The sequence below is a fragment of the Abramis brama genome (genome assembly GCF_963993115.1).
Source record: "Abramis brama genome assembly, chromosome: 1".
Taxonomy (NCBI): Eukaryota; Metazoa; Chordata; class Actinopteri; order Cypriniformes; family Leuciscidae; genus Abramis; species Abramis brama.
The window spans coordinates 55,799,896-55,871,984 of record NC_139963.1 but is presented as its reverse complement, the minus strand read 5'-3'; the positions used below and the strand labels follow the sequence as shown (position 1 = coordinate 55,871,984).

Sequence of the window (72,089 nt, the reverse complement as noted above, 5' to 3'; positions counted from 1 at the left end):
TGCATGTGATACAAAATCAATCAGTATAGAACGTGCGCCACCTGATTTAACATTGCCACGCAGGTCGCACATTGAATTGCATTGTTTTGCAGTAATCAGTTGTTCCACAAGGTGGCAGCACTGGCCTGGGCTGTTTATTCCCAGTATAATACCAAGAGGGTAATCCAGCATCCGGAAAGCGTACCTTCTATATTATAACTTTACATCTGAGGCGTTTAAAGACTCTATTTGTCCATTGTTTATTTCTAAAGAAACACGACAATGTATAAACGGCTCCATTACCTTGTATCTTACGCTATGGCCCCGTAGAAGCCGGTTTTTGTAAAAATAGGCTAACGATTGCGTCATAACCACGCGACTCTCTGTCGCACAGTAGAGAAATTACCGTATAGACAGGAGGAGAAGCTCGCAGGCAATCGGGGGGACGTGGAGGCAAAATAATTCATCAGAATACTTACCAAAAGTAGCTCATGGACAGCTCCTACTCACACTCGCCGTCTCTGTGAGATTCGGAGGGAATGATTCAGATTTCTCTCGGCACAGCTACTAGAAGACTTACAACTGTCAGACGGGTTACTCACGTCACATCTACGTCATCAAGCTCAGTTTGAGTCTGCGCAGTATGCTCGGCCATCAGGAAGTGAGTGCTTCTAATGGACTTCACTTTTCTCCGTTGAAGGGTTAGGGTTAGGGTTAGGGTTAGACGCCTGCATTGACAAGCGAGGGGGTCAAGAGATAGGTGTAACTTTAGTTTAAAAGATTACAAAACATGGTTTCACTTTATTTTGATGGTCCCTTTAACACATTCTGTTGAGTATAAGTAAAGTTGCACCTTCATGTCTTACTAACTCTCATTAGAGTGTTAGTAGAGTATTGGTAGAGTCAGGAGAATGTCTAGAACGTCACTTTAAACTGCACGAGTAAGCCATGATTAGCTGGTTGTTTGCATAAAATAGTCCATAGAAACTCACTTGATTTAATTTGTCTTTTAGACCTGATGGATGTGATCAAGAAAGAAAAATCTGTGTCCTGCCCTAAATCAAGGCTGAAGATTCACATGAGAATGCACAGCGGAGCAAAACTTTACACATGTGATCACTGCAGGAGCTGAAGAAGAGTCTGTAACACCTTTAAGAGAGACATGAATTTAATATGAATTTTTTACTCGTTCTTCATTGTTTTTCTTTAGAACATCTAGTTTCTCTTACACTTCTATTCTTCCATGCAAACGCAGTATATACTTTCATGTATCATTTAAGCTGGACACTTCTCTGGACACTTCTCTCTCATGCAAAATGGGAGAGGGACGATTTAATGTTAATAAAATTCCCAGTTATTCATTTTATGTGTCAGAATGTGTGTTTCTTGTCTTTAATTTCACCACTGTAAGTTTAACCACCGTGCACCTCTTCCCTTGATGTGCTGGATCCGCGAGTCTGAGGGGATAGAGAAGGTGAGGTGGAAGCAAATGCATAGACAGAGACTTGTGCCTCCATTGGTAAAATAATTAGCCAATCACCATTGAGTATTTCACTTTCAGCAATTAGGTGTATTGAGAAAAGTAAATTTGTTTGCAATCAAATATTAAATATCTCTACTATCCATGGTTACATCAAGGGTAGAAGTTCAAACTAATATCATGTAATTTATGCCTCGTCAATGATTGGTTGATATACCAAGGGAGACTAGCCTCCTCTGCCATGTTACTAAACAACCATTGAAACAACAATTAAGAATGAAGGAAGACCCCATGCCTAAGTTGGATAAAGGCTAGAGCAATCAGCTTCGCTAAACGACTGAACGTTGTCTTTCAACACAGACATTTAAAAGGACAGAAGGATTTTTGCTTCAAGTTATAGGCAAGGACTAGGTGAGTGAACTTATATTTATTATTGTCTCGATGCATGTTTCATTTTCTATAAATATTCTGTCAATAAGTGACCAAAAAAAGCATTTTAAAGCTGTTAAAAAATCAGGCCGCTAAAATGTTGTGTGCCTCTTTGATTTTAAAACCTACCAGTCACCACTGCTTAATGTTTGTATTTGCTTCAACTAATCATTGATTAAAATCAAGCATTGTGTTAGTTCAGGCAGGCCAACAAAACAACTCCTCTGCTCGTTATAGCTGACTGGCCTGCTGAAAAAATTCTCGCGACGCTGTACAGCCACAACATCCAGTCTCCTCTCTGAATCAGCCACGAAGAACTCTTTCAATTCTTCCTGGAAAACATCCCAGAAACGCCCGCAACTCCATCGACTCCAACACCATCCGGATCCAGGAAAGCCACTGCCAAACGAAAGCACTTCTCCATTTCGTCTCATGGAACGATCCGGTAACATCGCACCGCTCCAGTCTACAGAGGATCCTGTTCTGTCAGCCCTTTAGAACATTCAATTTCCTTTAACCAGCTTAGACGCTAGGATCAAAGTCTTGGAAAATCAGCCTTCTTCCCAATCAACTTCGTCGACGCCTGCTCCCATGGCTCCCGTTGCTGCTCCCTCCACATCATTCATCATGGGACCCAGGGACGGACTGACAATCTGTGCGTTCTGGAAAAGTCCAGAACGGCCGTCCAACCAAGGGCCGTCGGCACAAAAAAAAAAAAAAAAAGTCTAATAAAGCAATATGAACAGCCAACAGCAGGGGCACTAATATGATCACTTATATGCTACGTGTAAAAAAACAACAACTGAGGAAGAAGAGTCGGCCTATAGCCACTGACAGAAAGTTAGTTTTATAAGGCTGCACTTTTAAATTTGCTTACATTATATTTGAATAGCAGTGGTCTCCAACGTGGTGCCTGTGAGTTGCCCGCTAAACACATTCTATAAATAGCCCCAACTTGCCGTCGGGGTTCCAGACTTCGAATAAATGGTATAATTTTGCGACCTTTTCAAACGTTTCAATTTGAACTTTTGCCTCTACAAAATTACCCAACTCTCTTTGATTATACGCTGTCATTTGCGTTGCGTATGAGAAACATCTAATGGCAAACGCTCAAAAAGCGGAACAAAACATGTTTGATCTGAGCAGCGCATTATCAGCTCGGCCCAAAAACAGCGATCGCGGCCAAAGCTGATCTCGATCACGCGAACATTATTACACAGAGCTGCGCGATCCACTGAGAAGAAGCATTTAAATTCAGCGCAGAATTATCTATCTCTATTATAAACCCACAAATGACTATGTGATTTAAGCTTGTAAAAAGCCAGATGAAAGAGCGCTGATATTCTCAACATATTGACGAAAAAAAAAAAACAAAAAAAAAAAAAAAAAACAAAAAAAACAGGCGAAACATTGTTCCGAGAACAAACCAGCTAGAAGACATTTCACACCAAAACTTATGAATTAACTTTAGTAAAACAAACTTTTTTGGCAGAAATGTGCCTGTATTCATATTTAAAATGCTGTTATATTAATATAGTCATGTATAAATGTATTAAATGTAGCCTAATGCAGTAATGTTTTGTTTAGAAGTTATGGCAGTTTATTTTTATTTTTTATTTATTTATTTTTTTAATTTATATTTGTACTAAATGTTTGGGATACTGTTTTTGATAACACATACAATAGGTTTATAGAAAATCAACAAAAAAATCAATAAATATTTTCATAATTTTTCAGGAATTGTAAGTCTGAACCAGAATATATGATATTTTATTAGATAGCCTACTAGATTTTATCTAGTATCTAATAAAATCTAGTATCTTTATCTAGTATCTAATAAAATCTAATATCTAGATTTTAGATATTAGATTTTATTTACAAGATATTTTATTATTTCCCATATGATGGTGAAAAGTAAAAAAGCTTCACCATGTTATGTATAATAAATATTGGAGTATAACAAATAAAAATTCCTTCTAGATTATTTTATCCCTTGAGGTAGCCCTCGCACAAAAAAAGGTTGGAGACCCCTGGTATAGTAATATGTTTTATAATTAAAAGTTTGTGTAATTTGGGGTTTCTGTAGCCAGTGACATTTCATTATTTGTATTTTATGGCATTGTACATTTTTTGTTTTTATTTGAAGGCTGAGGCTTCATTAATAAACACAACCCCAACTATCATCATTGGTTTTGAGATGTTACTTGCTGTGAATACCTTGTCTGATAGGCTACAGTATTGTGGCATATAGTATCAGGACATCCTGGCTAGTGTCTGTCGCACACGGCTAGGCGAATGGCCGGATGATGGGCCTATTTGGGAGAAAGTCCAGGGCTGTTTTTTAGCCCCAGTCCGTCCCTGATGGGACCTGCTGACCTTCTACCGCGCAGATCCTTAGCCACGGCTCTCCCAGTGTCCACCACCGGAGCCCCTTTTTTTCCACCAGCCGCTGCTATCTCTTCCCAGCTGCGCGCCCAGATCCTCGCAGGTAACAATATTAATCTGGTAAAAATCCTGCTGTGCTCAGAGAGCCAAGATAAATGCATAGTTGACTGTGGAGACATATTTGTCATGTTAAAAGACAATGATCAACGGCTGTCTAATTGTCTAACCATGCCCAAGTTTAACGTGGCTTTCTGAGTCTTCAGAGACATAATCTGTGAAGTCTATCTATTGGACACCTAATAGACACCTATTTAGCCATTATCTCAGACCTTGCCATGACTTATGGTGGGACTCTTTTCTACCAGTACCATAAATCTTTCTTGGCTAAGACAGCCATGTATATTCAACGGATTAACCAAAGACTGGACTGGCTGGTAGTAGATTTGGCTTTAATAAGCAGACATTTTACCGGTCATCACGCTTTGTCTTGCTCTTTGTGTGTTTTTTCTGCACATACTCCTTCTCTGTGCCCGAGAAGTGCTAAACCTCCGGCAGGCCGTTTACCTAAAGATGAAGCAGCAGAAAAGGTTATCCCCGTGATTCATACTCCAATGTGTTTTAACTTTAACGAAAATGTGTGTAGGTTTTCTAATTGTAAATTTATTCACGCTTGCAGTTATTGCGGAGACGGACATCCCAAGTCCGTGTGTCCTCGGAGAACGCAAACAAATAAAATAAAGCCTTCTACACCTGTCAATGTTCCTGAACTTGACAAAGCTTTGAGAAAGCATCCCGATTGCTGTTTTGTGCATTATTTGATAACTGGACTTTTTTGGCTGGTTTAACACTTCTCCAAAAAACATATTTCTTCATCAAAGAGCCCAAAGTAGTTGATAGTTTATTGGCAAAAGAGGTAAAGAAAGGTTAATTGATTGGTCCTTTCGATAGTTCCCCCTTTCCAGTTTTTCGCATTAATCCTTTAGGTGTAGCTACAAGGAAATATTTAAAAATGTTTAATAATAGTTTCTTCAGCTCCTCGTGACAACATTAATGTACCTAGCATTAACAGTTTGATTCCTCTTCCCAGTTTTTCTTTGTTTTATGCTTCAGTAGATCATGCCATTCAGTTCATTAAATCAGCTGGTAAAGGCACTTGGCTGGGCAAAGCCGACATCATTAATGCTTTTAAAATCATACCACTTCACCCATCTCAGTGGCACCTTTTGGAGTTCAATGGCGTAAAAAAATGTTTTATTCTGTTAGGCTTACTTTCGGCTGCCGCAGCAGCCCTCGTATTTTCGATATTTTATGTTGGATCCTTTTAAATGAATATAAGCTGCCTTTCGTGCTTCATTTGTAAGACGATTTCTTGGTCGTGGACTATCCAAAATCTAAACCCGAAAGATGTCTTAATATTCTGATAGAAACCTTAATTGTCACAGTTCATGAATGCATTGTTTCCTGCTTGTCTCGTGTTTATGGTGTTACATGTGTGTGGGTGTGTGTGAATGGGCGTGACCGGCCATCATTGCTTATCAGCGGCCAGCTTATCACACTTACGGCGCCAGCTGCAGTTAATCTAATCATCATTAAATACTCACTCAATTCTCATCTCCTTTGTCAGATCGTTGTTGAAGTCTTCCGTGTTGTCTGTCTGTCTGTCTGTCTGTCTGTCTGTCTGTCTGTCTGTCTGTCTGTCTGTCTGTCTGTCTATCTGTTTCCCGGTCTTGTGATACGTCTCCAGTTTATGCCTCCTTCTTCCTGTTCGGTGTTCCTGTGGATTCCGTGTTATGTCTGGATTCTGTCATCACTATCAACGCACTCAAAACACTTCACCTCATCTGCACTGCTGTTAACCATCAAAGTCCCTGCGCCACCCATCAGCTGCCTCATCTTATCTACCTGAATAATTGTCTTCAATAAACAAGTTTACTTGCTATTGCTTCCTGTCGTCAGTCATGACATTAATACACTAGGTATACCTCTCTCAGAAGAAAAAACAGTGGGGCCTTTAAATTCAATCGAATTTCTTGGCATCATCCTAGACAGCAATCTCATGCAAGCTTCCTTACTTTTTAATAAACTTGATCGTATTAGGGAGGTTATTAAAACATTTTTAAACAACGATTCCATCACTAAAAAGAATTACTCTTTCTGTTAGGGCATTTTAATTTTGCTTCCTAATGATATCAATACCTGGCTCTAGGCAAGCTAACATTAAGGGCGAGGCCACACACAAATTAGGATGACCCATAGAAAAGTATATATTTATTATACTTTTATTATAAAGTAACAAGTTAAAGAGTACCTCAACATTAATTACACAAAATATTGGTCTGGCCTGGCAGCATAATACAGCGGTTTTAGTTGTTTTCGCGGATCCGTATAAATGGGGTTTATTTTGACAATGGTGTCGTCTGAATTCAGAAATCAAAGTTTCTGTTACAATATCTTCTAAGTTCTTCTAAGCTATCTGGGATGCTTAGATGATGAAACTTATCAGAAAGATTATCAAAAAGCAATCTTTAGTGGCAGAAGTGATAAGTCTAACATTTGTAACACGGAGTCGGCTTTGGAGCCTTGGCTAAATGTAATTTACATGAGACTATAATGATCTTAGATGTCATCGCTCTGCTGCAGAATTTCAATGGCTTCAACATTTATTCTGTGTGATAATATTAGATCCAGAGTATGATTATGACAATGAGTGGGTCCTGACACATATAATTTGAAGGGATAAGGTTTAATGCGTATTTGGCGTGCTGTCCGGAGGGAGGGCTCCGAGCTCGGAGTTCGGCCCGAACCCAGAGTACTCCCCCCGTATGTAAGTGTTTAGGACTAGCATGGAGAAGGGGTGGTGGAGGGATGCTGCAAAACTGTCAATGGAATGAGGTGAGACTGCTGAGTATTTATACACCTTTTACCATTGATTGCTGAGTGCTCTCCACTTGTGTTAATTATCTGAACGTGCTCCTCCCGAACCTTGTTAATAAAACATCATTCAGAATGTATTTAAAGGCCAATCCCAATGCATCTTTTTCATTATCTACATGTATATTAAAATTACCAACAATTAGGGCTTGATCTGCAGCCAGTACTAACTCTGATAGAAAATCAGCAAATTCTTTGATAAAGTCTGTATGGTGCCCTGGTGGCCTGTGTACAGTAGCCAGCACAAATCTCAAACGTGATTTATCATTTACACTAGATCTTGTTATATTAAGCACCAACACTTCAAAAAGAATTATATTTGAAACTAGACTTCTTAGTAATTCTGAAAATATTACTATAAATTACAGCAACACCTCCACCTTTGCCTTTCAGACGAGGTTCATGTTTATAACCATAATCTTGGGGGGTGAACTCATTTAAAGTAATTGTTTGGTTTTAGTTGTTTTCGCGGATCCGTATAAATGGGGTTTATTTTGACAATGGTGTCATCTGAGTTCAGAAATCAAAGTTTCTGTTGCAATATGCAGTGCAGGTCTGCCCCAAAAACTTTTCCAATTGTCTATGAATTCTATATTATTTTGCGGACACCACGTAAACAGCCAGCCATTGAGTGATGACAATCTGCTAACTATCTCATCACTCCTGCGAACAGGAATAATAACACACCCACTGAGAATCCTGTTGAATGTGACCTAGTTATTAGCGATTATATTACACGGAACGTGAAAATAGAGACACCAGCCACCAAAGTCACATGTTTGCCGGGAGCCAGAGCGCCTGACATCAAAGCAAATTTAAAAGTGCTGGCTAATGCTAATCGTAAATTCTCTACGATTATTATTCATGTCGGCACTAATGATGTTTGACTCCGCCAGTTGCAGATCACTAAAATTAACGTTAAAGAGGTGTGTGAACTCGCAAGTATGATGTCAGGCACTGTAATTTGCTCTGGCCCCCTTCCTGCTCGCAGGAGTGATGAGATAGTTAGTAAATTGTGTTCACTCAATGGCTGGCTGTCGAGGTGGTGTCCGCAAAATAATATAGAATTCATAGACAATAGGAAAAGTTTTTTGGGCAGACCTGACCTGTTGAAAAGAGATGGTATTCATCCCTCCTGGGATGGTGCTGCTCTTCTCTCTAGTAATATTGCACATAGTCTTAGAGCTCAAACATGAATTGGGGCTCAGGTCAGGAAGCAGACAGACTGGCTAAACCGACCGTCTGCTAGCGGCCTCACGTCACCAAGGTCAGATAAATCCCATCACATAGAGCCTCTTTCACCTAGAAATCATAACATAGAGACTCTTTCACCTATATAGAGATTATGTCTGTTCCTCGAATTAGGAAATACAAAACATTTCCAAACCCATCTAAGGGTAAAATTTTAATTTAATTGATGCTCTGTTTGTAGCAGTAAATGAAGAGATGTCTTATCGATCAAAAGTTCAGTATGGCGTACCACAAGGCTCGGTACTAGGACCGTTGCTGTTCACTCTGTACATGCTACCATTAGGAGATATCATTAGGAAGCATGGCATTAGCTTTCACTGTTATACTGATGATACTCAGCTCTATATTTCTTCACGCCCGGATGAAACTTACCAATTCACTAAATTAACGGAATGCATAGCAGATATAAAAAACTAGATGACTAGCAATTTCCAACTACTAAATTCTGAAAAAGCAAAGACTCTAATTATTGGACAAAAAACTTCATCACGTAATAACCTAGAATACTGTCTAACACTCGATGGCTGCTCTGTCAAGTCCTCGTCGCTCTTTGATACAAATCTTTCATTTGAAAGTCACGTGTCTAGTATCTGTAAAGCCACATTTTTACATCTTAAAAATATATCTAAATTACATCATATGCTCTCAATGAAAAATGCAGAACAATTAGTTCATGACATCAAGGCTAGATTATTGTAATGCTCTACTGGGAGGTTGCTCGACACGCTTAATAAACAAACTACAGCTGGCCCAAAATGCAGCAGCTCGAGTTCTTACCAGAACCAGGAAGTATTATCATATTAGCCCAGTTCTGTCAACACTGCACTGGCTGCCTTTTAAACATTGTATACATTTTATCCTCGCTCCCCTCAGGTACATTCTGGATGCGCAGATTAGATCGGCGCGGTCTATTCTCCAGGTCGTCCAGACGCTCCAGTAGCAGAGGGAGCTGATTGTAGATTCCGCTGTCACAAGACGCTCAAAGTTTTCACCTGCAATGGTTTCTGTTGGTGTCAGTCAACTCTGAAAGGAGTTTACAGTCTCGTGTAACGCATCCACCATGGTTTGGAGTGGTTTTACAGAGTTTAGTATCAGGGAAGCCATGTCCTCCTTGATAACTTCCCGTTATTTGGCTAGATCAGCAATAAGTTGTGTCATGGACAGAGAGTCGTCCATGTTTCCATCTTCCATCTGTTTGGTTTTCATCTTGAGACGACACAGTTACCATGCTCGCTAGTTTGCTAGCTATGCTAGCCCTTTTCGACTGCGACGCTGTACTTCTCTGTTTAGGATTAAAATTACTCATTGTGCACCGTTTCGTTTGTAAACTCTTCCTTAGTTGTTTAATCAGTGAAATTCACTGCAAAAAGTGTGTATGAAAAGGAAAAAATCGGGAGACCGTCCGTTCTGCTGCGTTCTCCTTCTTCGCCACACCGGAAGTCAGGAATCTGTTTTTAATGGTCAAACATTCAGAATAAAGTGAGATGTTCTGCTGATGATCCTGAATGGCTTGTTGAATGAGTGTTGATAGTCTGAGGCTCATCAATATTAACAGATCTGCTGAAAACATTCTTTATTTTGTAAGTCTTGGAGGTTTCGGTGCTATTGCGTTGCAAAAAGAACAAAAAGCAGTTGAAGTAGAATGAGCAGAATTTAGTTATTTATCTGACTCCATTAAAATTATTGCTAATCTTTTACCTCTTACTTAATACTACTAAACTAAATGTAGTGGGACGTACTGCTGCGTCTAATTAACCTAATGCGTTCGGCCATGAGTTCAATCATAACGATGCGGGACCATATAAAAAGGGTTTCGAGTCACTGTTTACCTGTGGCTGTCGTCTGCGTGGTGCGTCATTGCCCGGGCACTGCCCCTCCTGGTTCCTCATCCGTCCTCGCTTGGAGGTATGTGTTTGGCTGACTAGTTAAACAGATGCGTGATGTCATGTAAACAATTGTTCCGTTTTAGCTTCGAGGATAAATCGCGGCTGTGGGCTGTTGGCAGCTGCTACTCTCCTTTGGCGTTCCTCTTGCGCGGTTCCGCGTCTGGTGATGCGTTGAGCTTGAGGATAAATCGCAACTGTGGGCTGTTGGCAGTTGTTACACTCCTTTGGCGTTCCTCATGGTGTTGTCTTGTGTGCGCGTGACGTGGACGGGCGACTGTTATGAAATGAAGGTACGTAAAACCTTCATTATAGTGTGGCGCTCCCTTTTTTAGACTGCAAGTATATGTTTTGTTTATATTTTAGGAGGAATAGACTGTCAGTGACACCTGTGGGGCAACGCTGCTTGACGCTGCTGCTTTATAAACTCGGATTCCTGCTGTTTGTACGTCCGGATTCTTCCCGGCAATAACATTTCTCATCAACACGTGCGCTCGATTTATGCGTCTTGTGTGACGCCTGCTCTCCAGCGCGCCTCCTCGTGATCGTTGGGTTGTTTCTCCAACTAGTCTTTTAAATTGTGATTTGTAGTTTATATATATTTTTCTGTTTATTTGTTTATGAATGTTTTGGTTTTGTTTATGTCTTTTGTTTTTGAAAGTATTGTTAGAAGAATAGTTTTGTACTACAAACACCCTGTGTTGGTACCAAACCTTGAACATCATCCTTTGTGTTATTGTTTCCTGGTTTGTTGATTTTTAAATGTTCATTATTTGTGTTTTCTTTTGTAGTTAGTGTCTCTGTTGTATGTTGAGACCAGTGCAGTAATTTTGGCTCTCATTATAGGAACCGAGGCTTCAAGGCAGGCCGCTAGTAGGCCCTTACGTGCTGTGGTGGAGGTTTTGTCACCGAGTGCTGTGCGTTCATGCTTGACCGTATTGAGTGTGTGTGTGATATCTGTGCACAGGGTGGTAAGAGTGATTATAGGAGCCTTGTGCTCACTAAAGTAGTGTACCTGCCATTGTTAAGCCTCGGCTTCCTCCTTGATTTCTTGAGTGTTGCATGATGACCCAGTCTTTTAATGTCTTAAGATTGTTGCTGACTACAATAAAACTTTTGTATTTTTGTATCCACGTCTCCGGCCCTTCCTCGATAACAACGTTCCTGTGTGTCCTTTCGTAGGAAGTTAAATTTATTAATATTTCCCTGTTAAACAGGGTGGCGTAGTCGTGCATATGTAGAGGTAGTAGAGGATTGCCTCCCCTTGAGCGGCGCCCCGCTACATAAAGTTACTAAATAACTAAAACATAGGATTTAACCAGAATAATGTAAGTTATAATTACTGAAGCTTTTAACATTATCATTAATAAAAGGGAAGATTCTCAAAGCCTTTAAAGCAAGCTAAGATGTTTATTACGGCACATTTAAATATACCGACAGTAGAATGGGACAACATACTGTATAGAAAAATGTTCCTTTTCTCATTATACCCTGAGCAAGGGATTGATAAACATGAGTGCAATATCAATACCAAAACCTAAAGACCATAAACCTGAAGGCAAATGGCTGGTGATCAAGAGAAGGAGAAGTACATTAACATAATCTCCTCAGTGCATGTTTCAGCAGCTGTGCCTAGACTATACATTACGATACTTTAATATCTCTATTAAGTTAAACACAATTCTGTTCAGTTTATAAGCTGTCAGATGAGAACAAACATGTTAGGACACATCTATAGTATGTTGTGGGAAGAAGTGTGTTTGTCCTGTGAAGCAAATGGCACACATGTGTGTTAGAGGTGTAAGAGACACATCAGTCCTCAATCTGCATAATGACGATTCCCTCGCATCAGATTCACAGCATTAGCATACTGTGATGATGAGGCCATTGACCCTCATTTAATTCACATGAATACTTTTAAAGTGACAACTGCTGTACCAGGGCAGTAAATGGGCTAGTTTTACCCATATTTCACGTCAAAAGTTCCTGTTTTCACCTCATTTATTATGCTGATGTTTTCAGATCTCCAGTAAATTGCCACTTAAAGCTCATTCCATTGGCGTCAACAGGCTGAGGAATTTATTTATTAAAGGGTTAGCTTACCCAAAAATGAAAAGTATGTCAGTAATTACTCTCCCTAATGTTGTTCCAACCCCTTAAGACTTTTGTTCATTTTCGGAACACAAATTAAGATATTTTTGATTAAAGGGGTGGTTGAATATGATTTCACTTTTTTAACTTTTAACAACATCTGCAAAGTTACAATGCTCAAAGTTCAAAGCAAAGGGAGATGTTTGCTTTTAAAGAAATTGTTTTTTAAGGACTACAACAAACGGCTGGTAGGGACTACACGACATTCCACACGGGCATGTGCGCATCTCACATTTGAGCAATTTATAGATTATCATGACAGAATATCTTAATTGAAGATAGTTAACTCCACATCAGGAACATAAATTCATCAACTAACCATTCAGAGACGTCTTGTTGCATTCTACATGTTGTCACTTCTTCTTGAGTCTCTCCATCTTTGTCTGACTCTGTTTAAACATAAAAGGCAGAACTGTTTCTGTCATTTTAGTGTGTAGTCCACCATAGGCTTCTATTGTAATTGAAACTTGCCGGCCCAGAAAGTTCATAAAGACATCATTAAAATAGTCAAAGTGACTACAGTGGCTCAACCATACGTTTATTGAGAGACGAGAATACTTTTTGTGCGCAAAAAAAACAAAAACAAAAAAAAACAGTTATGTATTAGAATCAGTTACTTTAGAGACAAACTGAAATAAATGCTTATATGTGATATTAAGTATAAAAACAAACTCAGTAACTGATATATTTTATTTTTATTTTGGGCAGATCAGCTCCTCCCACTAAAATTTACTATAATTGAAGCCCCTCCCACATCAATCACATCATCAGTGAAGCTCCTCCCACTGCAATTCACCCATAAATGCTGTAAATTCCCATCAGCTACAAGAGAAGACGAGCATCAGAGCATCAGGAAGAGCTGAAATCTGCAAAGACTGAGTTTATTAAAGAGGACAGTGAGAACATGAGTGATCCAGAACCCTGCAGAATGAAACACACTGAAGATCCTGAAGAACAAAGAGGTTGGTGTTTATTCTTCATTCATGATGCTGAAGAACATTCATGCTAGAAACATTCAAACACTTCATCACAGTTAGATATGCAGTTAAACTGTGAAATTGGTAAAATGTTATTGTTTGTTAGTTTTCAACAAATGGTCAGTAATGGGAGGTTTATACACTTTTATACTGTTTGTCAACATCAGGTCAGACTAAATATTCTAGCTATGTAACATTTATTTGCAATATATTGATATTTTAAATAGTTAAAGGGATAGTTCTCTTTGAAATTAATTTTTGATATGTTTTAGCTTACCTCAAGGGCATCCAAGATGTAGGTGTCTTTGTTTCTGCAGTAGTTTCAATTTTGATATTTTTAGGTCAAACCGTTCTTGTCTGTCAGTCATATAATGCAGGTCTATGGTCACTGTCTCAAAGAGCATGCACAAAGTCCAAATTAAAACAATTCCCCATCGTCCAAATTAAACAATTCCCCATCGTAAGTACACATTGATGGCCTAAGAAACGAAAGGAGCGGTTTGTGTGAGAAAACGAACAGTATTTATATTGTTGTTATCTCTTGAAAACAGCACACGTCCAAATGATCTGACGGCGCGGGCGGGTATAGATATATACACTAGACGTCACCTTGGCTACTGCAGTTCATTGGAACGAAACCGTAGCCAAGGCGGAATCTATGTATATATCTATACCCGCCCGCGCCGTCAGATCATTTGGACGTGTGCTGTTTTCAAGAGATAACAACGATATAAATACTGTTCGTTTTCTCACACAAACCGCTCGTTTCGTGTCTTAGGCCATCAATGTGTACTTATGATGGGGAATTGTTTCATTTGGACGATGGGGAATTGTTTTAATTTGGACTCTGTGTTTGTGTTTTGAGACAGTGACCATCGACCTGCATTATATGACTGACAGACAAGAACGGTTTGACCTAAAAATATCAAAATTGAAACTACTGCGGAAACAAAGACACCTACATCTTGGATGCCCTTGAGGTAAGCTAAAACATATCAAAAATTAATTTCAAAGTGAACTATCCCTTTAAATCTAAATATTAAATGTTACACCTAAATGTTAAATCTACTGTAAATGCTAAATCTAAATGTTAAATCTAAATCTAAATGTTAAATCTAAATGTTAAATCTAAATCTAAATGTTAAATCTAAATCTAAATCTAAATATTAAATCTAAATCTTAATCTAAATGTTAAATCTAAATGTTAAATCTAAATGTTGAATCTAAATGTTAAATCTAAATCTAAATGTTGAATCTAAATGTTTCGGGTGAAACTAAATATTTAACAAATATGTAAATTCAAAATGGCGGTAATCGGATTTAGATTCAACATTTAGATTTAGATTTAGATTTAACATTTAGATTTAACATTTAGATTTAGATTTAACATTTAGATTTAGATTTAGGTGTAACATTTAATATTTAGATTTAACTATTTAAAATATCTCTAAGTTGACAAATATTGTTGTAAATGTGCTAAAATGTGACCGTCAAAAATTCATACCAGTTTTTTTAAACATTGTTTGAAGCTAAATGTAATAAAATGTTGCTGTTATTTTCAGCGTGAGTCGCTTTACAAACGGCGCCCCATAGGCACCAACTTCTAAAATAATTTCACATTTCTACTACATACATGACCCAATTTAAATACACATTCATCGTTGTTATTCACTTGATCTTGTGTTTCTGGTGTCCCACATTTATATGCATATGAATGGAAGTCGGTGGAACAAAAGTCTAGTGTGACCGGCCCTCAGTAATTTAATTAAAAGTCTTAAGTAAAATAAATTCAATATCTAAAAGTTGGTGTGGAAATATGGAAGTATTGTATGTTTTAATTGTTTCATTGATCAAATGTAATTAATAGTTCTCACTACAGAAACATGGGATTTTTCTATATTGTTTTAAAAAATAAAAATTTCAAGATCGGTGTACCTCATACATGATAATATTATGTAGCAGTTGTCTTACATCATTTTTATGTCCTTTTGATGTACTGAAAATAAAAATTCAATTTTCTTTTTCATGTCAGACCTGATGGAAGAGAGCGAGGAGAGTGAAGAACTAAGTGAAGTGAAGGAGGAGAGTGAAGAACTGAGAGAAGTGGAGGAGGAACATCATGTCAAACCTGGAGAAAAACCTTTGAGTCGCTCAAAGACTAAAAAGACATTTTCAAAGAAAAGAAGAGCCAAGAAATCTTTCACCTGCACTCAGTGTGGAAAGAGTTTCCCAAGCAAACATAAACTTGAGTGTCACATGAGAGTTCATACTGGAGAGAAGCCGTTCACATGTGATCAATGTGAACAGAGATTCTCAAACAAACGACGTCTCGATCATCACTTGAGAGTTCACACCGGAGTGAAGCCGTATGCATGCCATCAATGTGGGAAGAGTTTCACACAACTATCACACCTTAAAGAACACATGAGGATCCACACCGGAGTGAAGCCGTACGCATGCCATCAATGTGGGAAGAGTTTCACACAACTATCACACCTTAAAGAACACATTAGGATCCACACCGGAGAGAAGCCGTTCACATGCACTCAGTGCGGGAAGAGTTTCATAAACAAACAATGTCTTAAGCTTCACATGAGAGTTCACACCGGAGAGAAGCCATTCATGTGTGATCAATGTGAAAAGAGTTTCCCATACAAACAAAGTCTTAAATTTCACATGAGGATCCACACCGGAGAGAAGCCGTTCTCATGTGATCAGTGTGGAAAAACATTTCCCTCTGCATCAAACCTGAAGAGACACCTGACAGTTCATACGAAGGAGAAGCCACATTCATGTTCTGTGTGTGGAAAGAGTTTTTCACAGCTGCTATATTTACATACACATCAGAAAAGTCATGCTGATGTGAGAGAGTACATGTGCTTTGAGTGTGAGAAGACTTTTACTACAGCAAACCATTTAAAAGTGCACCAGAGAATTCACACTGGAGAAAAACCTTACAAGTGTTCACACTGTGACAAGAGATTCAATGTGTCATCAAATCGGAAAACACATGAGAAGATCCACAGCAGAGAGAAGTTGCACACGTGTGATCAGTGCGGAAAGAGTTTCTCTTTTAAATGTTACCTGAAGCAACACATGAAGATCCATGTGTAACGTGTGTAACCATCCAACACAGTCTGAGATCACGGTAAGTAGTTCATCTTTATGTGCTGAGAAACAATTCTGTGTAAGTTAGTTTCCCAACAGCCACGATGAGCGAGAGCACATTTTGTTGGTTGATTGGTATCTACTAACTCATGTTCACACCAACACGAAAGTTCAGTCTGATTTTCACATGCAATTTGTCCGTTCAGACCAATGCAAAAAATAGCAGTAGATGCAAATTCACTCTCTCACTGTAGGTGGCGCTCCTGGAAAAGCAGAAATAAAGCACTATACGAAGCAGCGCAGCACAACTTTATGTTTCTGACATTGACTTGTGGAGAAGAATGTCAAACAGTGTTTTCATGTTTTCAAACAGCCGTTCAGAATGTTGTATTTGCTATGGGGATTATTAAGATACAGAGATGAGAGAGACGCTTCAAGATTATTTCTGTTAATCAAGTATATTTTGGTTTTTATGTGTACACAAGGGTCCGCATACAGTGCATGTGATACAAAATCAATCAGTAAAGAACGTGCGCCACCTGATTTAACGTTGCCATGCAGGTCGCACATTGAATTGCATTGTTTTGCAGTATTCAGTTGTTCCACAAGGTGGCGGCACTGGTCTGGGCTGTTTATTCCCAGTATAAAACCAAGGGGGTAATCCAGCATCCGGAAAGCGTACCTTCTATATTATAACTTTACATCTGAGGCGTTTAAAGACTCTATTTGTCCATTGTTTATTTCTAAAGAAACACGACAATGTATAAAAGGCTCCATTACCTTGTATCTTACGCTATGGCCCCGTAGAAGCCGGTTTTTGTAAAAATAGGCTAGTGATTGCGTCATAACCATGCGACTCTCTGTCGCACAGTAGAGAAATTACCGTATAGACAGGAGGAGAAGCTCGCAGGCAATCGGGGGGACGTGGAGGCAAAATAATTAATCAGAATACTTACCAAAAGTAGCTCATGGACAGCTCCTACTTACACTCGCCGTCTCTGCAAGATTCGGAGGGAATGATTCAGATTTCTCTCGGCACAGCTACTAGAAGACTTACAACTGTCAGACAGGCTGCTCACGACACATCTATGTCGTCAAGCTCAGTTTGAGTCTGCGCAGTACGCTCGGCCATCAGGAAGTGAGTGCTTCTAATGGACTTCACTTTTCTCCGTTGAAGTCAATGGGGTCGCTGTGTCCATTTCTTTTACTGTCTATGTATAAAACCAAACTAAAGGGAGGGAACAACAACAGACGCCTGCATTGACAAGCGAGGGGGTCAAGAGATAGGTGTAACTTTAGTTTAAAAGATTACAAAACATGGTTTCACTTTATTTTGATGGTCCCTTTAACAGATTCTGTTGAGTATAAGTAACGTTGCACCTTCATGTCTTGCTAACTCTCATTAGAGTGTTAGTAGAGTATTGGTCAGGAGAATGTCTAGAACGTCACTATAAACTGCACGAGTAAGCCATGATTAGCTGGTTGTTTGCATAAAATAGTCCATAGAAGCTCACTTGATTTAATTTGTCTTTTAGACCTGATGGATGTGATCAAGAAAGAAAAATCTGTCTCCTGCCCTAAATTCACAAGATTCAAGATTCACATGAGGATCCACAGTGGAGGAAAACCTTACACATGTGATCACTGCAGGAGCTGAAGAAGAGGCTGTAACACCTTTAAGAGAGACATGAATCTAATATTCATTTTTAACTCGTTCTTCATTGTGGGAGAGGGACGATTTAACCCTCTGAGGTCGACAAACGCGCGGGCGCGTTTTTCTGGATTTTCTCCACATTGTAGCACTATAAACTTAAATTACTCCGTCATTTATGGTCATACAGAAAAAAGAAATATAAAAAAAGAATCTGTGATATTTCTACTTTTGTATGTGTCCACTTACAATCAAATCAAAACATTGTGCTTTTGTAAAATAAAGAAAATAAACAGGGTGTGCGTTCTGCCTCTGCGTTCGCGGTGAACTTTTTTTTCTTGACCACGTCTATAAACTGAAACAAAACTCAGCGAATACTTGTCACACATTTATGAGCCATATACCTTTATAAACATTTAAGTGTGTACTTTTAAATGATCGGATTCAAACTGAAAACAAATATTCTCTGTTTAAGTCATTTGTATAAAACCAACAAGATGTCCAGCTTCTCAAACGCTTGCTCATTATTTTTTTAATTTACCACGCCCACTTGCGCAAAAGATATTCACATGCAAATCTCCACATGGAATGCGATCGCGCTCATTAGGCCTACCTCAAAAACAAAACACCAAAACACTTTACAAGTCTCTGCTTTCTGATGCGCCTGAGCTTACATTGGATTTACATCATCAGAAGAAGAACGCGATTTGTAGACAAGAAAGGTGTAAGGTAAGAAATTCTTACATATTAGTTTGCTATTGTTGCATAAATTTCACATTGCAGTTGAACTGTTGCTAGATATATGCTGAATATTATAATATTTAGACCCGTGTACTGTTACTGTGTTTGTGGATATCTGCTCAAACGTAGATATGTATATGGTAACCATAATGTTTTATATTTGAGCGCGATCTCGCTTGAATGTATCATATTTTGCAGCGCGATCGCGTTTGAATGTATCATATTTTGCAGCGCAATCGCGTTTGAATGTATCATATTTTGCAGCGCAATCGCGTTTGAATGTATCATATTTTGCAGCGCAATCGCGTTTGAATGTATCATATTTTACAGCGCAATCGCGTTTGAATGTATCATATTTTGCAGCGCGATTCATGTTTTTACTATTATCTCATTTCATATCATCATAACGAATGGAAACATTTTAAGTAACATGATAATCAATATATTTTTCTCTAGCTTAGTTGTTACTGAAATCTTTTGGAAGATTTATACTGCTATAGGTTTTTGATATTATTATTTTATCCAGCACTGTGCATAGCTTATGCCTACAAGGCACAACAAACCTGGTGTTTATTATATTATTGTTGGAAACATTTGTGTGTGTGTGTGTGTGTGTGTGTGTGTGTGTGTATTCTGTGAATTTTAAAAAGCAATTTTAACCAGAAAAATCTAAAAATTATTCCCAAAATCGTGCAGGCCTTTCTCTTGATATCAGTATGTTCACTTTTTTTTTCAGGGCCCAGATGCCACTGAGGACTTCAGTGAACATGAACATGGTAAAGTGAAAATCAAACACCTTGGAAATGAAAGGTATGTACAATGTTTTTAGGAATGGCACAAAGGTCTCTGTCTTTGGATCATTGTTTTCAATAAGTGCTTTTTTGGCATTTGTTGTGTGTATCTTTGGACTATGTTGTGTTGTAAATAAATCCAAACAATTTAAAAGCCATTCTTTTTTAAATCTCCTCATTTACAGTATTGTGCAAGGTTGCTCAGAATCACAGGGCCTGATAGCTCCTAATATGGCCGTTAGGGGAGGGTCTTTGTCTTTCTCAGGTGTGAAAAGCTTACATATTAATGAGCTCCGCATAAAGCTTTTTCACACAAAACTGGGTGATTTTCACATAGTTTTAGAGCAAATATTCTAGGCTACGTGATACAATTTTCAAAAGTCTTGTGACGAAATAATCAGTATGGGTTTCATGGCCTTATTTCAGTGAGAATTTTTTTTTTTTTTTTTTGTATTTTCACAAACCACGCATAAATGTCATTATCTCAAAACTACAAACTTTTACATACATGATGCTGATATATTATCGTAGCAGAGTTTGTGCTGAATACAGTGTAATTAGACTTTAGTCATGAAAATGTCACAAGTAACAGAAATAACCAGAAATGTCAGAGCATGTCAGAACACCTCCAGGGCCCAGAAAACAGCTCAGACCTCAGAGGGTTAATGTTAATAAAACCCCCAGTTATTCATTTTATGTGTGTTTCTTGTTTTTAATTTCACCACTGTAAGTTTAACCACCGTGCGCCTCTTCCCTGGATGTGCTGGATCTGTGAAACGCGAGTCTGAGGGGATAGAGAAGGGGAGGTGGAAGCAAATGCATAGGCAGAGACTTGTGGTTTCATTGGTAAAAGAATTAGCCAATCACCATTGAGTATTTCACTTTCAGCAATTAGGTGTATTGAGAAAAGTAACATGAGGAGGCTAGTCTCCCTTGGTTTATCAACCAATCACTGACGAGACGTAAATTAAATGATATTAGTTTGAACTTCTACCCCTGATGTAACCATGGAGAGTAGAGATATTTAATATTTGATCGCAAACAAATTTACCAAACAACCATTGAAACAACAATTAAGAATGAAGGAAGACCCCATGCCTAAGATGGATAAAGGCTACACAGGGTTCCTGCAGGTTTCAGTAAGTCAAATTTAAGACATTTTAAGACCATAAAGATTGAAATTTAAGACCTACACGACGCATTGCCAAAAAAATATTCAAATCAAAGAATTCATTTTATTTCAATGAATTCAGTAATTGAAAAAGAATGAACTTAATTTACAGATAAAGCAATCACATAACCTTCCACACCCAACAAGGTGTGTCAGAGAAAAGAACATAATCAGATATCATTTTTTATAGAAAATTGTACTTTGCATATTATAGGCCTACTGTAAAAAACACATAATTAGTTGATTTTAGTTGATCATAGTTGATCATAACTAGAGATGAAATGGCATGAACATTTCATTTAATTATTATAGTGCCAAAATGATCACTGTTATCACAGAATCCTGTTCAAAAAGTTCTAATACTAGAACACAATAAAATCAATTCACCATGTTTTATGTCGAAAAACAGCAAATAACAAATAAAATTAGCATCAATACACACTAACATAAACATTAAAATAATACGATTAAAAATGATAGCCAGATTTTAAAAGTGTCTTGCAACATGTTATATACTAACATGTACAAGTTCAAATAAAGTTGACAAAAAAGGTTTTTATAAAATGATAAACCTCACATATTTCAGACTCTATTTTTTTTGACTCATTCTTTTTATAAATAATGATTTACTGACATGTACAATACACTTTAGCTTATCTTTTATTATTAATAGTAAAATTCTGTCCGATTTTCACGTGGCGTAGGTCGTTGCTATGCAACAATGGCCTGAAAAAAGGTTTTAGTGGCTAATAGATTTCCACCGCCGAAAAACGCTTGCATTTGAATAAACTTGAGCGCGAAAAAGACGAGCGACTTCGATACTATTTTGCTACTTTGTAATAACTTTCTGCGGCCAGCGTTTCTGGAAATGAACGAGGGTAAAATCTTTTTTAAGACCTGACTAAATGAAATTTAAGACCGCGGATGAAAATCTGCCTGTTTTTAAGACGTTTTAAGGCCATAAGTTTAAAGTTCAGAATTTAAGACTTTTTAAGACTTTTAAAAACCTGCGGGAACCCTGCTAGAGCAATCAGCTTTGCTAAACTGAACGTTGTCTTTCAACACAGACATTTAAAAGGACAGATTTTTGCTTCAAGTTATAGGCTAGGACTAGGTGAGTGAACTTATATTTATATTGTCTTGATATCTGATTTTTTATAAATATGTAAAGCATTTAAAGCAAAAAAGCATTTTAAAGCTGTTAAAAAATCAGACCGCTATTGTGTGCCTCCTCGATTTTAAAACCTACCAACCACCACTGCTTAATGTTTGTATTTGCTTCAACTAATCATTGATTAAAATCAAGCATCGCGTTAGTTCAGGCAGGCCACGTCAGCCAAGTTCGCATCAGCTGTTCATGACGTGTTCCAATCCAGTGTCGACATCTATCACAGCGGCACATATAAACTCCCATTCTTTCAGCAATTTCTCCATAACATTGCTGCTCGCATTAAACTATTGTATGGCTGCAAGTTAATTCAACATCGGCAATGAGGAAACTGCTATTCTTAGCGCAAGTCATTATTACATTACTCACCGTGTCTGATCTGGATTCAGACGAAGAACAAGTTCAGCTTTTCTTAGAAAACGCCGGCGAGAATTTTGATCCGGACAATGCTCCAAGTGTGCACAGAAGTTCGCGACTGGCCAACAAAACAACTCCTCTGCTCGTTATAGCTGACTGGCCTGCTGAAAAAATTCTTGTGACGCTGTACAGCCACACCATCCAGTCTCCTCTCGGAATCAGCCATGAAGAACTCTTTCAATTCTTCCTGGAAAACATCCCAGAAACGCCCGCAACTCCATCGACTCCAACACCATCCGGATCCAGGAAAGCCACTGCCAAACAAAAGCACTCCTCCATTTCCACCAACCTACCAGCTCCAAAGAAAAGGACGGAACGATCCGGTAACATCGCACCGCTCCAGTCTACAGAGGATCCTGTGCTGTCAGCCCTTCAGAACATTCAATTTTCCTTAACCAGCTTAGACGCTAGGATCAAAGTCTTGGAGAATCAACTTCATCGACGCCTGCTCCCATGACTCCCGTTGCTGCTGCAGATGCTGCTCCCTCCACATCATTCATCATGGGACCTGCTGACCTTCTACGGCGCAGATCCTTAGCCACGGCTCTCCCAGTGTCCACCACCGGAGCCCCTTTTTTTCCACCAGCCGCTGCTATCTCTTCCCAGCTGTGCGCCCAGATCCTCGCAGGTAACAATATTAATCTGGTAAAAATCCTGCTGTGCTCAGAGAGCCAAGATAAACGCATAGTTGACTGTGGAGGCATATCTGTCATGTTAAAAGATAACGATCAACGGCCTTCTAATTGTCTAACCATGCCCAAGTTTAATGTGGCTTTCTGAGTCTTCAGAGACATAATCTGTGAAGTCTATCCGGAGCACAGATCAGAATTAGACACCTATTTAGCCATTATCTCAGACCTCGCCATGACTTACGGAGGGACTCTTTTCTACCAGTACCATAAATCTTTCTTGGCTAAGGCAGCTATGTACATTCAACGGTTTAACCAAAGACTGGACTGGTCTGTAGTAGATTTGGCTTTAATAAGCAGACATTTCTCTTTTTGTGTTTTTTTTTTTTTCTGCACATACTCCTTCTCTGTGCCCGAGAAGTGCTAAACCTCCGGCAGGCCGTTTACCTAAAGATGAAGCAGCAGAAAAGGTTACCCCCGTGATTCATACTCCAATGTGTTTTAACTTTAACTAAAATGTGTGTAGGTTTTCTAATTGTAAATTTATTCACGCTTGCAGTTATTGCGGAGACGGACATCCCAAGTCCATGTGTCCTCGGAGAACGCAAAAAATAAATAATAACAAAGTCTTCTACACCTGTCAATGTTCCTGAACTTGACAAAGCTTTGAGAAAGCATCATATCTGCTGTTTTGTGCATTATTTGATAACTGGACTTATTCCAGGTTTTTTGGCTGGTTTAACACTTCTCCCAAACACATATTTCTTTTACAATAATCTTCAGTCAGCCATCAAAGAGCCTGAAGTAGTTGATAGTTTATTGGCAAAAGAGGTAAAGAAAGGTTATTTGATTGGTCCTTTCAATAGTTTCCAGTTTTTCACATTAATCCTTTTAAAAAAACGTTTAATAATAGTTTCTTCAGCTCCTCATGACAACATTAATGTACCTAGCATTAACAGTTTGATTCCTCTTCCCAGTTTTTCTTTGTTTTATGCTTCAGTAGATCACGCCATTCAGTTCATTAAATCAGCTGGTAAAGGTGCTTGGTTGGGCAAAGCCGACATCATTGATGCTTTTAAAATCATGCCACTTCACCCATCTCAGTGGCACCTTTTTGGAGTTCAATGGCGTAAAACTTTTTTTTATTCTGTTAGACTTACCTTTCGGCTGCCGCAGCAGCCCTCGTATTTTCGATACTTTATCGGAAGTGCTCTGTTGGATCCTTTTAAATAAATATAAGCTGCCTTTCGTGCTTCATTTGTTAGACGATTTCTTGGTCGTGGACTATCCAAAATCTAAACCCGAACGATGTATTAATATTCTGAAAGAAACCTTAATACACTAGGTATACCTCTCTCAGAAGAAAAAAACAGTGGGGCCTTTATCGAATTTCTTGGCATCATCCTAGACAGCAATCTCATGCAAGCTTCCTTACTTTTTTAATAAACTTGATCGCATTAGGGAGGTTGTTAAAACATTTTTAAACCGCAATTCCATCACTAAAAAGAATTACTCTTTCTGTTAGGGCATTTTAATTTTGCTTCCTAATGATATCAATACCTGGCTCTAGGCAAGCTAACATTAAGGGCGAGGCCACACGCAAATTAGGATGACCCATAGAAAAGTATATATTTATTAAAGTAACAAGTTAAAGAGTACCTCAACATTAATTACACAAAATAGTGTATTAGGCATTCAAAAGAAGAGTAGACAGGCAGGGACAGGGGGGACAACTCAAAATCTACCCGGTGCACAACGGCAAGGCCACCACCGCGGCCAGTGGTGCGGGCCTTGCTTAGGTAGGTATAGCCGGGGGACAGGCTTCATTTAAACTAGAGTAAACTTCTGGTTGTTGCCAGTTTTCAACTAGGCACATGAAGTGTATATGCTCATTGATGATGTGGTCATGAATAAAAGATGCCTTATTATTAAGGGATTGTGTATTTAAAAGTTCAATTTTGACTGGGGGTGCTGGGTTGACGGTAGCAGAGTGTCTCTGTAGGGGCCGAAGTAGGCTATGATCCACTCCACGTTTTCTGTCCTGCTTTGAATGAAATAGCCTCTTGGTGGCAGCGCTCTGATGACGTGTCAGTTGTACGACGGGCGTCCAGATTGAAGGAATGTACTGCTCAGCCTGCCGATGGTGAACAAAGCATCTGCGTGTACTCCGGTGGACATAACGGGAGCGGCGCAAAATTCTGAGTTCATTTATAATGGTCCGTATGTTGCCCTGGTGGGCTGTATACAGTAGCCAGCACAAATCTCAAACGTGATTTATTGTTCACCAACACTTATATCACACATATTACTATAAATACAGCAACACCTCCACCTTTGCCTTTCAGACGAGGTTCATGTTTATAACCGTAATCTTGGGGGGTGAACTCATTTAAAGTAATGTAATTATTTGGTTTTAGCCAGGTTTCTGTCAAACACAGCACATCTAGGTTATGGTCTGTAATCATATCATTAACAATAAGTGCTTTTGAAGTAAGGGATCGAATATTCAGCAACCCAAGCTTTATCATTTGTTTATTTGTATTATATCTGTTTTTTATTTGTTGAACATCAATTAAATTTTTACCGTTAGATGGGTTTGGAATTTTTTTGTATTTCCTAATTCAGGAACAGACACAGTCTCTATATGATAATATCTAGGTGAAAGATTCTCTATGTGATGGGATTGATCTAACCTCGGTGAGGTGAGACAGCTAGCAGATGGTCGGTTTTACCAGTCTGTCTGCTTCCTGACCTGAGGGAGGGATGAATACCATCTCTTTTCAACAGATTAGGTCTGCCCGAAAAACTTTTCCAATTGTCTATGAATTCTATATTATTTTGCAGACACCACATAGACAGACAGTCATTGAGTAATGACAATCTGCTAACTATCGCATCACTCCTGCGAACAGGAATAATAACACACCCACTGGGAATCCTGTTGAATGTGACCTAGTTATTAGCGATTATATTACACGGAAAGTGAAAATAGAGACACCAGCCACCATAGTCACATGTTTGCCGGGAGCCAGAGCGCCTGACATCAAAGCAAATTTAAAAGTGCTGGCTAATGCTAATCGTAAATTCTCTAAGATTATTATTCATGTCGGCACTAATGATGTTTGACTCCGCCAGTCAGAGATCACTAAAATTAACGTTAAAGAGGTGTGTGAACTCGCAAGTACGATGTCAGGCACTGTAATTTGCTCTGGCCCCCTTCCTGTTCACAGGAGTGATGAGATAGTTAGTAGATTGTGTTCACTCAGTGGCTGGCTGTCGCGGTGGTGTCCGCAAAATAATATAGAATTCATAGACAATAGGAAAAGTTTTTGGGGCAGACCTGACCTGTTGAAAAGAGATGGTATTCATCCCTCCTGGGATGGTGCTGCTCTTCTCTCTAGTAATACGGCACATAGTCTTAAAGCTCAAACATGAATTGGGGCTGTAACGATATTAGCTAAAAGGGGAAATATTAATAATAATCCATAATTACTAATTATGATTAAGTAAGGAATAATTGACGACAGGCTGTTGAATTATTAGAAAAATAATGCACACCCGAGGTGGTAATGCGGTCACGACGCGAAGCGGAGTAATTCAAGGAGCATGAGCAGATTTAGTTATGTATCTGACTCCATTAAAATTATTGCTAATCTTTAACCTCTTACTTAATACTACTAAACTAAAGTTACTAAATAACTAAAACATAGGATTTAACCAGAAAAAATTAAGTTAGAATTACTTAAGCTTTTAACATTATAATTAATAAAAGGGAAGATTTTCAAAGCCTTTAAAGCAAGCTAAGTTGTTTATTACGGCACGTTTAAATATACCAACAGTAGAATGGGATAACATAATGTATAGAAAAACATTCCTTTTCTCATTATACCCTGAGCAAGGGATTGTTAAACATGATTGCAATATCAACACCAAAACCTAAAGACCATAAACCTAAAGGCCAATGGCTTTTGATCAAGAGAAGGAGAAGTACATTAACACTGCAAAGTACAATTTGCTACAATTAAAATAGCCCCACATCATCACATAGCCTTCACCATACCTAGAGATTGGCATGGGGTACTTTCCATAAGATCATCTCTCAATGCAAATCAAACTAGCTATTAGGCTAACTGAAATAAAACCATGCCAATATCTAGGTATGGTGAAGGCTATGTGATGATGTGGGGCTATTTTAATTCCAAAGGCCAAGGGAACTTTATCAGGATGCATAGTATCCTAAAAAAAAAAAAAAAAAAAAAATACATAAAAATAAAAATCTGCCTCCCTCTATGGGAATTTAACATAGGGGTGTCCAAACTTATGCACCCTGTATTTTAAGGAAGAACATTTATTTATTTACGATACATTATTCATTCACAAAGAAAATTGGTGTCCTTAAAGGTTGGATTTTTCCTAATTTAGACATTAAGTTCAGTTTCCAAAAGATGATTTTTTTATTCCTCTTTTTAGTCAACTTTAGTATGGGTGTCTAAACTTATGCATAGCACTGTATATTCCATTTATAATGCTTTTTTTAAACTCTTAAGGTGAAGTGTTTCTGTATGTAACGCTTAATTTCATATTCTCAGATGAGCCATAAGAGCCAGTTGTCATCAGGCAGAGACGGCTGTGCTGCTCTGACTGTGGGACTAGACAAGGTAAGTGAGAGTTGTGCTGGAAGAGAATGAGCAAACGAAGCAGAGACATCTGTGAGATCTAGTGTTCACTCATTTACACCACTGTTTCATGTCTAATGTTATGTTTTGTAGACTCTCAGTGAGGTTGAACCCTCCACTCTCGAAATGAAGAGTCCGTCCCCGTCCCAGTCAGAAGTCAGAAATGTACAGAAGGTATTGTTTTTTTGGAAATCAAATTAGGGATACAGCGATATGAACATTTGGGCCGATTTCGATAACTGATCATTCTTTATATTCGAAAGCCGATATCTGATATATTAGCCGATGAATCTAAATCCAAAATTTGATATACTTTGAAAGCCTGATTACAAAAACGAAACGCACATCATTTAAAGCCAATGTCCCAAACACTGCATAGAAAATAATAAATTGCAAGCAGAGATAAAAAAAATTAACAAAGATGTGAAATAAACAATGCGTCTCGGTTTTCACCCTACTTAAACAAATACAGCCAAACCTGCAGCTTATTCGCTGTGTTTGCCATTCACTTGACATTGTTGCAAATAAAGCAATGCAGCTTCTTCCGAGCAACACAGAATACATGGTTATAGAGAAACCTACAAATGGTTGCTCATTCAGCAAAGCGGCAGTATGAATACAAGAACATATACGAGACTATTAATAACGGGGGCTGCCCCTTGAAATGAATAAGTCCAAGCTGTTGGCTTGTGATGGCTGACTGCATTAACCGCGTTGTGGATCAAAAAGATGCCCTCACATTGCACTTTAACATGGCTTCAAGTACAGAACACTGTTATACTGCTCGGCTTTTAAAGGAAATGTACAATGACAAAAGTAATCTCCTTTACATCAACCTGTTCTGATGGAAATCAAAGCTGTAAATAAATGCTTTCAATTAGAAACAGGAAACATTCTCTGTGTGTTTAGAGACTTGGAAAGGCTGTACATGACAACTGTTCGACGCATTCTCAAACCGAGCGTCTTGCGTAAATACAAGCAGCTCCGTGTACTTGACCTCACACAGTCTGGCATATTCCTATCCCCTCTGGATGCGGACCTGGGTACCACATTTATGGACAAACTGGAGGAAAGTAGGTTAGCCCCAGACATGAAGGAGAGAATTGCTTCGTGTTGTATGGATTTTCTGAAAGAACTTGTAAAGCAGTACCAATTGCGTTTACCTGCTTCAATGGAATTCCTGCGCAAACTGGAGCTCATCTGCCCGAAATCTGTTATGTCTACTATAAATAGGCCTGGAGTAAAGGACTTGCCAGCTGATCTTTTCTCGTGCCCCATTGGTACATTAGAATCGCAGTGGAGGAATGTGACAACCGCAAGCTTCTCTGATGATCAGGACATTGACAAGTTTTGGCTCGAAGCTGAAGCGTTTAAAGATGCAGGGGGGCACAAGTGTTTCCAGGAATTGGCACAAGGTGCCATAAGACTTCTTGTTCTGCCTGTTTCCAATGCCCATGTTGAGCGAGCATTTTCCCTCGTCTCGCTTTTAAAAGATGACACTAGGAATCGTATGGGACTACCGCTACTCTCCAGCATCATGGATGTGCGCACTGGCCTGGTCAGAAATGGCTTTACCACGGCAACGTTCAAACCTCCCAGGCAGTTGCTGGAGAGATTTGAGTCAACGATTTATTAATCTATCTGGTTGTGACTGTACAAAGTTGGTTCTATAATTTCATAGTTCTATAATTGTTCTATAATAGAGACGTTTTCATCAGTGATGCGGAGATTCTCTACGTTAACTCCATATTAAAAAGCGTAGATAAGCGTGTTTATGCTATTATAGCACACATTTATTTTGCTGTACAATTCTGATGTCATGTTTGATCATTTCTTAAACCTAATAACATATAGGCTACAGGTAGCTGATGTAGTGTCTAGTGACGATTCAGTGTATCATTCAGTCGTTATTTTATTTAAAATTAAAAGAAGGGAAAAAACGAGAATTCATCTTGATTCGCCCAGTGGTCTATAAGTTAAATAATAATAATAATAATTTTAATAATAATATAAAAAATGTAATTAGTTGTAAATAAAGCACACATTTTTAAGCACTAATACAAAAAGTAAAGTGTAATGAAATGATTTGAGAATTGGCCTATTAGAGAATAAAAAATTTTGTCCCCTTCTGAGGTTTCTGATGTAGACCTTGTGTTTTATTAAAATTATTATATTTAAAAAAATATGCACTGGAAATATGGCACGAGCATGGTGCTCTGCGATTTGTTAGTCTGGTTGTTTAATAAGAAAATAAATTCTGTGTGTTTTATTGTATAACAGTTTTAATAACAGTATATTTTGGGCTGGTATTTTTTTAAATGGGCGCGTTTTAAGCTGTAGTTGGGCTGGAAATCTTTAGTCGTAGATCTAGCTTAAACACCGATTTTTGTTGTTGTTCTCTGTACTGACAGCACTCCAAATTTACAAAAAAATGAGCTCAATGTTAAAATTGACTAGCCTGACTTCGTCATACTCATATTCTAGTCAGAATGTGAGTCTGATACTGCTTCATAAGGCTTTGATTATACTGCACTCAATTGGATAGACCTACAACCAATCAGAGCAACGGAGTAAATGACGCATGTTCTTCATTCATATTTTCAACCAACAAAATGTCGCGGCTCTCTGTTCCTCTTTTAAAATGAATGCGCTGTGGATATCTTCTATAACAGACATGATGGCGGAATCTACACATGAATCTACACTTGTCATCAAACAATACCATGTCTAACGTTACTGAGGAAGCATATTCACTCTGTCAACTTACCTTACTCTCCTCGGACAGCACGTCATATACGCATTTATTCCTTTTGGGAGCCGAGCATAATTACTCCTCAACGGATCGAGTCCAGACCGTACTTCCCAACCAAAAAATGTTGTGGGCGGGGTTCGGGCTGGCACCCAGGCTAAAAATTGACCGGAGTTCTCCTTTAAACTTCCTTTCCAATATGCGCTTCACACTCCATTTCAGTAGGTGGCGGGAATGCACCTTTTAAGTTGGTTTGCCAACCGCCATAAAATCCTAGAAGAAGAAGAAGAAGACGAAATCTTAGTCCAATCTGGCAACACTGAGCGCAACGGGCGGTCAGTAGAGACCGGCAGACCGGAAACACACGGCACAGTCTGCTGGAGACGCGGGACGATTTTTTCGGAGTTGACTGCGGTTGGCATAAACTGGTTTGTGACTGGATTGAGATGAATTCTGAGATAGTTAATGAAGAAGATATGGAGTTTGATGATTGGAATTTAGTAGGGAGTCGGAAAAGTCAAGAAAACAGGAAAAAAGGACGAAATGAAGGGAATCTGGTAGCAAGCCAATCCAGTAAACGGGGATTAGTTCAGATGAGGATAATAGGGCTGTTCGCAAAAAGATTGTAAGAGAGGAATTTAAAATAATTCTTAAATTCAGAAAGGAAGATGAGAATGTTAATCTTAGTCCAATGGCGTTGTCTAAAGAGTTGAAAAAAAAGTTAGGAGAAGTGGATATGGCTAAAATTTTGAGAGACGGAAGTCTGCTGATAATATGTAAAACAGAAGAACAAAAAAACAAAGCGTTCAAAATTGACAATATGTGGCATATTCCAATCGAAGAAGATCTAGAAAAACTCACTCAAAGTATTTCTGGAGGGGAAGTGAGTAGAATAAAAAGGTTGCAAAAAACAATGAATGGGGAAAGGATTGATAGCTTGTCAGTTCTTTTGGAGTTTCAGGATTCAGTGCTTCCGGAAAGAGTTAAAATTGGATACATGAGTTTCGTAGTGAGGCCATATATTCCTCCCCCATTCTGCTGTTATAGATGTCAGAGATATGGACATATAGCAGCGGTGTGCAAAGGAAAACAAAGATGTCCCAAGTGTGGAGGTGAGCATAGAATTGAAAACTGTGGAGAGGGTGTACAGGATAAATGCTGTAATTGTGGTGGGCAACACAGGGTAACGTACAGTGGATGTGATGCAAGGAAGAGAGCAGTGGAAATTGAAAAAGTGAAAGCGGTAAACAACATAAGTTACTCAGAGGCAGTGAAGAAGGTTCAAGAGCAAATGAGAAGTGATGATACTGTTAAACATATCATGAGACATGAGGTTGGTCAAGCAGAGGAAAACAATACAGTGGAAATTATCTTGAGACAAGAGGTTGGTCAAGCAGAGGAAAGCAGCACAGCACTGACAGTGGATAAGTTGATTTTGTTCATTGCTTATGTAATTAATTGTACTGATCAAGTTAAACAAAAAACAGAGAAAATTAAAATAATTGTGAAAGGAGCTGAAAGGTTTTTGGGTATAGATAATATATCATGGGAAAATATAAAAAAAGACTGGAAGATGGTGGAAAGACAGGAGGCGCAAGTGATAAGTCAACTTGAATATTGTACAATGGAATGCAAGAAGTTTGTTAGCTAATGGTCAAGAGTTTAAAGGATTTATAAAAGGGCTTAGAAAGAAACCAGATATCATATGTATCCAGGAAACCTGGCTTAAGCCAGTATTAGATTTTAATATTAAAGGGTATGATGGTATACGCAGAGATAGAGAGGAGGATATTGGGGGAGGGTGTATCATATTTGTAAAAAATGGAATACAATATAGGGTTATTGGGAAAGGTAATGAGTTGGAATTTATAGTATTAGAAGTTTTGTTTAAAGAAGGAAATGTTAAAATTATTATTTTTTATAATACATGTAAAAGATTATCACTAGAGTTAATGGATGAACTTACCGTACATTTAGAAGGAAAAATTATATGTTGTGGAGATTTTAATGCCCATAGCACTTTATGGGATAATTGCAATGATGGGAATGGAACAGTGATTGAAGAGTTAATGGAGATTAAAGATCTAGTATGTTTAAATGATGGAAGGGGTACAAGGATTAATGTCAGAACAGGCACAGAATCAGCTATTGATCTTACACTTGTATCAAATTCACTTGCGGGGGTATGTTTATGGGATGTAAATGGAGAAATGACTATAGGAAGTGATCATTACCCTATAGTAGTGGAAGTTAATTTAAGTATAGAAGAAGGTAATACAGGAGGAGTGGACAAATGTTTTTTTTGAAAATGCTGATTGGGAGACATTTAGGTATATTAGTGAGCAAGAAATGAAAAAAAAAAATAATATTGAAGAAGGTGTTGTTAATGTTAATAATTATATTTGTAATGCGATATTATTAGCGGCAAGTCAGACTATACCGAAGAAAGGAGGTTAAAAAGAAGAAGATTGTACCATGGTGGACAAATGAATGTGATAAAGCAATTAAATCTAGAAATAAAGCTTTTAAAATGTTAAAAAAGAATCACAGTTTTCAGAATTTTATTGAATATAAAAGGAGTCAAGCAAATGTAAGGAGAATAATAAAAAATACAAAGAAGGATTTTTGGAGGAAATTTTGTAACACAGTGGGAAGGGAAACAGAAATTGGTAAAGTATGGGGAATGATAAAAAGAATGAATGGGATAAAAAGAGAATTTGGGTATCCAATATTAAGGGATGGAGAAACAACAGCAGTAAGAGATGAGGAGAAAGCAGAAATGCTGGTTAAAAATTTTGTTAAAATTCATAACTCAAATAATATTAGTGAAGAGGGAAAAAGAGGAAGGGAAAGTACATTAGAGGAGTATAAAGAACTATTACAGAATGAGGAATACACTAATGACCAATTAAATATGTTGTTTATAAAGACAGAGTTAAATCGTGCTCTCAGAAAAAACAAGAAATCAGCTCCAGGCATGGATCAGATTTGCTATATAATGATAAATCAGCTCAGTGAATCATCCAAGGATGTTTTATTAAAAATGTACAATAAAATTTGGGAGGAAGGAAAATTACCACAAAGTTCACTCTTAAAAAAAAGGGTTCCTCGAGGTTCTATATAGAACCTTTTACCAAAAAAATGGTTCTATGTAGAACCCTTGCATAGCAAAGAACCTTTTTTATTAAAATGGTTCATGTTTTATGACTGAAGTGTAAACTAAAGACTACACAATAATTATAGGCCTACACAACACATTCACAAAGCTTTTTGAGTCAAGACCCATGAGAATGACTGTTGTAGTCAAAAACAAGTCAACAAATATTAATATCTAGTCAATATATGGTTTGAGCTGTACATTAGCATGAAACTTATATTTCCTAATACATTATAGTTACCTTTTTGAAAAATCATTTTGTGAAGAAAAAAATAAACTAACCATTATTTATTTTATATACCACATTGTGATGGTTTTAATCTAATAATCGTATAATAATAGTCAAATAATCGTAAAAATGCCCCCTGGTGACGTATATGCGTTGCATCATCCTTGAATTCCTATTGGTGGATTGGCGAAGATGAACCTCGAGAGTCGAGACAAGTGACAGTTAATTTTTCAAACTGAGGAGTCCGCCATTTCTGCCCGCTCATGCACTCAGGTAAGTTAAGTTTTTACATTTTTGAAATGATTTTATTTAAATATTTAGTATTGGAGTTAATATTTATATTGGTTAGAGCAGTCCTTGTGTTAAATACAGATACTAGAAGCAAAATTTAGAAGTAAAAGCACTGCTGTTGTGACGGGCTTCGTCAGCCGTCGGTTCAGAAAGCCCTGTTAAATAGATTTTTCTCCGTTTTTTTAATTAATTAAGATACAATCTCCCTTTATTTCCTTGTTAATGTTAATGAAATTGTCAACTACAATAAGATAGCTGTGTTATAAGGAGACGAGCTTCGAGTCAGAAGCGTGAATTTAATTTAAATGAAGCGCGCGCTCGTTGTTCAAATAAACGGCGCCGATTCAAATTAAAGCGAACCGAGTGGAAGACGGAGGTGTATGATATGTGAATGTGTGTCGCAGTTTCACACATACTCAGTTTGCGGCGAGTATTTTTCCCAGGCCTATATTAACAGGTGTAGGTTAACTGTTAACTTTGGTGTAACTTTGGCCCGCGAGCTCTACTTTCGTGCAGTTTTTAGCTCCAACCCAGAACAAACGAAGATCTTGATTAGCTTGGTCAGGTGCGTTTTATCAGGGTTGGAGCTAAACTCAACAGGAAGGTGGACACTGCTACAGTTGAAAACTTCCGGCCGGTCTGCATTAAAACTGTGCACAGTTGCAGTGTTCGTCTATGTTTACTGTTACGCATGCAGCTGGATTAAAGTGATGATAGCACATGGTTAAATTTAGCATTCAAATGTTCTAAAGCCATAAATGTTTAGGTGTGTTTAATGCATAGTTGGTTTGTGAAGTGTTATTTATGTTCTGTTTTCTTTTATCCCCAGATAACCATGGTTGATAAATGGTCAGTAGATGACACGTGCCATTGGCTTCAAACTATAAACCTCATTGATGCAAAACAGTATTCAGAGACAAGTCTCACATCCGTGCATTACTGATTCAAGTGTTGTTTGACAGCATCACTAAGCACACCTGGTACAGTATTGTATTTCATTGTATTTTATAACAGTTAAATGTATTTTATGTTAAATTTGGTGGTTGTTGGGGTACTGAAATAATATATTTAATTATGTTTCTTAGGTACCCAAATCATAAAACGTATGGAGATGTTCTGGGGATTTTGATCACCCGCTTTCCATGTTTGAAGGATGGCAGCTCCTCTGGTTATGTATGAATATATTGCAGTTCTTTTAATATTGTGAAAATATTGAGATCATTGCTCATTAAAAAATCTCACACAGAAAAAATTTATTTGAAAAAGAAAGTATAAATGTGTCTACAGGATACCTTGTTGGAATACCTTAGAAACAAATTTTTAAAAGAAAGGATTCCCTTGGTTAGCTCATCGATCATCCTGCATATGAAGAAGTATGGGATTAAAAGGAAGTGTGCTGGACAAACATATTCTGAGGGACTTAGTCAACAACAAGAGGCAAGTTCAGTTCAATAAATCTGATGTCGAAGGCAGATTAAATTTGTATTAACATGAAACACATGTTGACAATTATTTCAGAGTGCAAAATGTAGAAGAGAACCATGCATATAACCCAGATAGCAACATTATTTCGGCCCGGATCCGGCCCACATCCGGCACTTGTGGAATACGGATCTGGCCCACATGCAGCGTGGAATGACGGCACTTGTGTGGCCCACTACTATTTGCCAGATCTGGGCCAGAAGCAGGCCATAGCAATGCCACATGTCAGCCAAGAGCAAAGAAATAAACCAGAACTGGACCTTATCTGAGCCACAAAACCTGTGTATATTAAATATGGAGTCATCTCAGCCTTAATAAGCCTGTTAACAAGCAGAATCACTGAAGGAAAGAAGAGAACAGAAAAAGAGACGAGCAGAAACACAAGAACTACAACTGACTTCAGACACAGCCTTAGATGAAATCAACTGAAGAGAAAAGAAGACATTAAATCTGTGAAGATCTCAGCAGAGGAGGATTAAACAACTCCACAAACAGCATTACCAGCTTCACTTATTACTAACCAGACTGACTTTATTTCTGTCAGACGCCAACAGAAGTTCTTATTGAGAATTAACAGAGGTTTAACTCTAATGCGTTTCATTTAAAGTCACCATAAGAGTGATTGGTGTTTCCATTACTTAGGCTCTTAACTCTTAATATATCTTAACTCTTAGTCTTTTTTAGCTGCTGTGACAGTGTGTTTGTCAAACACATTTGCAGCAGCAAAGAAATCTAAAGTGAAATGAGATCAGGTGGTGATGTTTACCTGTTGATGGTTTTATAATCATCGTTAAATAACCTCATTCACTGATGTCTTTGGAATCTAACAATTGTGTTGATCCATTAATATTTTCACATCACAAACCCTGTGTTACTGCAACATGAGAACCAGCAATATTATAACAATCAGTTTAAAGCTTTTAACAAACATTAGATCAAAATATTAGCTTATGCCGACACACACAGACATCAACAATCAGCGTATGAATCTCAACAATGGTGACAATCAAAAGTACTTTGCTGCAATGCATGCTGGGTACCAGCATAGTACAAAATTCCCAGCATGCATTGCAACATGAATAAATGATGCAGCTGAATTGTCCTATAATTTTGTTTGATTCTAAATATTTGCTTTTATTTTTTGCTGTTGTTTTTGTTGTGAATTAGTAGCTTTTCAGTGATGTTCTGAATTAATCTATCAAAATATTTGTGATTGTCACCATTGTTGAGATTCATACGCTTATTGTTGATATCTGTGTGTGTCAGCATAATCTAATATTTTGATCTCATGTTTGTTAAAAGCTTTAAACTGATTGTTATAATATTGCTGGATCTCATGCTGCAGTAACACAGGGTTTGTGATGTGAAAGTATTAACGGATCAACACAATTGTTAGATTCCAAAGACATCAGTGAACGAGGTTATTTAATGATGATTATAAAACCATCAACAGGTAACCATCATTACCTGATCACATTTCACTTTAGCTTTCTTTGCTGCTGCAAATGTGTTTGACAAACACAGTCACAGCAGCCAAAAAAGACTAAAAGTTAAGATATGCTAAGAGTTAAGAGCCCAACTAAAGGAAACACCAATCACTCTTATGGTGACTTTAAATGAAACGCATTAGAGTTAAACCTCTGTTAATTCTCAATAAGAACTTCTGTAGACGTCTGACAGAACTAAAGTCAGTCTGGTTAATAATAAGTGAAGCTGGTAATGCTGTTTGTGGAGTTGTTTAATCCTCCTCTGCTGAGATCTTCACAGATTTAATGTCTTCTTTTCTCTTCAGTTGATTTCATCTAAGGCTGTGTCTGAAGTCAGTTGTAGTTCTTGTGTTTCTGCTTGTCTCTTTTTTCTGTTCTCTTCTTTCCTTCAGTGATTCTGCTTGTTAACAGGCTTATTAAGGCTGAGATGACTCCATATTTAATATACACAGACTTTGTGGCTCAGATAAGGTCCAGTTCTGGTTTATTTCTTTGCTCTTGGCTGACATGTGGCATTGCTATGGCCTGCTTCTGGCCCAGATCTGGCAAACAGTAGTGGGCCACACAAGTGCCGTCATTCCACGCTGCATGTGGGCCGGATCCGGGCCGAAATAATGTTGCTATCTGGGAAAGATTCTGCTTGTTCACAGGTGGTATTTGGTTAAGTGTTCCTTAAGTGATACATCAGTTTTTAAGATTGATGTTTCAATCAAATTCAACGCCTGTAGTCATTTTGATTACTTTACCACAGCCACTATTTTTCTTATTGAACATTCTGTCTCGGAAAAACATCACTATATAGTAGTCAGTTGCAACCTCCAGTCCATGCTGACCATGGAACTTGTTTGGCTGAAATTTGGAAATAAGCACCTGAAGTAAACAAATGTTTTGGTTTTAAGATGCTGCATGAACTGACACTGAGGTTTGGAACAGACTTGGCGAATAACATGGAAACATCTCTGAATGAAATGGCCCCACACATCATCAGGAGTGCAAAAGAAGGAAGTAAAAAAAAACTCTACGCCAATCTCATTAGACCAGCAGAGGAAACCACAGAAGGTAACAACACCATATATTTTCCCCCATCCAACCTATCTGTTCCATGCCCAGTGTAAAGTTGCATTGTTTGCATTGTCAATGAAAAGGTTGTAGCTCCTATAAATTGTATGAGTGAAAACATGTATTAAAATAATGCAAATATTAAAGGAATAGTTTACCCAAAAATAAAAATTGTCATCATTTTTACTCACCTCTTGTCATTTAAAATCTTTATGACTTTCTTCTTCAGAACACAGAAGAAGATATTTTGAAGAAGGATGGTAACCGAACAACGGCGGTGCCCATTGACCTGCATTGGTTTGGTGTCCATGTAATAGAATTGAATGGGTACCAGCATGGTTCGGTTACCAACATTCTTCAAAATATATATTTTTGTGTTATGCTGAAGAAGGAAAGCTATATAGGTTTAAAATGACAAGAGTGAGTGAATGATGACAGAATTTTCATTTTTGGGTAAACTATCCCTTTAATTGATTTCTGTACCTAATAAACAAAAATTTGTATCTGTTTGTAGGTCCCGTTAGGAATGCTGCACTCATTTTATTGCCAGCACTAAAGAAAACGCCAGCTTCCTCTACTGTGTAGATAGTGTAAGTATAGTTTTCTGTAGTTACATTAACATTTGATGCACTTGACTTGAATTAAAGGAACTGGTCATGCAAGTATAGAAATATTAGTCAGTTTACTCACCCTTATGCCAAATTTGTAACATTTAAAAAAAAAAAAAAAAAAAATTACCCTATAATTTACTCACTCTCTTCCTTTGTTTGTTTTACAGGAACCCAAAGGTCCTACACCACGTCCTACTGTTTACCGGCTCTCCTGATCCCCTCAAGGCTGAAAGTGTCAGCATTATAATGGACAATGTGAACATCATAAGGGAGACTGACATTGACATGACACAGGCAGTGGAATGCCTGTTTGCAGTCTATTTTCTTTTTCAATGACATTAAGCACACAATGACTTTTATTCAAAAATATATGCTTAAACTTACACGAGCATGACACAAGAACACCAATACCTGTACTGAAAATGTACAGTCAACTTGTGTAAATTGTAGTGCTATTTAATAGATGTTTTAATTGTTCATGTATTGATTTTTTTATCTGCATTGTCAAATATCAAAAATTGTGTTTTTCCTCATTTCAGAGATAAATGTAAAAGTTAAGTACTGTATATGTACATAAACAAGCTTATGTATGTTTATTGCAAAGTGAAAATGCTTAAAATAAATAATTAAAACTGAATGGTTAAATGTAATTAAACATCTTAAATGTAAATGTTAAATTTGCTTGTCTAATACAGAGTATATAGAGGTGCAATTTTAAATATGACATTAATATTTTTGTATAATCAATTGAATAAATTTAAACTTTTTTGAATTTTCTGGATTGGTTATATTTTCTTATTCAATAATAATTAACTCCTTTAATAATAAAGAACCCTTACATGGTTCTATATAGAACCATCTAACTTGGATTCAAAGAACCATTTGGGGTTCTTTTTATGGAACCCATTAAAGTGGTTCTATATAGAACCATTTTGGAGTTCCATATATGAAGCGGGTGATAGAACCATTTCTGGTTCTAAATAGAACCATTTCTTTTAAGAGTGTTGGAAGGAGGCGGTGATTGTTCCAATACTCAAACCAGGGTCAAACGGCGCCGTCAAAGATTGCACAAATCCAGGAAATTATAGACCAATAGCTTTGACATCTAATGTCTGTAAAATAATGGAAACAATGATAAATGAAAGGTTAATGTATTATGTGGAAAATAATAAATATTTATCCAAATATCAGAGTGGTTTTAGGAGAGGGAGAAATACCATGGATCCAGCTGTATGTTTAAAACATGATAAGAAAAGCACAAATAAATAGAGAGAGTGTTGTGGCTGTTTTCTTTGATATAGAGAAAGCATACGACATGATGTGGAGAGAAGGGCTGTTAATCAAATTAGGTACAGTAAGTTAGGTATTAAAGGTCAAATGTATAGATGGATTAAGGATTTTTTTATTAGGGAGAGCAATCAAAGTTAGAATAGGAAACAGTTATTCAGAGAAATTTATGATAGAAAATGGAACTCCTCAAGGAAGTATAGTTAGTCCTTTATTATTTTCGATAATGATAAATGATGTGTTTGAGGATCTGGAGAATGGGTTGGGGTTCTCGCTTTTTGCTGATTATGGGGCAATCTGGAAAAGGGGAAGGAACATTGATTTTATTGTTAGAAAAGTACAGGAGGCTATTAAATAGTTGAAGAATGGTCATATAGGTGGGGTTTTAAATTTTCAGTAGACTAGACAAAGATAATGTTTTTTACAAGGAAAAAAGTTGGAGGTGAGGTAAATTTAAAATGATATAATCAAGAACTGGAAAGAGTGAAAATTTTTTAGTTTTTAGGGTTGTGGTTTGACGAAAAAGTTACATGGGTGATGCATATCCAGAAAATATTGGACAAATGTAAGTAGTGTTAGTAGGAAGTGAATGGGGGGCTGATAGGAAGGCATTAAAAGCCATATATAGTGGGCTGATTAGATCTGTATTTGATTATGGTTGTGTGGTGTATGGATCAGCAGCAGATACATCGCTTAGAAAGTTAGACAGTATTCAGCATCAGGTATTGAGATTATGTACAGGAGCTGTAAAAACTACACCAATCGTAGCACTACAGGTAGAAATGGGGGAAATGTCATTAGAAATGAGAAGGATACAGTTATCTCTGAGTTATTGGGCTAATTTACAAGGCCATAGTCAAGAGCATCCTACACAAGACACTTTAAAGCCCTGTTGGGAAAAAGAGAGGAGAAAAACTAAAAGTTTCGGATGGACAGTAATACAGAAAGCAATAGAATTCAAAGCTAATCAATTAATAGTTAGTCCAACTATTCCGCTACCAGTAATAAAACCTTGGTTACTCTCAGATGCTACAGTATATTTTACATTGCTAGAAAAGAAAAACAGGGATAAGGAATGTAATTCATGTAATGTGCAGAAATATATTAATGATTACCATAGCTATTCAGATATATACAGATGCATCAAAGAATATAGACAATAGGATAGGAGTCGCTTTTACTGTTCCAGAATTTCAGTTAGCAATAAGGAAAAGGATTAGTGATGAGTTATCGGTTTATACAGGGGAAATGAGTGCAATATTATTAGCAATACAGTGGATAGAGGAGAGAAGACCTTTAAAATCAGTTGTTTGTTCAGACTCGAGTTCGTCATTGGCTAGCTTACATTACAGTCATTCGGAAAGTAGACCAGATATTTTAATAGAAATACAGCAAAGATTACACGGAATACAAAGGATGGGACTTACCGTGATTTTTTTTATGGGTACCTGCACATATTGGTATCCAAGGAAATGAAATGGCAGATAAGGCAGCAAAGGAAGCCATTAAAAAAAATGAAATTAACTTAAGTGTTAGTATAAGTAAGAATGAAATCAAGAATATTATTAAGGAAAGGTTGAAGGTAAGGTGGCAAAAACAATGGGATATGGAGAAGAAAGGTAGATGGTTTTACAGAATTCAAAGGAAAGTGGGAGAGATGAGAAGTGCAGGAAAAAACAGGAGAGATGAGATAGTAATATCAAGGATGAGATTTGGACATACAAGATTAAACGGTACACTTTATAAAATGGGTAAACATGATACGGGAAGGTGTAAATTTTGTGGGCAAGAAGAAACTGTGGAACATGTTATGATATACTGTCAGAAATACAAGCTTGAAAGAAGGATTTTAATAAAAAAATTAAGAAAAATAAAAATGCAATTTATACTAGGGGATATTTTACAAAATGACTCTGGAAATGAATGTTATAGTTTTATTTTTCAGTATCTTAGAATAAATAATTTGTATGAGAGGATATAAAATGTCATTTTGATCCAGACTCCATACCAGTTGGTGGCGGTAATACACCATTTTGTTGTTTGTCAACCGCCAATAAAACCTTAAGAAGAAGAAGTAGACTGAGCGCAACCCGAGTCAGCAGCGTCGAGTCTTCTGAGATGAGGAGAGCAGTTAATGGTATTTCTCACACTTACACAACCATCACACACACTTTATACAGTTTGATTAAGCGACAGGCTCATTTCTGTGTTGTTTTCATCGATCACAGCGATACTTGTGCGTCTTTTCTGGCGTCTTCCTACTGAAATAAACATTTAGTGCAGCAGCAGCGAGCATGAGGAGAATATGTGGAGTTCATTCAGACCTGAGCGATTTTGTGTTCGTTTGTGTGATTGTCTCGATGTTTGCGTGAGAACTGTTACTGAATGACAAGACAAAAGTTAAAGTTTGAGATCCTTGAGGGGAATTGATCTCACGTATTGCTGCCACTTTATTTCTACCCTTTTAACATCTTTGACATGACACATCAAATTTGTTACTTTACATTATTGAAATTTATTGAAACAGATTTACATTCAGCCTCTTACAAGCCACATAAGCTATTTTAAATCTATACATTAATATTAATTAAAGTAGAACTATATTTAGATTCATATGGACTTATTATTCTTTTGTTTTATATAATATTTAGTGTTATTAATGTTTTTGTATTATTGATGTTTTACGTCATATTGTGAGAAATAACAGTATCATCTTTCATTAGAGCAGTTTTACAGGCTTTTATCATGTATCCTGACTCAAATAATGTGTTTCTAACAGCAAACACTCAGAATAAAGTGAGATGATCTGCTGATGATCCTGAATGAGTGTTGAGAATATACGAGTAGTTTTCACCACAAGGTTCGCACTAGAACTGTTGAAAGTCTCACAATTTATACCCTTTAGAGATCACAGGGTTTTCCGTAAGCACAAAGCATCTGCATACATTTAATGAATGCCAAATACTGCATTTGGCAAGACAGTTATACAGCAAACAGTCAGTTTATGCCCCTCTGCTTCCTGGAACTCCTCGCAGATCTTTTGCAATTCTCGCTTTCCCATAGCTGAACTTTTTCTGCTGACCTCTTCCTTCTGCAAGTCTCATAGCAACGTTTTTTACCTTAACACTTTCTTCAATATGTCATAGCAAAGCAGAAGTAATGTGTGCCTCGGTTTCTCCATATGCCCCTTGACCTACATGCACTAAGGCCTAAAAAAGAATTTGTTTGGTTCCGGTTTCCGACCGACCCTGTCAATTTATGTGCGACCCAAATTTATTTTATGAGCTTGGGGAAGAACGGTCGTTCACACATCGTTGTCGTCACTTACAATTTCCCTTAAATGCTTTTTTTTCACTTAATTAATCCCTTAAAAAGCATTAAGTATTGCATAAAACCCCTTAACGGACATTTCCCTAAGTAAGTTATAATTTAAAGTTTGGAAATCGTAACCTTAAGAGCACTAGCGGCGCCAGGATTTATTGTAGTTGGGCCTCCAGAAAACTGGATGGGCCAGTTAAAATAAGAATACAAAATAATAAATAATAAAAAAACATGTTCCCCTTCATCTCCGTTTCAGCGCTTTTCTGCGGCCTACCTGAATTTAATGCGTAATTAGCATAGGTTAAAAAAAAAACTTAAACTAAAACTTTTTCTTGCTTTTTTTTAATACAATTACAATTTCATTTATTTTTTGTTTAATAAAATTATAGGCCTATTATTTTTAGTTTATTAACAGCAAAAACAGCTGTAAAGATGAAGTTGACGATCGCCATCTCCGTAGTGAACGCGCCTATAGAGAGAAATGCACATCATGGATTACATAATCAGAGAGTAGCCTATTTCTTTTCATTTTAAATTGTTAAAAAGACATTTCAAGCTTTATTATGATATATTTCATTTCTGTGAGGCATACGCTGAGTTTCGTTAAGTTAGGATGAGATGCGCTCCAGTGCACGAGCAATGCAAGTTGCTGCACATTCATTTTATTCTGAATTTTGCACACATAAGTTGAAAGGCATTTGTTTGTGCATAAAACATATCTGCAACATTTATCAAGTTCACTGTTAATTATGCGTGCATTTATTAATGATTATCTTAAATGACTAATGTAACAAGGACGAAGCATGTAAACTGCGTTGTTTGTTTAGAATGGAATGGATCGCAAATAGATCCGAATGAAGAAATGTACAAAACTATAGTAGAAAATGGGTGGGCCCGGACCTAAAATTTCGGGCGAGGGGGGCTGGTTTTTTAAGACATGATTTTGACCACTTTATTGAGTTTTGTTTTGTAGAAAGACTCTTTTTAAAAGATTTTCGTTTTGTATAAATTGTATCTTAATTTTGATAATTTTTTGATAATTGCCTGTATTTATTAAATAAGAAGCAAATAGCAGACAATGTAATAAGGCGCCAGCACAATCACTTGCATGAACTGGAGGGTGCCGAAACTCAGCTTGTGCCTCTCAGATTTTAAATAACAGGAAATATTTAGCCTATTATAGAAAGTTTGAAATGTCTACTTGTAAACAAAACTATTAAAAACAAAAAAAAATAGGCTATAGGCCACTCTCTGATTATGTGATCTAGCGTATGAAATGTGCATTTCTCTGAATCGTCAACTTCATCTTTGCAGCGACAGAGAAAACACCAGTTTATGAATAAACAATTAAAGGTCTCCTTGCCATTTTAGACCCATTCATAATAATAACTTTGCCGGTTCTTTGTGGCAACCTTTATGCGTGCGGTCATGCGCTTGAGTGCGGCTATAGTAAACACTCATTATCCTATACAGCATATTTAAGTAATTAAATTAATATAAAGGGGAGCTTTGTCCATTAATGGCTTAAATGAACTACTTGTCGACTAGAAAAAAAAAAAAACTTTAGTCGGAGGCAGCCCCAATTCCACATATTTTCAAACCAGCAGGCCATATGGGTTGAGCGAGCGACCCTGAGCGCACCATGAGTGGAGCCGCAAGCGCAGCGGAATATTCAGAAATGCGCTCTCCGCTCACATGCTCTGATCGGAACAAAGCATGACAAATTCATACTTTATTTTATTTTCGTATAATCATTAGTTTATATCTTATAAACTGCGCATCAACATTTAATTTCACGTTTTTAAGTACAATATTAGTCCACAGGCACAGCCCCCCACCATAGAGGCTGATGCTATGACGAGGGGGGCTGCAGCCCCCGCAGCACTCCCCTTCCCGCACTGCGAAGGCTTTTTTGTGTGTTTTGCGTATCTATGGCAACAACAGAACAGAATTTATACAGAAACAACAGAAACAGATTTATAACGTGATTCCAGGATAGCTGTATGAAAATTAGAATCGCCCGCGTGAATTAGTAATATACAGTACAGTAGCCTAAGTTTAGCCCAGTCCGTATCAACATCATAATTATTTCTTTTGCAATAGACATGTGTAATGTTTTGATTATTTGTCCATGCAACAGTAGCATGACAAACAAAATAGTAAAATTGGGTTTAAAATCATTCGAAACTGTACTTCAAGAAGTAAAAAAGTGCTCTTGTAAATTCGTATCAGCTGCGGGCAAAATTGACAGAGCTGACAAATGGACAGACATAGCCAGCGATGTGGTGTCGACTCCCACTGACCAGCTTGGTTCGGTTGTGAGTTGTGACGTCCTTTTTTCAGTTCAGATATTTAGCACTGAAGTGCGCCCCAGAATCTCTGCCCTCCGTGGCTCAAAGTAACGTTACCCCGACTCCGTCCGCATTCGAGATGCTGTTTTGGGCACAGCAACATACTCATTTGCCCCCACCAAAGGTTGTTCAGACCAAAAAAGACGAGCTGAACAATGCCATTCTGGGGAGCCTGTGGACCTGGGGAGTGGGCTTCTCTCTTCCAGAGAGCACAAACCAAGGCTCATTTTTGCTGACGGTAAGTGAATTATAATATTTGAATTATATGGTATTATGGCATTTGTGAGTTCCACTTTTCTACTTTAGCCACAGGCTCTTGTAAGGAATTTTTTCATATCATAATCAATTTGTATGCATATAGGCTACACATAAAGGCCCGCGACCCGCGGTGACGGATTAAAATGTCTATGGCTGGAACCTGCTTACGTCACCTGCCACTGCGAACATCCAATAGAAAAATTCAACTGCAGTAGCCACCGTTCAACCTGAAGAGGGCAGCACTCAGATGTTTTTACACCATATATTGTAGAATTAAAATACTTTATACCCAAATGTCAAAAAAGTTACTTGAATCAATGAACAGCACTAATAAAGCCCCATTCTTACAGATCATTAACTAAAAAAATTCACAATGTTAACTTGAATGTGTTAGTCACAATGTTAACTTGAATAGGTTTTCACACATGCATCAAATCAGCAGGATGATTTCTGAAGGGTCATGTGACACTGAAGACTAGTCACAGGAATCATATGCATTTTTTTTATAGAAAAGTTATTTTGAATTATGTTATTACTGTTTGTACAGTTTTTTTTTTTTATCAAATAAATGCAGCCTATGTGTGCTTTTGTACAGAAGTATGCATAAATTAACAAATAAAATATGTATTTAATCTACCAACTCACTTTGGTTGTATTGAAATTATATAGAGAAATACAATCATGTACCCTGAGACTCTCAAACAAATGTGACTGCTTGTAATTTTTCTGTGATAAACAAGTGCTGGGTTATATCTATGCACTGCACCTGTTTAACATCAGCCGAGCCTAAAGTTTCAATGTGGAACATTTAGCTGAGTCTGAGATTCTGAAATATATATATATATATATTTATAACTACATATCTGTGCAATATACACTTTTGTTGTATTTGTACTAAAATTAAATGTATAAAAGAGTCGTATTAAAAAACAACTTTAATATTAAATTCCTGACACCATTTTGTTTCTTTGTATTTTCAGACTCTAACAAATTGCCTTTGGTACATCACAAACCAGCAGACTGTGATACGTGATGCGTCTCACCATGACAGAGATGTGATTCCTGTTCCGTCATGCTGGAGCTTAGAAGGATACAATGAAGTGAAGAGAAAGAAAATGAAGGAGCAACCCATGTGTGCTGCCTTTCTGAAGAGTCACTACCAAGCCCTGTTATCTTTGTGTGAACGACCATACATGTCCTCAACTGATGCTTGGAGAGCACTGAAGGAGGACCTTTTCAGACTTGCCACCTGCCTTCGCTACTATGTGGAGAGGAAGAGTGATACTACATCTGCAAATCATAGCTCAAGTAAACCTGTCAGAGTTGTATCTGAAAACATTTCCGTGACACACCACAAAAACACCCTTGAGGTGGCTGCAAGGTACCAGTTGCTGGACAATGTTATGTGTCAAACAGACCCTCTAACGCCTGTGCTCCTGGATGAGACTGTACACCCGAAGGAACCGTTTGCAAGTTCATGGCACAGATTTGACTTCATCAACAGAATCCAGCTGTCTGTACCTGTCGATGTGCTGAAATACCAACCTGGGGGCAGCAAGACTGGCATCACCTTTCTGTGGAAAGTGGAAAGGACCAGAACACAGGACGAGCAGCTAACCCAGACCATTCGAGTTGTCAGTTCTTTGCAGCCATTTTTCCCACAGTACCACACCAGGTACATGAAGAAAGAATTCAAGAGGAAGGTAGCAAACGTGGCTAGGGTGACACCAAGCATCGTAGAGGCAATCTATCAGGAAATCTCCCATGATTCTTCAGCCCCATCGAATCCTCTCATGAATCAGCGCATCCAAGTGGCTCTCCTGGGAGAGCCTGGCATTATTGTCGACTTGCGCACCCTTAACAGAGGTCGTCCTGGTGACAACTTTGAGGAATTCTTCTCTAATATGGAAGAAGCAGTCAATGAAGTCACTGCAGCAGATGATCGGAGACATGGCACTGCCCCACCTGTCACAGTGGTTGTCACTTGAGGATCTCACTGAACAGGTGAAGTCCAAATGCGCTGAAGGAACCAGGGTGCCCAGCAAAGCCTTGTGAGATTGCAATTTGCACCACAGAATCCCTACACCCAGAGAGCCTTGAACTTCACTTCACGCTTTGAACTCAAGTACAAGATCCAGCGAAGACAGCTCCGAGCATCTCACCCTGATGCACACTTCTGTGCTGCACTCTTCAAGTTCTTGCGTCTATGCATGTATCAGCTGCGTTCAGACATATTTGTCTTATTCATCGACGATAAGGCCAAGATTCCGGTTGGAGAACCAGGGGAGCCTGTGTCCGAGGTCGACACTCAATCGCGCCTTCAACCAGCCAACTAGCAGCACTGGACCATGACATGACGAGCAAGGGATCCATCACATCCACAGTATACATGCAACCCAATGCCCCTAGTCAGCCAGAGGGTTCATGGTACAGTGGCAAGGTAAAGATCATTGTGCAGGACTCCGTCTTCCAAAAGTCTACAGCATACAGAAATGCAGCAGCAACAGTAAGGCTCGCACAGGAAGACCCTTCAGGATGGAAACCAATCCATGTCAAGTACAGTGATGGTGGAACAGAACATCGCACCCTACTGGTCAAAGTTCAGCTCAGTCTGATCGCAATATTTAAGATGCTAGAACTGGACATGCTCATTGCCTGCAGAGCAGTTCCAGGCAAGAGCTGGCAGAATCCAGTTGAGAGGGTGATGGCTATACTCAACATCGGCCTGCAGAACTGTGCATTGGAGAGAGACAAGACAGCAGAGGACATGGAAAACCTGCTGAAGAGGTGCAGTTCTATGGCAGAGATCCGCAAAGCTGGCGAGAAAAACCCACAGCTTGCTGAGGCTTGGAGCACTTCAGTTGCGCCAGTGCTGGACACAGTGGCAGGACGCTACAGTCGGCTGTCGATAAAGGGAGAGCCAATCACGATCATAGATGCGGTCACAGATGCAGAGGAAGATTCTGTCATGCAGGTTATCTCCACACTCTTCCCAGCAATCAATCCTGCAACAGTGACCAAGCAACAAGCAGACAAGGATCCAGCATTCACTGAGTGGGTGCAGAAACACTGCCGGCAACGCCAGTATCTGTTTCAGGTATTTTCACTGTGTTTTTCTGTATAACTCGTAATGTTTCCTTTATTATGTTGGCTGTAAAGAACTTCATGTATGAAAAATGCAATATAGCTAAATAAGTCTCTTTCTTTCTTTCTTTCTTTCTTTCTTTCTTTCAGCTACGCAAATGTGATGACACTGAATGCTGTTCAGTACCAGTCCTCCCGCCTGAAAGGATGATCTGGCTTCCTGACCCAATGCCTGATGCTTCTGGTAAGAATTTTACTTTAACATTCAATACACTGTAAAGTAAGCAAACTTTGTGGATTATCCACTTAACATGCTTTAGCCTAATATTACACCTGTTCACATTCATATTACGCCCACAGCTGAAACCAAAATAATTTAACCCCCTGAGGTCGGCTATCGCGCCGGCGCGATAGGCTCGTTTTTTTCCTTATCAGTGAAAAAAATAAATAAAATAAAAATATTACTTTTTATCTTATATGCTTGTTATACATCAATCTATCCTGTTAAGTGTGTATTATTTTTGTGTATACTCACAATAAAAACAAAGTGTTGTGCTTTTCGCCAAATAAAGAAAAATAAACATGATGCGAGTTCTGCCTCCTCTCTGTCAGTTAAGTCCATTCTGAAACACGTCCGAAAATGAACCATAACTCAGCGAATACTCAGTCAAACAGGCATACAGACACACAGGCATGAAGCTTGAATTCTCTTCTTTTAAATGAAGTAATTTTTATTATAAAAAATATTCTCTGTTTATGTAATCTTTATGAAAAGAGAGAGATTTCAGTCATTCTCATCTCAGCTCATTACGTTGTAATCTGCCCCGCCCACGGAGAGCGCGCGCTATTCAAATGCAAATTAATGAGGCAATCCATGCAAACTGTGAACGCCCCCCATATCAGCTCGAGAAAACACATCAAGCTTATTCAGATCATTGTACTTGTTGACACTCTCGCAGCGCTGTGAGGAATAATAATAATGGAAAATGTAACTCAGAAGTGCTGGTATTTCGAGGAGCAATGGATGGAATACTGTAGTAAGTTTTTTTCATTCTCAAGTAAATCGCGTTTCTGTGTGAATGAATGAACGGCAGAGATGCGCTGTTTACCACAACTCGCAAAAAGACGGTTTAAATTTGAATCGCATTTCTGTGTGAATGAATGAACGGCAGAGATGCGCTGTTTACCACAACTCGCAAAAAAGACGGTTTAAATTTGAATTGTGTTTCTGTGTGTGAATGAATGATCCACTTTTAGCAAACTATTTTGCTATACTGAGTAAAAATCGACTGAAATATGTTGAAATAAAATGTATTTGTATAAGCAACGTATTAAACTGCAAATTAACATTTATATTCCTTATAATAAAAACGAAAGACCTATGTTACAGACATATGAAAGACAACATTTCGTTGACTAGTTTTGGATAGATTACACATTTTTTATGTAAAATATCTGCCACCTCAAATAAGCTTTTGTTTGCCAATTTTTGCTAATATGTTAAATATAGTATGTTTTGTCAATGTAGGCTATATTCAAAGTAATGAATCCTTAACTTTGAAATATGTATGATAAAATGTATACTTTATTTTTTACAAAGAAAGATTACACTAGAATTGTTTTTGTAATTGTAACCTTTTTAATAAAAAAATACATTTACAAGGTAGCTGTAAACAAATTTTAAAAGGTAAATAGAAGCCTTTTCTTTAAATAATTTTTATTGTGTTTTATTATTGACAAATTTGGGGAGAGGATACATATTCCAAAACTGAAAATACAGTATGAGAACTGCACAATTACTAGACATGTTTCCTTGGATATTGTACAATTTGAAAGGACAATTTGTGGAAAAAATAAAAAAAATTTGAGGTGCTTCCAACTGTGAACCAATTTGGTAGAATATATATATATATATATATATATATATATATATATATATATATATATATATATATGTATATATATTGCTCTTGCATTCTTTCTTGTGGCTATAGGTGACACACCTGAATGAATGGCTCATTAAGTATGTGGGCCCCATTGTCTCTTCAGGTGTGAATCACTAAATATGCATGATGGTGTTGGATTGTTGACGCCCCTTGCGCATATGGCCTTTCCAAACAAAAAGTGTTTTACAAGATTTAAATCAATGTATTGTTTTATGTGAATGATTAGGCAGGATGATTTTCACATCATTTTGAAGAAAAAACCCTAGGCAACGAAATCCATTAGTCAAAAGTCTTATTGAAACATATTTAATATGTGTTTTGTGGCCTTATTTCAGAAACTTTAGTTTTTTTGTTTTTTTCAAAAACCATGCATAAACATTCTCTCAAAAAGACAAACATGTACATGCATGTTGTTTACATATTATGGTAGCCCCGTTTGTGCTAAATAGAGTGTAATTACACCTTTGCCATTAATATGTTTATAAGCAACTGAAAAAAGCACAAATGTCAGGGCATGTCAGAACATCTCAAGGACCCCAAAAACCCCTCAGACCCCAGAGGGTTAATGCATGTTTGTGTTGTGCTTTATTGAAATAGGTGACCATTACTTGACTCTGGCTGAGGTTATGGGCAAAGACACAGTTGACGCCCATTGACCTTCTGCCCAACAGTCTCACAAGAACAAGCATACTGTGTGTGTTGACGACTTCATGTCGGACGCACTGGAGAAGCAGCAGAAGGAGTCCGGACTGTTTACTGGCCAACATGCACGGGCAGTAGTTGACTGAATGGAATGTACCAAACCACGAGTTATCTACTCAATGCGGCTCCTCTCGCCACCAGGCCATACTAGCAGAGGCACTCTCAGATGACAGCATGGACTATACCTGTGGGAGTCACATCCTGGAGCCAAGACATGTTCTTGCATCAACTGTCCAGGTCAGGCTGGCTCTCTCATGTGGGGATCCCATAGAGCTGGCCTTGCACCTTTTGGGAGGCAGGATCTATGCGCACACTGTGGTGAGCCTCAAGGCAACACCTTGCCCTCGCTGTTGGAAAAATTCAAAACTGTCTTACCCTCCTGCCAAGTTTGTATTGGAGCTGGCAAGAAGCACATTGTGGCCAGACCATACGGGAAGCAAAAGTGAGCAGTGTCAATGGCTGCCATAAGTTTCCTTTCATGCCTCAGTGGTACGGCTTAAGTTCAATGTTTTAAACTGTTACATTTTATTTTGAAGGTTTTTCTGAGAAGGTTTGGATTGAGGTTAATACTATTAAATGTATTATATGAAACATTGCTTGATGTCTGTTTTTTAGTAGAAAAAAGTACACACATTTAAAATCAGTGTGTGTGTGTAAAACTGCCACTAAAAAAAAAAAAAAAAAAACCCTACCGACCCATGACCTCAACTGACAACCAACCGGAACCAAACTTTTTTTTTTTTTTTAGGCCCAACAGCTAACTGCAGTTTTGTAAGCTTCATATCTCTGAAGCAACAGGATATATGTAAAATACGTTGCCCTATACCTATTCTTACATATATAAGTTACACGGGGTAACTTGAGTTACGTAATCAGATTACTTTTTCAAGTAACTAGTAAAGTAACTCATTCATTTTAAAATGTACAACAGAATATCTGAGTTACTGTTTCAAATAAGTAACGCAAGTTACATTGTTTTCCCATTTATTTACTGACAGTTCTCCTGTCCCCATGTTGAAAGAAAATTGTTATAGATTATTTTTTTTATTGAAGTAATTCAACAAAGAGATTGGTAAACGAATGTTACTCAGTCAACCAGTAAAATAAAATGACAATTAATGTTTAAACTGGAGAGAAAGCACGTGCAGTAAATGAAGAGAGAAACAAATCCACTAATTAATGATTTCTGTGCTTTTCGCATTCACATTATAATGCATTTTGATGGATCGAATTGCTACATTTTATTAAATGCAGTATTAAGATAGTTTCAGAGCTCTGTACAGGTCATTATATAAAAACATCTGCAATGTTTTAATTGGAAGGTTACATGCAGTATGTGCAATTTAACACTTTTGAAGGCTAAAATTAAATGTATAAAAATGTATAAAAGAGTTGTATTAAAAAACATTTAATTTACTTTTTATAACTTTAATATTAAATTCCTGACACCATTTTGTTTCTTTGTATTTTCAGACTCTAACAAATTGCCTTTGGTACATCACAAACCAGCAGACTGTGATACGTGATGCGTCTCACCATGACAGAGATGTGATTCCTGTTCCGTCATGCTGGAGCTTTGAAGGATACAATGAAGTGAAGAGAAAGAAAATGAAGGAGCAACCCATGTGTGCTGCCTTTCTGAAGAGTCACTACCAAGCCCTGTTGTCTTTGTGTGAACGACCATACATGTCCTCAACTGATGCTTGGAGAGCACTGAAGGAGGACCTTTTCAGACTTGCCACCTGCCTTCGCTACTATGTGGAGAGGAAGAGTGATACTACATCTGCAAATCATAGCTCAAGTAAACCTGTCAGAGTTGTATCTGAAAACATTTCCGTGACACACCACAAAAACACCCTTGAGGTGGCTGCAAGGTACCAGTTGCTGGACAATGTTATGTGTCAAACAGACCCTCTAACGCCTGTGCTCCTGGATGAGACTGTACACCCGAAGGAACCGTTTGCAAGTTCATGGCACAGATTTGACTTCATCAACAGAATCCAGCTTGTCTGTACCTGTCGATGTGCTGAAATACCAACCTGGGGGCAGCAAGACTGGCATCACCTTTCTGTGGAAAGTGGAAAGGACCAGAACACAGGACGAGCAGCTAACCCAGACCATTCGAGTTGTCAGTTCTTTGCAGAACATTTCTCCCACAGTACCACACCAGGTACATGAAGAAAGAATTCAAGATGAAGGTAGCGAACGTGGCTAGGGTGACACCAAGCATCGTAGAGGCAATCTATCAGGAAATCTCCCATGATTCTTCAGCCCCATCGAATCCTCTCATGAATCAGCGCATCCAAGTGGCTCTCCTGGGAGAGCCTGGCATTATTGTCGACTTGCGCACCCTTAACAGAGGTCATCCTGCTGACAACTTTGAGGAATTCTTCTCTAAGATGGAAGAAGCAGTCAATGAAGTCACTGCAGCAGATGATCGGAGACATGGCACTGCCCCACCTGTCACAGTGGTTGTCACTTGAGGATCTCATTGAACAGGTGAAGTCCAAATGCGCTGAAGGAACCAGGGTGCCCAGCAAAGCCCTTGTGAGATTGCAATTTGCACCACAGAATCCCTACACCCGGAGAGCCTTGAACTTCACTTCACGCTTTGAACTCAAGTACAAGAATATTAAATTCCTGGTTACATACAGTATGTGCAATATAACACTTTTGAAGGCCAAAAAAAATGGATAAGAAATACTTTAAAACCATGTCAGTGGGCATTAGATTATTTGTCAATACATGTTTTTTCCTCATCTTCATCTCCATCTTTCTTTTTTCTCTGTCTCCTTATCCTGCCCTATTTCTTCCCCTCCTGAAGCTGAACTTTGACTGATAGTCTTTTCATTTTTGTCTGTGTCAATGAAGAAAGTAAACAAAGCCTCAACTGATATTTATACGTTTTATGAATCATTTCTTAGACAAGTTAATTTACTCAAGGCTACCAGGAAATCTGTAGCCTAAGTCAGTATTGCCAAAAGGAACCTTCTACAAGCTTTGAAATTTGAAGACGTCTGTTTTTAAATGTTAAAAGTTATTTTAAATAATACAAATTATAGGCTACGTTTACCACAGTTGGTGTAATTGTCAAACGTTCCCTTAGACATGCACTGTGGAAACGCGTCAAAGGATTCTCAGGTATAAATATGCAGCTATAACGCACATAGGTGATTTGGTCACATAATGTTAATACTAATCCTGCTATTGATATCTTTGTAAGACTGCCGACCCTATAGAAAAGGGCAAGGGCAAACAAATGTCTGGCGAATATCGAACCTAAAACTAACTTTACCGCGCTCAAACACCGTGAATTCACGCATTTGTAATCGCTGGCGTTCAGCAGAGAGGAGAGGAAGGACTTTGTCTGCATGTGTGAACCTGTGTGTGAAGCGTGTTTGCCTACCATCAATACCATTGCACTATCATTGATTTTAATTAATCTATTTATTTATTAATTTATCTGAGGTGCCAGAACACTTTAACCCCTGTACACAACCCATCACACACACTTTATACAGTTCGATTCAGCGACAGACTCATTTCTGTATTGTTTTTATCGATTACAGCGATACTTGTGCGTCTTTTCTGGCGTCTTCCTACTGAAATAAACATTTAGTGCAGCAGCAGCGAGCATGAGGAGAATATGTTGAGTAGTTCATTCAGACCTGAGCGATTTTGTGTTCGTTTGTGTGATTGTCTCGATGTTTGGAGTGAGAACTGTTAATTGAGAAATCAAATCAAATCAAATCAAGTATATTTGTATAGCGCTTTTCACAATACAGATTGTATCAAAGCAGCTTCACAGTATTAAATTAAAATAAAATAATACAACAAAGTTTGTTTCTAGTGGAATTTATTGGTCCCTGGAAATGGTCCCTTAAACTATAGACTTCAATGACCCCTATATGTTTTAACACATTGAAGACCTTTCTCAAACACAAAACATGTCCCCATTTCATTTCTGGAAGCCGGGCTAAATATCCAAGCTGCATTCAGATATCAAATACTGACATTAAAGAATACATGAAAAGAACATTTCAGTAATCACACTGGTAATTTTCAGTAATCACACTGGTAACTTCTATAACAAAGTAAAATTTCCAGTGAAGTTATTCAACTCATTTGATATTTGAAAAAAAAAAAAAAAAAAAAAAAAAAAAAAAAAAAATATATATATATATATATATATATATATATATATATATATATATATATATATATGATTAATACCTTGATTATAATCACTCATTACATATATGAAGCAGCAGTGGATTCCAGTCCACCCCCTTCACTAGAATCCAAGGCTATCCACCTGCCTTCCTGGTCATTATATGCTTTGTGGACTTTAAAGTCTAAGCCTTTTCTAATCAAAATAGCAACACCCCTACTCCTAGTGTTGAATGTACTTGAGTATACCTGATCAATCCACCCCCTTTTAAATTTCTCAGATTCCTCCGCACTTAGATGAGTTTCTTGCAGCATGGCTATGTCTGATTTGTTTAGCTTGAGATAGGTGAGGATTTTCTTATGCTTTATTACATGGTTACATCCCAATATGTTCCATGAAATCATTTTTGTGAATCCCATAATATGTCTCTTGTTTATAGATCATTAGTCACATAAGAGTAGTTGATATAAATCTTAAACAGTGTGTTGTCTCCATTAACATAGTTATGTATATTGTATAAAGTTGTAAAGTCTAAACCAAAACCTGCAATATGCACCCAGTAAGTAAGGCAAGATAAGACAAAGTATCAAAGCAAAAAAAGTAAAAATAAGAAACAAAAAATAAAAAACTCCCTTCCCCAACCAAACCCTTCTCTATACAAGAAGGCTGTATCCCTGTACCATTATGCTTCCGATATGTTGACTCCCTCATTACGTTGATCTCGCGATAGTCTATTTTCCTGTGGAAGTCTCCCGATTATCAAACATAACAGTGAACTTAGAACGCTCATATAAAATAAGTAAAGAATACTCAAAAGGTATATCTCAGAGCATTTGAACTCATTAACCATCTGGTGACAAATGTATATGAGATGAAGAGAAAATAATTAACAAAGTAGTACCTCTGGGATAAGTTCTGTCCAAGATACCTGCACATCGCAAACAGGCAATGCAAATAGGGGAAAAAAAACAACAAAGTCCAAAAACTCCTGAATAGTTTTTGTCATGAACACTCCCCTGGTGACGGTAAATGTTACGTGCCTACTTTATGAAGAAGTCTCTCGAATGGACAAGTCACGTTATTTTTAAACAAATGCAATCTCACTTTCCCTTCTGATCAAGCACCTGTTTCTCATAATAGTCTAGGTCCTGGGTAAGATTTGTATGCACTTCATTTATTATTGAATTGCATTATTATTGAATTGCATTGAATCATGTAAATTCAATCTTCTCTTTCATGTCAGACCTGATGGAAGAGAGCATGGAGAGTGAAGAACTGAGTGAAGTGAAGGAGGAGAGTGAAGAACTGAGTGAAGTGAAGGAGGAGAGTGAAGAACTGAGTGAAGTGAAGGAGGAGAGTGAAGAACTGAGCGAAGTGAAGGAGGAGAGTGAAGAACTGAGTGAAGTGAAGGAGGAGAGTGAAGAACTGAGCGAAGTGAAGGAGGAGAGTGAAGAACTGAGTGTAGTGAAGGAGGAGAGTGAAGAACGGAGTGTAGTGAAGGAGGAACATCATGTTAAACCTGGAGAAAAACCTTTGAGTCGCTCAAAGACTAAAAAGACATTTTCAAAGAAAAGAAGAGCCAAGAAATCTTTCACCTGCACTCAGTGTGGAAAGAGTTACACAAGCAAACAAAGTCTTGAGTGTCACATGAGAGTTCATACTGGAGAGAAGCTGTTCACATGTGATCAATGTGAACAGAGATTCTCGAACAAACGACGTCTCGATCATCACTTGAGAGTTCACACCGGAGTGAAGGCATATGCATGCCATCAATGTGGGAAGAGTTTCACACAACTATCACACCTTAAAGAACACATTAGGATCCACACCGGAGAGAGGCCGTACGCATGCCATCAATGTGGGAAGAGTTTCACACAACTATCAAACCTTAAAGAACACATGAGGATCCACACCAGAGAGAAGCCGTTCACATGCACTCAGTGCGGGAAGAGTTTCATAAACAAACAATGTCTTAAGCTTCACATGAGAGTTCACACTGGAGAGAAGCCATTCTCGTGTGATCAGTGTGAAAAGAGATTTTCAAACAAACAAAATCTTAAGATTCACATGAGGATCCACACCGGAGAGAAGCCGTTCTCATGTGATCAGTGTGGCAAAACATTTATCTGTCCATCAGCCCTGAAGAGACACCTGACAGTTCATATAAATGAGAAACCACATTCATGTTCTGTGTGTGGAAAGAGTTTTTCACAGCTGCCATATTTACAAAAACATCAGAAAATACACACTGGTGTGAGAGAGCACATGTGCTTTGAGTGTGAGAAGACTTTTACTACAGCAAACCATTTAAAACGGCACCAGATTATTCACACTGGAGAAAAACCTAACAAGTGTTCACACTGTGACAAGAGATTCAGTCAGTTAACAAGTCTGAAAACACATGAGAGGATCCACACTGGAGAAAAACCTTACAAGTGTTCACACTGTGACAAGAGATTCAGTCAGTTAACAAGTCTGAAAACACATGAGAGGATCCACACTGGAGAAAAACCTTACAAGTGTTCACACTGTGACAAGAGATTCAGTCTGTCATCAAATCTGAAAACACATGAGAAGATCCACAGCAGAGAGAAGTTGCACACGTGTGATCAGTGTGGAAAGAGTTTCTCTTTTAAATGTCACCTGAAGCAACACATGAAGATCCATGTGTAACGTGTGTAACCATCCAACACAGTCTGAGATCACGGTAAGTAGTTCATCTTTATGTGCTGAGAAACAATCCTGTGTAAGTTAGTTTTCCAACAGCCATGATGAGCGAGATCACATTTTGTTGGTTGATTGGTATCTACTAACTCATGTTTACACCAACACGAAAGTTCAGTCTGATTTTCACATGCAATTTGTCTGTTCAGACCAATGCAAAAAATAGCAGTAGATGCAAATTCACTCTCTCACTGTAGGTGGCGCTCCTGGAAAAGCAGAAATAAAGCACTATACGAAGCAGCGCAGCACAACTTTCTGTTCCTGACATTGACTTATGGAGAAGAATGTCAAACAGTGTTTTCATGTTTTCAAACAGCCGTTCAGAATTTAGTATTTGCTATGGGGATTATTAAGATACACAGATGAGAGAGACGCTTCAAGATTATTTCTGTTAATTAAGTATATTTTGGTTTTTATGTGTACGCAAGGGTCCGCATACAGTGCATGTGATACAAAATCAAACAGTATAGAACTTGCGCCACCTGATTTAACGTTGCCACGCAGGTCGCACATTGAATTGCATTGTTTTGCAGTAATCAGTTGTTCCACAAGGTGGCAGCACTGGCCTGGGCTGTTTATTCCCAGTATAAAACCAAGGAGGTAATCCAGCATCCGGAAAGCGTACCTTCTATACTGTAACTTTACATCTGAAGCATTTAAAGACTCTATTTGTCCATTATTTATTTCTAAAGAAACACGACAATGTATAAACGGCTCCATTACCTTGTATCTTACGCTATGGCCCCGTAGAAGCCATTTTTGTAAAAGTAGGCTAATGATTGCGTCATAACCACGCGGCTCTCTGTCGCACACTAGATAAATTACCATATAGACAGGAGGAGAAGCTCGCAGGCAATCGGGGGGACGTGGAGGCAAAATAATTAATCAGAATACTTACCAAAAGTGGTAACAGGTAACATGGACAGCTCCTACTCACACTCGCCGTCTCTGCAAGATTCGGAGGGAATGATTCAGATTTCTCTCGGCACAGCTACTAGAAGACTTACAACTGTCAGACGGGTTACTCACTCATCAAGCTCAGTTTGAGTCTGCACAGTACACTTGGCCATCAGGAAGTGAGTGCTTCTAGTGGACTTCACTTTTCTCCGTTGAAGTCTATGGGGTCGCTGTGTCCATTTCTTTTACTGTCTATGTATAAAACCAAACTAAAGCGATGGAACAACAACAACAGATGCCTGCATTGACAAGCAAGAGGGTCAAGAGATAGGTGTAACTTTAGTTTAAAAGATTACAAAACATGGTTTCACTTTATTTTGATGATCCCTTTAACACATTCTGTTGACTATAAGTAACATTGCACCTTCATGTCTTACTAACTCATTAGAGTGTTAGTAGAGTATTGGTAGAGTCAGGAAAATGTCTAGAACGTCACTTTAAACTGCATGAGTAAGCCATGATTAGCTGGTTGTTTGCATAAAGTAGTTCATAGAAACTCACTTGATTTAATTTGTCTTTTAGACCTGATGGATGTGATCAAGAAAGAAAAATCTGTCTCCTGCCCTAAATCAAGGCTGAAGATTCACATGAGGATCCACAGCAGAGCAAAACTTTACACATGTGATCAGTGCAGGAGCTGAAGAAGAGGCCGTGACACCTTTAAGAGAGACATGAATCTAATATTAATTTTTTACTCGTTCTTCATTGTTTTTCTTTAGAAAATCTAGTTTCTCTTCCACCTCTACTCTTCCATGCAAACGCAGTATATACTTTCATATATCATTTAAACTGGACACTTCTCTGAGATGCTTTGCTTGTCAGCAAAGCATCATGCAAAATGGGAGAGGAACGATTTAATGTTAATAAAATTCCCAGTTATTCATTTTATGTGTCAGAATGTGTGTTTCTTGTTTTTAATTTCACCACTTTAAGTTTAACCACCGTGCACCTCTTCCCTTGATGTGCTGGATCTGTGAAATGCGAGTCTGAGGGGATAGAGAAGGGGAGGTGGAAGCAAATGCATAGACAGAGACTTGTGCTTCCATTGATAAAAGAATTAGCCAGTCACCATTGAGTATTTCACTTTCAGCAATTACGAGCATTGAGAAAAGTAACATGGCAGAGGAGGCTAGTCTCCCTTGGTATATCAAACAATCATTGACGAGACGTAAATTACATGATATTAGTTTGAATTTCTACCCCTGATGTAACCATGGAGAGTAGAGATATTTAATATTTGATCGCAAACAAATTTACCAAACAACCATTGAAACAACAATTAAGAATGAAGGAAGACCCCATGCCTAAGTTGGATAAAGGCTAGAGCAATCGGCTTCGCTAAACGACTGAACGTTGTCTTTCAACACAGACATTTAAAAGGACAGAAGGATTTTTGCTTCAAGTTATAGGCTAGGACTAGGTCAGTGAACTTATATTTATATTGTCTTGATGTCTTGATTTTTTTATAAATATTTTGTCAATAAGTGACCAAAAAAGCATTTTAAAGCTGTTAAAAAAATCTGACCACTAAAATGTTGTGTGCCTCCTCGATTTTAAAACCTACCAGTCACCACTGCTTAATGTTTGTATTTGCTTCAACTAATCATTGATTAAAATCAAGTATCGCGTTAGTTCAGGCAGGCCACGTCAGCCAAGTTCGCATCAGCTGATAGCCAGCTGTTCATGACGTTTTCCAATCCAGTGTCGACATCTATCACAGCGGCACATATAAACTCCCATCGCATTGCTGCTCGCATTAAACTATTGTGTCACCGGGTGACGAAGGCGGAACTAAAAAAATCAGCACGTGATTCCCTTGGGGAGCACTTCCGGGGCAACACCAGGCCGGTTCCGGTTCGCTATCATGGCCGACCAGAAAGGTAAACGGGAAATTAGCAGCAGCTGCATCGAATCGGAGTTGATTATGGTGGCGATTAGGACGTGCAATTCCAGAGGGGATATAAAAGCAGAGATTTGAGAATCTAAAAGAGTTCGGGGAAGAAATAGGACGCGAAGGACAAGGCAGAAGAGGGCGAGTTAGTGCAAATATCTGAGCTGGCTGGGAAGAAGATTGTCATTGTGAGTGTGAGTGTGAAGACCATTATCTGGAAAGAAGTTAAGTACATGATTCCTAATTGCTACAGAAGTACCGCGTCTGTGTTCATGGAGGCATTGTGATATGCTGGAGGGCTTGTATCTGTTTGCTGCTTCTCTCTTTTGTGTGTTTGAAGTTGGTGATTTGAAGGCACGTTCATTTTCTCGTATAAGTTTCATGCAGTCAGAATAACGTCACACCCCCCCTCCTGTCTGAATACGAGCTGCTGATGGAGTGACCCAGGCTGAATGGAGTGAAGGCTTAAATCCACTGTGAGGAATTTGTAGAATTGCAGTGCTTACGAATTGAAGTGTTCACGTGTGGAATTGTGGAGTGATTAATGCATGCACAAGTGTGAGGAAGTTTGACATACCCTGCCGCTCCAAATCCTTCCTGGGAACATCCAGCCCTCTGGGCGTGGGGAGCGTTCTAAAATTTGACTGTGTGTATAGATGTGTGCAGGTGCCCATTCACCCCCATCCTCGAGAAACAGAGAAGACTAGTCACTCATGCCGCCTTGAGTTTCTCGACCTCAAAGACCGCTACCTCCTGAGCTCCCTTGGTTGTTCTGAAGACCCCGTACCTCAGGTATTTCGAACTCCATTGCTGTATCAAAGAAACAGAGAAAACCAGTCACTCATGCCGCCTTGAGTTACCCGACCTCAAAGACCGCTACCTCCTGAGCTCCCTTGGTTATTCTGAAGACCCCGTACCTCAGGTATTTCGAACTCCATTGCTGTATTGAAGAAACAGAGAAAACCAGTCACTCACGCCGCCTTGAGTTACCCGACCTCAAAGACTGCTACCTCCTGAGCTCCCTGGTTGTTCTGAAGACCCCGCACCTCAGGTATTTCGAGCTCTATTGCTGTATCGAAGAAACAGAGAAAACTCACGCCGCCTTGAGTTACCCGACCTCAAAGACCGCTGCCTCCTGAGGTCCCTGGTTGTTCTGAAGACCCCGTACCTCAGGTATTTCGAGCGAAGAAATGGAGCCAGCCAGCATTCCCGTTGCTCTGAGTTACTCACCTGAAGATCCTCGTAGTTCGAGCATCCTGAACTCCACCGCTGTCCTGAAGAAACAGAGCAAGCCAGCTCCTCCCGCTGTTCTGGGGTACTCACCTGAAGAGTCCTTGTATCCTGAGTATTCCAAGCTCCACTGCTGTCATGAAGAAACAGAGCAAGCCAGCTCCTCCCGCTGCTCTGGGTTGCTCACCTGAAGATCCTGTTAGTCCGAGTATTCTGAGCTCCACTGCCGTCCTGAGGAAACAGAGAAACCCAGTCACTCACGCTGCTCTGAGATATCGACTTGAAGACCCTCATATTCAGAGTATTCTGCGTTTTACCGCTGTCCTGAAGAAACAGAGCAAGCCAGCTCCTCCTGCTGTTCTGGGGTACTCACCTGAAGATCCTCGTAGTCTGAGTATTCTGAGCTCCACTGCCGTCCTGAGAAAACAGAGAAAGCCAGTCATTCACGCTGCTCTGAGTTATCGACTTGAAGACCCTCATATTCAGAGTATTCTGCATTTTACCGCTGTCCTGAAGAAACAGAGAAAACCAGTCGCTCACGCTGTTCTGAGTTACTCACCTGAAGAATCCTTGTAGTCTGAGTATCCTGAGCTCCACCCCTGTCCCGAGGAAACAGAGAATTCCAGCAACTCACACTGTTCTGAGTTACCCACCTGAAGATCCTCATAGTTCGAGTATCCTGAACTCTACTGCTGTCCTGAGGAAACAGAGAAAGCCAGTCACTCACATTGCTCTGAGCCAATCACCTGAAGGTCCTTGTAGTCCGAGTATTCAGAGCTCCACCGCTGTCTTGAAGAAACAGAGCAAACCAGCTCCTCCCGCTGCTCTGGGTTACTCGTCTGAAGATCCTTGAGTGCCGAGCATCCTGAGCTCCCTGGTTGCTCTGAAGAAGAGAAAGAGCTTCAGTTCTCCATGCTGATGCTATTTTAAGTATGTTTTAATATCCAATAAAGTCAACTGATTTATCGTATCTCGTGTCCTGCCTCGTGGTGTTCCCTTGGTGTAGCTCCTCAGAGTGGTAGTTGGTACGGGTGGTGGCCTACTGGGCTCTATCCTCACCCCGGCCACTTTTGTCACACCCGAGCTACCACACCACCTTGAGGAGCTACCCCATACCCAAGAAGAGGCGGACACCAAGAATTCAGAGGTTTAACACGTTTATTTATTTATTTAAAATGAATGTCTTTAAAAATGGTGCAAGCTTTAACAGGCTCTCGCTGGACTCAGGCAGGGAATGGAGGTGCATATACTTCACAGCTTTAGCAGGCTCTTCACTAGACTCAGACAAAGAATGGAGGGTACGTATCACTCAAAGCTTTAGCAGGCTCTTCACTGGACTCAGACAGAGAGTGGAGGATACATATGACTCACAGCTTTAGCAGGCTCTTCACTGGACTCAGACAGAGAATGGAGGTTACGTATAACTCACAGCTTTAGCAGGCTCTTCACTAGCCTCAGACAGATAATGGAGGGTACATATCACTCACAGCTTTAGCAGGCTCTTCACTGGACTCAGACAGAGAATGGAGGTTACGTATAACTCACAGCTTTTAGCAGGCTCTTCACTAGCCTCAGACAGATAATGGAGGGTACGTATAACTCACAACTTCAGCAGGCTCTTCACTGGACTCAGACAGAGAGTGGAGGATACATATGACTCACAGCTTTAGCAGGTTCTTCACTGAACTCAGACAGAGAGAGATATGAGCATAACATGAACGTATCTCAGCACTTTCAGACAGAGAGAGGAATGAACATAATTCACAGCTTCCACGTTCTCTTCTTCAGCGTTCTCTTCTTGGGGGGGGGGTAATATCGCGAGGCAGGCGGGGGCGCCGTGAGCGCTGAAGGTACGAGTCGAAAAAGATGGATAAAGCAAAAAAGCTGTCGGGACTAAAAATTGAAAATGAAAGAGGGAAAAGGAGATGGCGTGTCAATTGATGTGCCAGCAGCTGAACAAGTGGATGGTCAAAGGCAACAGGTAGGATTTAAAGTGTGACGTCCACGCATGTAGGCTAGGAGATTCCCGGTGGGCCGACGTGCTTTTTGGGCCGATACTACTAGGCAATTTTTTGTCTTTGTCTTAACGGCCCATAAAACTCGTACATCGGCGACCCATTCGTTTTGTTTTGTTTTGCTTAACTGGTGGCGCTGGGTTAGTGCCGTTGTAATACATTGGTCAAAAAAAAAAGAAAAAAAAAGTTAGCGTTAGTTTTTTTTTTTTTTTTTTTTGACATTTCATTAAACACGTAGATCAGCGGCCCATTGGTTCTTTTCTTGATTGACACGGGGCTGGCCCAATCACATCTTTAATGTGAAGTATAGAAATTAGTACATAACTAATTATGAAAGTTTCCTTTATTTTTCAGTGCATTTGTTTTACAATATATGGCTATTACTATCATTGGATTAATATTATAACTATTATTATTATGTATTAGTGTAATGTAGACAGACACTGTTACTAAAAAAGGTTTGATTTTTTCTTTGTTTAATTTGCACACTGAATATGGGTTGGAGCTTTTAATTTTGAACTCTCAAAGTGCACCAGATTGATGAATTCAACATTAAAAGCACAAAATCTTACGGGGGGCATGCCCCCGAACCCCCCTAGAGGGACAGAGGTCCACTCAGCAGTGGATTCATCACTGTGAAGTATAGTTCAATATTATTCATAAATGACAATTTTTTACTTATTTCATCTGTTAACTATCACTCGTTCCTAACTCATTACATGGCACAGTTATTTTTTTCTTTGTTTGTTTGTTTTTTGTTTTTTTGGGGGGGGAGGGGGGCGCCAAAATTGATGCTGCATACCCCTCTGACACTGGGTAGCTGCGCCCCTGAACTCCAACACCATCTGGATCCAGGAAAGCCACTGCCAAACGAAAGCACTCCTCCATTTCCACCAACCCACCAGCTCCGAAGAGAAGGACGTAACGATCCGGTAACATCGCACCGCTCCAGTATACAGAGGATCCTGTGCTGTCAGCCCTTTAAAACATTCAATTTTCCTTAACCAGCTTAGACGCTAGGATCAAAGTCTTGGAAAATCAGCCTTCTTTCCAATCAACTTCGTCGACGCCTGCTCCCATGGCTCCCGTTGCTGCTCCCTCCACATCATTCATCATGGGACCTGCTGACCTTCTACCACGCAGATCCTTAGCCACGGCTCTCCCAGCGTCCACCACTGGAGCCCCTTTTTTTCCACCAGCCGCTGCTATCTCTTCCCAGCTGCGCGCCCAGATCCTCGCAGGTAACAATATTAATCTGGTAAAAATCCTGCTGTGCTCAGAGAGCCAAGATAAACGCATAGTTGACTGTGGAGGCATATCTGTCATGTTAAAAGATAATGATCAACGGCCTTCTAATTGTCTAACCATGCCCGAGTTAAACGTGGCTTTCAAAGTCTTCAGAGACATAATCTGTGAAGTCTATCCGGAGCGCAGATCAGAATTAGACACCTATTTAGCCATTATCTCTGACCTCGCCATATTACGGAGGGACTCTTTTCTACCAGTACCATAAATCTTTCTCGACTAAGGCGGCTATGTACATTCAACGGTTTAACCAAAGACTGGACTGGTCTGTAGTAGATTTGGCTTTAATAAGCAGACATTTTACCGGTCATTGTGCGTTGTCTTGCTCTTTGTGTGTTTTTTTTTGCGCGTACTCCTTCTCTGTGCCAGAGAAGTGCTAAACCTCCGGCAGGCGGTTTACCTAAAGATGAAGCAGCAGAAAAGGTTACCCCCGTGATTCATACTCCAATGTGTTTTAACTTTAACGGAAATGTGTGTAGGTTTTCTAATTGTACATTTATTCACGCTTGCAGTTATTGCGGAGACGGACATCCCAAGTCCCTGTGTCCTCGGAGAACGCAAAAAAATAAATAATAACAAAGTCTTCTACACCTGTCAATGTTCCTGAACTTGACAAAGCTTTGAGAAAGCATCCCAACTGCTGTTTTGTGCATTATTTGATAACTGGACTTATTCAAAGTTTTTTGGCTGGTTTAACACTTCTCCCAAAAACATATTTCTTTTGCAATAATCTTCAGTCAGCCATCAAAGAGCCTGAAGTAGTTGATAGTTTATTGGCAAAAGAGATAAAGAAAGGTTATTTGATTGGTCCTTTCAATAGTTTCCAGTTTTTCGCATTAATCCTTTAGGTGTAGCTACAAGGAAATATTTAAAAACGTTTAATAATAGTTTCTTCATCTCCTCATGACAACATTAATGTACCTAGCATTAACATTTAGTTTAAAAATTTTAAAATAACATTTAAAATTTAGTTTGACTCCTCTTCCCAGTTTTTCTTTGTTTTATGCTTCAGTAGATCATGCCATTCAGTTCATTAAATCAGCTGGTAAAGGTGCTTGGCTGGGCAAAGCTGACATCGTTGATGCTTTTAAAATCATGCCGCTTCACCCATCTCAGTGGCACCTTTTTGGAGTTCAATGGCGTAATTTTTTTTTTTATTCTGTTAGACTTACCTTTCGGCTGCCGCAGCAGCCCTCGTATTTTCGATACTTTATCGGAAGTGCTCTGTTGGATCCTTTTAAATAAATATAAGCTGCCTTTCGTGCTCATTTGTTAGACGATTTCTTGGTCCTGGACTATCCAAAATCTAAACCCGAACGATGTATTAATATTCTGAAAGAAACCTTAATACACTAGGTATACCTCTCTCAGAAGAAAAAACAGTGGGGCCTTTAAATTCAATCGAATTTCTTGGCATCATCCTAGACAGCAATCTCATGCAAGCTTCCTTACTTTTTAATAAACTTGATCGTATTAGGGAGGTTATTAAAACATTTTAAAACCGCGATTCCATCACTAAAAAATAATTACTCTCTCTGTTAGGGCATTTTTATTTTGCTTCCTAATGATATCAATACCTGGCTCTAGGCAAGCTAACATTAAGGGCGAGGCCACACGCAAATTAGGATGACCCATAGAATAGTGTATATTTATTAAAGTAACAAGTTAAAGAGTACCTCAACATTTATTACACAAAATAGTGGTCTGGCTTGGCAGCATAATACAGCGGTTTTAGTTGTTTTCGCAGATCTGTGTAAATGGGGATTATTTTGACAATGGTGTCGTCTGAATTCAGAAATCAAAGTTATCAAGTTCTTCTAAGCTATCTGGGATGCTGAGATGATGAAACTGATCAGAAAGATTATCGAAAAGCAATCTTTAGTGGTAGATGTGATAGGTCTAACATTTGTAACATGGAGTCGGCTTTGGAGCCTTGGCTAAATGTAATTTACATGAGACTATAATGATCTTAGATGTCATCGCTCTGCTGCAGAATTTCAACGGCTTCAACATTTATTCTGTGTGACAATATTAGATCTAGAGTATAATTACGACAATGAGTATGTCCAGACACAGGTTGTCTAACTCCAATAGAGTTCAGAATGTATTTAAAGGCCAATCCCAATGCATCTTTTTCATTATCTATATCTGTATATTAAAATTACCAACAATTAGGGCTTGATCTGCAGCCAGTACTAAGTCTGATAGAAAATCAGCAAATTCTTTGATAAAGTCTGTATGGTGCCCTGGTGGCCTGTATACAGTAGCCAGCACAAATCTCAAATGTGATTTATCATAAGCATAAATAAAAAAAGCAAAAGCATATATAAGTACCAACACTTCAAAAAGAATTATATTTGAAACTAGACTTCTTAGTAATTCTGAAAATATTACTATAAATACAGCAACACCTCCACCTTTGCCTTTCAGACAAGGTTCATGTTTATAACCGTAATCTTGGGGGGTTGACTCATTTAAAGTAATTGTTTGGTTTTAGCCAGGTTTCTGTCAAACACAGCACATCTAGGTTATGGTCTGTAATCATATCATTAACAATAAGTGCTTTTGAAGTAAGGGATCGAATATTCAGCAACCCAAGCTTTATCATTTGTTCATCCGTATTATATATGTTTTTTATTTGTTGAACATCAATTTAATTTTTACCATTAGATGGGTTTGTAATTTTTTTGTTTTTCCTAATTCAGGGAACAGACACAGTCTCTATATGATAATATCTAGGTGAAAGATTCTCTATGTGATGGGATTTATCTGACCTTGGTGATGTGAGGCCACTAACAGACGGTCGGTTTAACCAGTCTGTCTGCTTCCTGACCTGAGGGAGGGATGAATACCATCTCTTTTCAACAGGTCAGGTCTGCCCCAAAAACTTTTCCAATTGTCTATGAATTCTATATTATTTTGCGGACACCACTTAGACAGACAGCCATTGAGTGATGACAATCTGCTAACTATCTCTTCACTCCTGCGAACAGGAATAATAACACACCCACTGAGAATCCTGTTGAATGTGACATATTTATTAGCGATTATATTACACGGAACGTGAAAATAGAGACACCAGCCACCATAGTCACATGTTTGCCGGGAGCCAGAGCGCCTGACATCAAAGCAAATTTAAAAGTGCTGGCTAATGCTAATCGTAAATTCTCTAAGATTATTATTCATGTCGGCACTAATGATGTTTGACTCCGCCAGTTGGAGATCACTAAAATTGTGTGAACTCGCAAGTACGATGTCAGGCACTGTAATTTGCTCTGGCCCCCTTCCTGTTCGCAGGAGTGATGAGATAGTTAGTAGATTGTGTTCACTCAATGGCTGGCTGTCGCGGTGCTGCTCTTCTCTCTAGTAATATGGCACATAGTCTTAAAGCTCAAGTTTTCACCTGCAATGGTTTCTGTTGGTGTCAGTCGACTCTGAAAGGAGTTTACAGTCTTGTGTAACGCATCCACCATGGTTTGGAGTGGTTTTACAGAGTTTAGTATCAGGGCAGTCATGTCCTCCTTGACTTCCCGTTATTCGGCTAGTTCAGCAATAAGTTGTGTCATGGACAGAGAGTCGTCCATGTTTCCCTCCGAATTTTGGTTTTCATCTTGAGACGACGCAGTTACCATGCTCGCTAGTTTGCTAGCTACGCTAGCCTTTTTCGACTGCGATGCTGTACTTCTCTGTTTAGGATTAACATTACTCATTGTGCACCGTTTAGTTTGTAAACTCTTCCTTAGTTGTTTAATCAGTGAAATTCACTGCAAAAAGTGTGTATGAAAAGGAAAAAATCGGGAGACCGTCCGTTCTGCTGCGTTCTCCTTCATCGCCACACCGGAAGTCAGGAATCTGTTTTTAATGGTCAAACATTCAGAATAAAGTCAGATGTTCTGCTGATGATCCTGAATGGCTTGTTGAATGAGTGTTGATAGTCTGAGGCTCATCAATATTAACAGATCTGCTGAAAACACTCTTTATTTTGGAGGTCTTGGAGGTTTCGGTGCAATTGCGGTGCAAAAAGAACAAAAAGCAGTTGAAGGAGAATGAGCAGAATTTAGTTATTTATCTGACTCAATTAAAATTATTGCTAATCTTTAACCTCTTACTTAATACTACTAAACTAAAGTTACTAAATAACTAAAACATAGGATTTAACCAGAATAATCTAAGTTATAATTGCTTAAGCTTTTAACATTTTCATTAATAAAAGGGAAGATTCTCAAAGTCTTTAAAGCAAGCTAAGTTGTTTATTTCTGCATGTTTAAATATACAGACAGTAGAATGGGATAACATACTGTATAGAAAAACTTTCCTTTTCTTCTTATACCCTGAGCAAGGGATTGATAAACATGAGTGCAATATCAACACCAAAACCTAAAGACCATAAACCTGAAGGCAAATGGCTGATCAAGAGAAGGAGAAGTACATTAACATATTCTCCTCAGTCCATGTTTCAGCAGCTGTGCCTAGACTATACATTACGATACTTTAATATCTCTATTAAGTTCAACACAATTCTGTTCAGTTTATAAGCTGTCAGAAGAGACCAAACATGTTAGGACACATCAATAGTATGTTGTGGGAAGAAGCATGTTTGTCCTGTGAAGCAAATGGCACACATGTGTGTTAGAGGTGTAAGAGACACAACAGTCCTCAATCTGCATAATGACGATTCCCTCGCATCAGATTCACAGCATTAGCATACTGTGATGATGAGGCCATTGACCCTCATTTAATTCACATGAATACTTTTAAAGTGACAACTGCTGTACTAGGGCAGTAAATGGGCTACTTATACCCATATTTCACGTCAAAAGTTCCTGTTTTCACCTCATTTATTATGCTGATGCCTTCAGATCTCCTGTAAATTGCCACTTAAAGCTCATTTCATTGGTGTCAACAGGCTGAGGTATTTATTTATTAAAGGGTTAGTTCACCCAAAAATGAAAAGTATGTCAGTAATTACTCTCCCTAATGTTGTTCCAACCCCTTAATACTTTCGTTCATCTTCGGAACACAAATTAAGATATTTTTGATTAAAGGGGTGGTTGAGTATGATTTCACTTTTCTAACTTTAGTTAGCGTGTAATGTTGCTGTTTGAGCATAAACAACATCTGCAAAGTTACAACGCTCAAAGTTCAAAGCAAATGGAGATGTTTGCTTTTAAAGAAATCGTTTTTTTAAGGACTACAACAAACGGCTGGCATCTCACAACAGTTCCTATTTGAGCAATTTATAGATTATCATGACAGAATATCTTAATTGAAGATAGTTAACTCCACATCAGCAACATAAATTCATCAACTAACCATTCAGAGACGTCCTGTTGCATTCTACATGTTGTCACTTCTTCTTGAGTCTCTCCATCTTTGTCTTACTCTGTTTAAACATAAAAGGCAGAACTGTTTCTGTCATTTTAGTGTGTAGTCCACCATAGGCTTCTATTGTAATTGAAACTTGCCGGCCCTGAAAGTTCGTAAAGACATCGTTAAAATAGTCAAAGTGACTACAGTGGCTCAACCATAAGTTTATTGAGAGACGAGAATACTTTTGTGCGCAAAAAAATAAATAAAAACAGTTGTGTATTAGCATCAGTTACTTTAGAGACAAACTGAAATAAATGCTTATATGTGATATTAAGTATAAAAACAAACTCAGTAACTGATATATTTTATTTTTATTTTGGGCAGATCAGCTCCTCCCACTAAAATTTACTATAATTGAAGCCCCTCCCACATCAATTACATCATCAGTGAAGCTCCTCCCACTGCAATTCACCCATAAATGCTGGAATATTCCCATCAGCTGCAAGTGAAGACAAGCATCAGAGCATCAGGAAGAGCTGAAATCTGCAAAGACTGAGTTTATTAAAGAGGACAGTGAGAACATGAGTGATCCAGAACCCTGCAGAATGAAACACACTGAAGATCCTGAAGAACAAAGAGGTTGGTGTTTATTCT

At 38.5% G+C, this 72,089-nt stretch overlaps 3 protein-coding genes and 2 long non-coding RNA genes across 7 annotated transcripts in view; all 5 read left to right on the top strand.

Moving 5' to 3' along the window:
* Window positions 1-25,242: 25,242 nt before the first annotated feature.
* Window positions 25,243-28,211, top strand: LOC311096394. The gene is made up of 3 exons (XR_014609022.1): window positions 25,243-25,358; window positions 27,732-27,800; window positions 27,912-28,211. It is a non-coding gene; the product is annotated as an uncharacterized lncRNA (long non-coding RNA).
* A 9,912-nt stretch (window positions 28,212-38,123) lies between these two features.
* On the top strand, window positions 38,124-39,533 carry LOC311067966. Its single transcript, XR_014603314.1, has 3 exons — window positions 38,124-38,272; window positions 38,787-38,862; window positions 39,051-39,533. It is a non-coding gene; the product is annotated as an uncharacterized lncRNA (long non-coding RNA).
* Window positions 39,534-42,235: 2,702 nt separating this feature from the next.
* Window positions 42,236-60,571, top strand: LOC311070762 (uncharacterized protein). The gene is made up of 3 exons (XM_084094805.1): window positions 42,236-42,307; window positions 57,247-58,710; window positions 60,207-60,571. The coding sequence occupies exons 1-2, from the start codon at window positions 42,289-42,291 to the stop codon at window positions 58,674-58,676; spliced, it is 1,449 nt and encodes a 482-aa protein (XP_083950931.1). The 5' UTR covers window positions 42,236-42,288; the 3' UTR covers window positions 58,677-58,710; window positions 60,207-60,571.
* Window positions 48,441-56,010, top strand: LOC311070842 (uncharacterized protein). Of its 3 annotated transcripts, none has more exons than XM_084094928.1 (4): window positions 48,441-49,197; window positions 49,335-49,428; window positions 51,728-52,150; window positions 53,306-56,010. In XM_084094928.1, exons 1-3 carry the CDS (start codon window positions 48,454-48,456, stop codon window positions 51,784-51,786), a joined length of 897 nt encoding a protein of 298 aa, XP_083951054.1. In that variant the 5' UTR covers window positions 48,441-48,453; the 3' UTR covers window positions 51,787-52,150; window positions 53,306-56,010. The 3 variants fall into 3 exon arrangements, with proteins under 3 accessions (XP_083951054.1, XP_083951053.1, XP_083951055.1); XM_084094927.1 differs by having other exon boundaries at window positions 51,728-52,321; XM_084094929.1 differs by lacking the exon at window positions 51,728-52,150.
* An 11,406-nt stretch (window positions 60,572-71,977) lies between the features above and the next one.
* LOC311081740 (uncharacterized protein) overlaps window positions 71,978-72,089 on the top strand; it is a gene marked incomplete at its 3' end in the record, with an annotated part of 3,493 nt that continues 3,381 nt past the window's right edge. Inside the window, exon 1 of the mRNA XM_084112368.1 lies at window positions 71,978-72,074. Coding sequence (XP_083968494.1) covers window positions 72,017-72,074 — 58 coding nt within the window. The 5' untranslated portion in view covers window positions 71,978-72,016. The remainder of the gene's footprint in view (window positions 72,075-72,089) is intronic.

Excerpts from the sequence above, each read along its gene's own strand:
- LOC311070842 (XM_084094928.1), top strand. The coding sequence starts at position 48,454 with ATGACGAGCAAGGGATCCATCACATCCACAGTATACATGCAACCCAAT. Across the intron at positions 49,198-49,334 it reads AACGCCAGTATCTGTTTCAG|CTACGCAAATGTGATGACAC; the intron begins GTATTTTCACTG and ends TCTTTCTTTCAG. Across the intron at positions 49,429-51,727 it reads CCCAATGCCTGATGCTTCTG|GTGACCATTACTTGACTCTG; the intron begins GTAAGAATTTTA and ends TTATTGAAATAG.